This window comes from Salvia splendens, chromosome 1 (genome assembly GCF_004379255.2).
Source record: "Salvia splendens isolate huo1 chromosome 1, SspV2, whole genome shotgun sequence".
In the NCBI taxonomy this organism is placed as follows: Eukaryota; Viridiplantae; Streptophyta; class Magnoliopsida; order Lamiales; family Lamiaceae; genus Salvia; species Salvia splendens.
Genome location: NC_056032.1, coordinates 10,023,616 through 10,095,704, shown reverse-complemented (window position 1 = coordinate 10,095,704; position 72,089 = coordinate 10,023,616). Strand labels below are relative to the sequence as shown.

General features: G+C 36.9%; 4 protein-coding genes across 11 annotated transcripts; 2 read left to right on the top strand and 2 right to left on the bottom strand.

Moving 5' to 3' along the window:
- Positions 1 to 378: 378 nt before the first annotated feature.
- Positions 379 to 2,098, top strand: LOC121795579 (high-affinity nitrate transporter 2.1-like). Its single transcript, XM_042194119.1, has one exon. It carries the CDS (start codon positions 414 to 416, stop codon positions 1,995 to 1,997), a length of 1,584 nt encoding a protein of 527 aa, XP_042050053.1. The 5' UTR covers positions 379 to 413; the 3' UTR covers positions 1,998 to 2,098.
- Positions 2,099 to 7,652: 5,554 nt separating this feature from the next.
- On the bottom strand, positions 7,653 to 10,156 carry LOC121741683. The gene is made up of 4 exons (XM_042134565.1): positions 10,049 to 10,156; positions 8,750 to 8,943; positions 8,002 to 8,150; positions 7,653 to 7,921 (listed from the first exon to the last, which is right to left on the bottom strand). The coding sequence occupies exons 1-4, from the start codon at positions 10,098 to 10,100 to the stop codon at positions 7,828 to 7,830; spliced, it is 489 nt and encodes a 162-aa protein (XP_041990499.1). The 5' UTR covers positions 10,101 to 10,156; the 3' UTR covers positions 7,653 to 7,827.
- A 1,837-nt stretch (positions 10,157 to 11,993) lies between these two features.
- LOC121741649 (dolichol kinase EVAN-like) lies at positions 11,994 to 17,908 on the top strand. 8 transcript variants are annotated; one of them, XR_006037914.1, is made up of 10 exons: positions 11,994 to 12,283; positions 12,684 to 12,796; positions 13,596 to 13,802; positions 13,963 to 14,058; positions 14,279 to 14,349; positions 14,440 to 14,493; positions 15,670 to 15,859; positions 15,986 to 16,020; positions 16,409 to 16,497; positions 16,583 to 16,600. XR_006037914.1 is itself a non-coding variant. In XM_042134504.1 (10 exons), exons 3-10 carry the CDS (start codon positions 14,676 to 14,678, stop codon positions 17,653 to 17,655), a joined length of 906 nt encoding a protein of 301 aa, XP_041990438.1. In that variant the 5' UTR covers positions 13,755 to 13,802; positions 13,963 to 14,349; positions 14,440 to 14,675; the 3' UTR covers positions 17,656 to 17,908. The 8 variants fall into 8 exon arrangements, 7 of the variants coding, with proteins under 7 accessions (XP_041990444.1, XP_041990438.1, XP_041990462.1 ...); XM_042134504.1 differs by lacking the exons at positions 11,994 to 12,283; positions 12,684 to 12,796 and adding exons at positions 17,210 to 17,261; positions 17,342 to 17,442; positions 17,524 to 17,908 and having other exon boundaries at positions 13,755 to 13,802; positions 13,963 to 14,349; positions 14,440 to 14,836; positions 15,955 to 16,020; positions 16,583 to 16,697; XM_042134510.1 differs by lacking the exons at positions 11,994 to 12,283; positions 12,684 to 12,796; positions 13,963 to 14,058 and adding exons at positions 17,210 to 17,261; positions 17,342 to 17,442; positions 17,524 to 17,908 and having other exon boundaries at positions 13,729 to 13,802; positions 14,279 to 14,836; positions 15,955 to 16,020; positions 16,583 to 16,697.
- Positions 17,909 to 45,347: 27,439 nt separating this feature from the next.
- On the bottom strand, positions 45,348 to 47,200 carry LOC121741642 (heavy metal-associated isoprenylated plant protein 3-like). Its single transcript, XM_042134495.1, has 5 exons — positions 47,053 to 47,200; positions 46,842 to 46,953; positions 46,483 to 46,733; positions 45,975 to 46,062; positions 45,348 to 45,907 (listed from the first exon to the last, which is right to left on the bottom strand). The coding sequence occupies exons 1-5, from the start codon at positions 47,059 to 47,061 to the stop codon at positions 45,549 to 45,551; spliced, it is 819 nt and encodes a 272-aa protein (XP_041990429.1). The 5' UTR covers positions 47,062 to 47,200; the 3' UTR covers positions 45,348 to 45,548.
- Positions 47,201 to 72,089: the final 24,889 nt, after the last annotated feature.

The window sequence follows — 72,089 nt, the reverse complement described above, 5'->3', positions numbered from 1 at the left end:
TGGAAGAAAAATAACACATATATGCAGTAATTTGGAAGAAGCAGAATTAAATAACAGGAGAGACAGCTTCTAAGTTTGCCATAAATTACATTAATTATCTTTGTATATATATTCTGATGATTGTAGGGTTGTAAATGTATGTGAGGAATTGGGAGGTTGTGGGCCCCCTTGAATTTTGTTTGATCTTTTGGGATATACGATAAGGCTAAACACTAATCCTACTTAGATGCATGCGGCAAATTGGATTCCATCTCACCAAAATATTGTAATTGATTCAAAATGAGCTATTCGCTAACCCCGCTGGCTCATTAATGCTGCTATCACATTTGTCAACGCCTCCACGCTATATAAACTCTCATTGCATCTCACTCTTCTTCACCATCAATTTACATAAACATTTTCATTAGAAGGACATGGCAGGCATTGAAGGGTCTCCTGGGAGCTCGATGCATGGAGTTACAGGAAGGGAGCCTGTGCATGCCTTCTCGGTGGCGTCTCCGATCGTACCGACGGACACAACGGCGAAGTTTGATCTGCCGGTGGACTCGGAGCACAAGGCAAAGAAATTCAAGCTGTTTTCATTTGCGAATCCGCACATGAGGACCTTCCATCTCTCGTGGATTTCCTTCTTCACATGTTTTGTGTCTACGTTTGCTGCGGCGCCGCTGGTGCCGATCATCCGAGACAATCTGAACCTGACAAAGAGCGACATCGGGAATGCGGGAGTGGCGTCAGTGTCGGGAAGTATATTCTCGAGGCTGGTGATGGGAGCAGTGTGCGATCTGCTGGGGCCGCGTTACGGATGCGCCTTCCTAGTGATGCTGTCAGCCCCGACCGTGTTCTGCATGTCGTTAGTGTCCTCGGCGGGAGGATACGTAGCGGTGCGGTTCATGATTGGGTTCTCGCTGGCGACGTTCGTGTCGTGCCAGTACTGGATGAGCACGATGTTCAACAGCAAGATCATAGGGACGGTGAACGGCACAGCCGCGGGGTGGGGAAACATGGGAGGCGGCGCCACTCAGCTGATCATGCCGGTGCTGTACGACATCATCAAGAAGACGGGGTCCACACCTTTCACCGCGTGGAGGATCGCCTTTTTCATTCCAGGATGGCTTCATATCATTATGGGGATTCTTGTTATGACATTAGGCCAAGACTTGCCTGACGGAAACCGCAGTGCCCTCCAGAAGAAGGGGAATGTTGCCAAGGACCAATTTGGCAAGGTCTTGTGGTATGCTGTTACCAACTACCGAACATGGATCTTCGCCCTCCTCTACGGCTACTCCATGGGAGTCGAACTGTCCACCGACAACGTCATCGCTGAGTATTTCTACGACAGATTTGATCTGAAGCTCCACCTGGCCGGTATAATCGCTGCCACTTTCGGGATGGCCAACCTCCTGGCTCGTCCCTTTGGCGGATTTGCTTCTGATTACTCAGCTAGATATTTTGGAATGAGGGGCAGATTGTGGACGCTTTGGATCCTCCAGACGCTTGGCGGTGTCTTCTGTCTTCTGTTGGGAAGGGCGGATTCTCTTCCTCTGGCTGTCGCCTTTATGATCATCTTCTCCATTGGAGCACAGGCTGCCTGTGGAGCCACCTTCGGAGTCATCCCTTTTGTGTCTCGGAGATCGCTGGGAATCATCTCCGGGCTGGCCGGGGCCGGAGGAAACTTCGGATCAGGATTGACACAGCTGCTGTTTTTCTCGACTTCGAAATACACGACAGAGGAGGGATTGGAGTATATGGGGATAATGATAATATGCTGCACTCTGCCGGTCATGTTAGTGCATTTCCCGCAGTGGGGAAGCATGTTCCTTCCTCCCAACAACAAGGCTTCCGAAGAGCACTACTACACCTCCGAGTATACAGAGGAAGAGGTCCAGAAGGGAATGCACCACAACAGCCTCAAGTTCGCCGAGAACAGCCGCTCTGAGCGCGGCAACCGTATCGCCTCCGCCCCAACCCCACCCAGCGCTACTCCCAACTATGTGTGATGTGACTTGAGTTGAACAAGGGATATATGCATGTACCAACTAGTGTTGTTTCTTAAATGATTTTTCCTCGCTGTTTATGCAAATATTAATTAGTTGCACTATTTTCACTTTTCAGTAAATAAGTACTCATATACACGGCGGTCTATGTGATTAATTTTGTAGTACTACTACTTTATTCCTACTTGTGTGTTTACCTCCTAAATCTAATTAAGCCGTTTTTTCATTTAAAATAAATACTCGTGGGGACCATTGATATAGGCGAATGGTCTCGTAACCCTAATTTCTAGGGTTTGGTATACGTGTGCCACCAGTCCACATCCCATTGGTTTGGTTTTTCCAAAGAGGTCGGGACTACACTACACTACAATCCAATTGTTATTTTACAACTCGTTATTGCAGTTTTCAGATCACCAAAATAATGGCCACCTTCAACTTATCTTAATCATTACATGTATAGTTGACCAAAGATTACTTACAGTATATTTAAGTCCAAAAAGAAATTGTACAGTATATATATGCGACTAATGTTCACATTTCAATATCGCAAGAGCAAAATTTAAATTAAAGAACGTGTTAATTCAATTTTGCATCACAGTTCATGTAGCAAAACAATAGTGTTAGATGCCTTGCAAATTCACTGATTAGTATTTTCTTATTTCTCATGCACTCAATTAATACTTTCTCCCCCTTGCAATTTGTCGTCGATGACGTAACTGTATTTGAATATGTAAAGAGGGTATAAGGCGGCGATGGTGGCAACTTGTGGTTGCTGCTATTGGGCGAAACAAGAACTTAGGGTGGTGATGACGATGCAAATTTTAGATTGTTTCACACCAGTGGTCATCTCTAATAATCAAAATGTGTTTGTTACTATAGTTAAACAAAAACATGCAGATAAACAAACACAAATATGCATAAGTTTAGAATCCGCTTGAATAAAATGAATAATGTTGAATATAAATATGGTATTTTTCATTCCACTAGAGTTAATTATTGAGACATTTCTCTTGGGTATGGAGATTAATAAATGAGTGTTCAGTAAGTTGTGGATGCGGAATGAAATAGCAGATGTAATAAAACAGATACGTGAATAGAGAATAAAGTGTGAGTAATAATAAAATATTTTGATCTTTGTTATCCAGAAAAATGACTTAAGTAGAATGACACAACAAATAAAGAAATAGTACGATTAGTCTATAATGGGACATTGGGGATGTTTTTCTCAATATATTTGGTTTTTTAATATAGATGCAACTCTACCACAGAAATTGCGCACTTTAGCGACATTTAAATTCTAAATACCATATCTTCGCATATAATAACCTTGAATTGAAGGCATGGTAGGGCTCAAATCTATGGCCTCTTTCAATCACGAATTAACCCATTATTAGGTATGGTGTTCCCATGGAAGTGATGGCACGTTTTCAACCTTGCTCACTTACTTTAGGAATTTAATTTAATTTCAATCTTGCCTTTTCTTTCAATGCGCATTTTAATAGTTTACCAAAACTCGTTGAATAAGGTAAATATATTAATATAATATGGTACATGATTTCATTACTCCAAAGGGCAAGGCAACACCTCCGCCAACCAATGTGAATCACTATTAACTAAATTTTAAACATCAGACGATAAAAATCAACTTTCCCTAACTCATACTACTACTTACCATCCGTAGATTCAAATTTAATTGTGACGCCCTAAACGTAATTTGATCCTTGAAACACCTAAGGAGACTGCATCAATCAATGGCTCGTGTTTATACAACAAATTCTCATTCCAATTAAAATACATATTGATATAATTACTGTCAAATACAACCTCCCCTAGATTATTCTGCATTCATGAATATCCAATGCATTTTATATTATAACTGAATGAATGTTCAACACTCGATCTTCCTACTTTTCTGCTTTTACACTAAATTTCTCGTAACTATATTAGTATAAGATTCCAACATATGTATTGTAAGTTATATGAATCTCAAAATTAAAAATGTCAATAAAGAGAGAGAAAGATATAGATAAATAGGCACTAAAATATCCATTATATGGTTTTGCAGCCATTCTAGAGAAAATGGTCCAATTATTGACTCTGTAAGATTCTCTATAGGAAAAAAGAGTTATTGTGACCAAAACACGCTGCTTATGAGATAATAGTTCCCTTTGAAAAAATAGGCACTAAAAATATCCAATTGCGGTCTAAAATCTAAATTTGCTTGTTTGATATGCTACACTTTTTGTGTAACATATTTGGAGAAATCTTATTTAGCGAACCGTCTTTTGGCAGAGTCCGACTTATCTTGCAGAATCCGACTTATCTTGCTCGACCGGATTTGCGGATTAAGGCCGAAAGTCTCCCAGCTGGTGGTGGGATTCGAACCCGTGACCTCAAGGTCACCACAGCTCTGCGCTGTGAACTGCGCTACGACCCGTTAGTACTAGTACGGTTTTATTACTCCTATATTTTAAATGGCCACAAATTAAAGTGACAGAATTAAATGTAAGGCCCCGTTTGATTGTGAAATTCAGGATAGAGAAGGGAATATTCAATAGTGGCGGTATGGTTTTATTGTTTTTTATTCTGTTTTTTACACTTTTTGAAATTTAGATTCCCCCATTCGCTAAATTTTAGACCTGGATTCCCTTTCCCCACCATTTCCGTACCGCTACTATTATTATGGTGGTGAAGAACTGAAGAAGTTGAAAATTTGAGAATTAATCATTTTATTTTCTTTCCCTTTGTCGATTCATTTTATTAGTAAACGGTCCCTATAAGAATAAAAACGACAGCCAGGGTGATTCCTTAATATATTGCAATCAGTATTTAAAAAAGAATCCGTGGAAGAATCATGGTGAATATTCAATGTGATACAGCTCAATTAGACGTAACCCGCTCCTATAATTAATTCCAAGTTGATCAACTTACTAAATTAAAAATTCCAAAGGTCATAGTCAACTCTTTTTGGTAGTGACATGTAAAATTGAAACTACTAAGTTAAGGTAGGTAGCGTGTAAAATATCCAAAGTTCTTGGAAGTGGGACATAATCTTTCTGAGCTAACAATTAACATTATTGAGTTGTAAAAAGGATAGATATATCTAAGGTTAATCTACCAAATCAAGCATACATCCAAGTGCCAACTCATCTGGTAATTAATTTTGCCATGTATATGTGATGAGATTCTAATAGTATTTGCTATTGCTTAATTATATTGTTCAGCTTCTTTAAGCTTATTATTTCTATTATTCCCTTGTAGTATTTCTTATGTGATAGTATGAATCATATGAATATGAATGATGATGGATATTAACTACAGTAATAAATATTACCGTGCACACCTAGCTAAGTACAAACACTCACCGGCGGATCTAGGTGGGGTCGAGTGGGGTCGGCCGACCCCACCGCCCGCTCCGAATAATCGCCGGGAAATGCCCTTAATCGGCCGCCGACCCCACAGTTTCTGCACCTCTGGCCCTCTGCCCCGCCCTCAATATTTAGCTCTGCGGCGCCTACTTGGCAGAGAAGAAGGGTTTAGTTCCTTGTACTAGTTTTCTATTAATTGGGCCGCTATCACTTATTATACGCAGTAGATTAATTTTAAAGCCCAATTCATTTTTACCTTATAATTTTAATAAAAGTTCCAACATTAAATCAAATCTTCATAATAATTGAAGTTGAACGAAAATATAAAACTTTTTATAAGTTTCAGCCTTAACATTAATAATATTTTATTTTCTCTATAAAGCGGCGACTATTATTTTCTTTTTTCAACTTTGTAGTACTAATCAATAATGGGTATATTCGATGGTTTTTTGCTCTTATTCATAAATTTATTTGTACCCTGATTTAAATAATCATAATAATTAATTTTGATTATTGATTTCATTATTTACTTTTTTAATAATACTAGATTAAAAAGTACTAACTAAGTGGTATTTATATATTTAATAGTATTTCTTATTAAATATTGGAGACACTTATTTTGTAAGGGCTATGGATGATTTTTCAAAAATATAAAAGATGTTAGAAGTAGAAAAAACAAAAAAATTAAATTTTGGGTGAGAGCTTAAGCCCCACCCTTCTCCTATGAGTGTCCGCCCCTGCAAAAAAGTATGCGCTTTATCTTGTTATCTATTTTCTATTATTATTATACACACTCTTATTGTGCAATTTCATTTTACATTGATTCAATTTCTTGTCATTACATTGAATTTTAGTGTGATCTACCGATATCGACGTCACTTTTAATGATAATCATTGTGCACCGACGAGAAAATATCCCACATCTGTTAAAATGACTTGAATACCCTACAACTATTAATGGCGATTTGGGCCCCCCAACGTAGAAATCCTGGCTTCGTCACTGGTTCCGACCCCACGATTATCATTTCCTGGATCCGCCATTGCAAACACTGGATGACGATCCAGATACAGTACTTATGTTTATTGAGGTCATTGCGTTTGTGTGTAAAATAACATTAATTTAATTATTTTTATTTCGAATTGAGTTGCATAATTTGCATTATAGCTTGATCAAAAAATAATCCGATCCAATTATATAATCTACAAATTCATATATAGCTTAAAGCTTTTGATATGTTTTTGGACGTGTGTAAAAAAGATATACATTTATAATTTACTATGGCTATATGGCCATATGGGCACGAGATTAAGTTAGCAAGAAAAAAAAATTCCCTGTATATTAATTACTAGTACTATGATTTAGGACCTTTTCATGTATTGCTGGATATTTAGGTTTTATTAATTAAATTAAATTTATAAAAAATAGAAAGATCCTTTAATACGTTCAATCTTTCAAAAATAATACTAGTACTTGGAAGAATCATATCGAATATTCAAATACTACTAGTACTATATTTTACTAGACGGATGAATATTCAGTGTTAGATACAGCTAATCTGACGAAATTCTTTGTGATATTTGCTATAATTAATTAATTTCAAGTTGATAAATATACTAAACTAAAGGGCAAATACACCGCCACTGAAAGTGAACTCAGATATTAAGGCGAATAAAAAACTTCCAATATCATAGTCAACTCTTTTTGATTGTGGCATGTTAAGTTGAAACTAAATGGACAAGATATTTAAGGACAGCTGAGTATTAAGAATTTACATTATTGAGTTGGAAAATTAGTTGTGTGATTAATTAATAAAAAAAAGAGCATATAGGTGCCCAACTCATTAAGTAAAACTGAATAAAAATTTAAAACAAGTACTACGATGTTATTCGGTGTTCTTCAATTACTAACATATTGTTTCAAACAAAATATTAGTACTTATAGGGGTGTTCGGTCGGCAAGATTAAATCTCATGATTAAAAATGTATCATGTTTGGTTCATAAGATTGAACCTTTCAACTTAATCCTAGATGGATAGTCTCATGATAATTAGTCATAGCCTCCCCCTCCAACTAAAATAATCCCACAACTTAATCCTAGATGGATAGTCTCATGATATTAGTCATGGCAACCGAACGCCACCATCACATATTTAAATAATATTTTGAACAAAATTTAAAGAGAATGAGAGGCTTTTTTTCAGATTACTAATCTCTCACCAAATTAAAACTGATCAAATGAGCATATTGGATGAGCGGTGTACCAATTCCATCCATAAGAATCTTCCAAGACTAAAACAAATGTAGATTTATTCTAAGGAACCTTCAAAGTCGAAGTGTGTACTGCAAAAATCAGCTACATTTAAACATACGCACGCCTATACATGATCAATCACCAGCCAGGATTCCTCATTCCTTGCTACAATCAAGCTAAGTCAAATGAAGCCAATCCAACTGTATGAGGCTGGTTATTGTAGTTCACTTAGTTTGCCACGGCCGTCGCATGTAGCACAGGATCGAGCAGATGAGCACTTCGTGCAGTAGCTCCACTTCTTCGGAAGCCTGTCCACAGAGAATGAGATAATACATATTACTGCCATATGGTGAAGACAAGTAAAATCGATAGGAACGAACAGACTAACCCTGCTGTGTATCTAGTTGCCGCGTTTTGTGACGTCAATCTTGCTCTTTCTGCACTTTCCTCAGACAATCTCTTTAGCACAAATCCTTCTCCTTTGCATTCAGAGCACACACCTGAACCTCCACAGTCATCGCATGTTCTTGTTGGAGCCTTTCTACCACAACAATCACAGTCAAAGGAACATCACATACGTAAAGAAAATAGTATGCAAATCTCTGAATTTAATTTTTTAGCCACCAATTCTTGCTTTTGATTAATGTAACATGTATTTTGATGCTTTTCAGCCTTCAACATAGTTTGTTCCTTCACTTTCTCCATTATAACTCTGTATATTTGGTTTAGTATCAGGATAAGGAATTATCTTGATGAGCAAATGACTAAAAGCAACTAGAAATGCAATGCTCTAAATAGGTTCTTATATCTTAAGTAAACGTCCCTTGAAGCATGTATGCCTATAATGATTATACTATGTTAGAGGCCAATTTTCAGGGGTTTCCAGCAGTATTAAGGCAATAAGCATCACTATATGGCTTAAATAATCATATCTTCTACAGAAAGAAAATGACATTTCATTCAATCAAAAAGACAATGTGAGAAGTAGATTCTCTAAATAATGTAAGGCTCATACAAAATCCAGTCCCTTCACATATTGCATTAGTTTTGTTACAACATTTTACATGAGAAATGCTTGGCTCATAATTTTCTCTTATAAAGAGATGCAGTTATATCAAGTTAGAACACATATATACCTCAGTCACTTCAGAGCTTTTAGTTTTCCTAATAAGAAATGTAGCAGCTGCACCAACAAATGTTGCAGCCACGGCTACAGAGGCCGCTGTTTCTGGCAGTGAAGACAGTACTTTTACTGTTTCTCTTCTTCGTGTTTTTGCCTTGTAAACATTCACCGACCCAAAACTGACCCTGGACTTTGAACTTATCGAATCTGCACAAAAAAGTGAATAACAGATCTAAAAGTACTGAATACAAGATATGTTAAGTTCGAGTTCCCAGTATTGGGAATGGCAACTTACTCTGCAGCAGATCCCATTTTGTTTCAAGAATTTGCAAACATTCAAATAAGAAGCAGAATATGTTCTATCTATGGCAGCCAAGTAAAACTAAGCCACAAGGACCAAATGCACTCTTGAAACTACATAGATTGTGTCACAAGTTCAAACTCAGCTTGGGTAGGATTATTATCTCGAACATAAAAAATGTGTTAAAGTGCATGTGAAGGAGAAATACAGATCCTTCTCACCATTTAACATATCAATTAACTTCAATTTTGTGATTTGGAGATTTGATTAGTTTGATTGAAGGGTCTTTATCTCATGAACAGAGACAAAATACATCCAGTATACACAAGAGATACAGATTAATTAATTCATCATATGTTTTGTGAGTTTATTTCATCTGTTTTGTCCAAAAAGGAAAGCCTATGGAAATTAGGAATCAGGCAATGTAGACTGTAGAGACAACTGAATCACAATGTTTTCACATGGAAAACAGCACTTAAAATTACTTTTATATCTGAACTCTAGTTATTGATAATCAACTATATTTGAAACTTAAATCCAGAAAAACAAATGACAGCATTCAAATGAAATAAGCAAAATGCTGCAAATATTTAAGCTTTATCATTTCAACTATCAAATCTTTTGTTTAGTAAGTCCCTGATCACTCTAGTCTACAAAAGAAATAGGAAGCATCTGCATCTCTATGCAAGTAACATGATGAGGTGCTCAAATTGGATAATAACCAATATCACATCTCTTCAAGCCAATGTCACCGAACAAACACTCAAAATATAATTGATGATTGCAATCGAAGTAAAAACAAGCAAGAAACAAGGCCGTATGCTTCACTTAATCATATAGGAGTAATATGCATATATCATAAGTATGCCTTCCCATCAAAAGTCAAAGTCTTTCTGATCAAATCTTTACACAGGCAATGAATGAAAGCATCATCTTGTTTGGTAAGTTACAGGACGGTGATTAGTTAAAGAATGAGAGAGAGTAAAAGGCGAATTCCTGGTTCTTGCTTACTGAAATTGAAGGGAGCAAGTGATAGATTTAGATTCAGCGACGTTAGCTCCATTTGCAATTTAGATTTTGATACTCGCAGCAGATTTAATGGTTCGTATGCATTGTATAACCTCGCCAGTCGCCACCGATATTTGTTTCTCACTTTTCAAATATGCCCCTGCACTATCTCCAATTTACAAATTTGTCCATCAAATCATAATCTGATTTATGATAGTACTACTAGTAATTGTTTTTATATGGTAAATTTGTATTAATATAGTAATACAAAAATATATTCAAAATTCATATTAATCGTATAAAATATTATATTTCTAAAATATACTTTAAATATTTTTAAAATATATTTAATTTTTATTTTATACAAATTTTAAATTAATATAAATATATTTTACTTTAAACATATATATTAAAATTATCATAATTTAATGATATACCTCCTATAAAAATGACTATTTATTGGGTTCACATATGTTAATTTATCAGTAGCAACTCGATTTACCTGATGAACTAGCTTGAAAGCCGAAGATGAAAAATATGCATTGTTTTCCTTTTTTAGTCCGTCCTCACAAAAATATATATTTTCTAAATTTGAAAACTATTTTTTCTTATAAAATAGAACCTATTTTTTTATTAACAATACTTTAATTCTTTTTTTTCCATTTCTTTTTTATTTTATCAATTATGCATTGGTTGACGGGAAAGTAAAGTTGGCAAAGAAAATGATTCCCAAAAAAATAAATCCAAGAAATATGATTACTAATAACTTTATTTTCCTGTATTTGGAAAATATCAAAAATTTTATATTTAATTTAAATACTAACTAAAAATATACTTATTATTATATTTGTTAATAAGTTATTAGTTATAAATAATAATTATTATATTATTATATTTATTATTACGATGGATAGTTTAAATATGAATTATCCTTCATAATATATAATAATATTATTGTATGTATAGTTACATGGAGTATTATATTATAATCATAAATGATTATAATAATTTATATAATAATTATTATTATAACTAAAATATTTAAAGATATAATTTTTAATTTTATAAGTTAAAATTTCAATATGATTTTATTGATTAATTATTCATTTATAAAATAATAATAATTATTTATTATTGTATGATTTATATTATGTAATTATATTAGAATTATTAAATAAATTATTAATTATTATTATGATATTAACAATTATATATAAATATTAGTTATAATTATGATAATTAAATTATAATATTTATTATACTGAAATTAAATATGATTTCTAATTTAAATTATTTTTAAAATATTAATTAATATTATAATAATAAAACTATACTATATTGCATTAAATACGTAAGAATCCTAAAATTGGAAAAAAGAATACCTAAGAAAATTTAGGATTTGTAATCTTGGAAAGTTGTACTAACTTTCATTGTTCCAGGATTCTGGTTACTTTCTCAGTTTAATTAAAAACGAAACAAATACAGAAATTTAAAATTTAAGTAATTAGGTTACTTTTTCGGACAAAATTCTGACAACTAAACATGGCCTAAAAGTTTAAATCTGTGCCCAACCAAAAGTCTATATTCTTGTGACGGAGTAGTATATGATTTCGTACTTTATCAAAATTAAAACTCGTGACTAACTAAAAAGTTCATATTCTTGTGATCAGTACTCCGTTCCATAGTAGTAGAGACATTTTTTTTGGCATGGTGATTAAGAAAAATGTGTGTAGTGTATTAAATATAAAGATAATAAAGTAGAAGAGAGAAAAAGTAGATAGAATAAAGTAAAAGAGAATAAAAAGTAAATGAGAAGAAATATGTTGACAAGGAAATGACTCTACTATTATGAAACGTATCAAAATGACAAAATGACTTTACTAATGATGGAACGGAGGGAGTATATGATTTCGCAGCTTATCAAATTATTTAGTACTGTACTAAAATATATGCCCTCACTAAAGTGTATTTTAAAGAAAACTGAATATTCTCAGTGGCGGAATCCGCATCGAATCGGAAGAAATTGCCGGCGATAGAAGCTATGGCGCTCTCGTTGTTGCGGGAGCTCAACGGCGAGAGGGCGGTGGTGTTTCTCTATATTGTTCGAATTCTTTTATCCATTCCTCTTAGTCTCGTGCCGGAAGGCTTCTCGCTCTCTTTCCTTTCCCTCCCCGCTCTCTGCGTTGAGATATCCGCGGACGACGCCTCCACTCCGCTTTCTATTTTCTTTAGAACCAGGTTAAAACTAGTAATTTCGATTATTTGGGAAGATTTTGGTTTGTGTTGGGGTATAACACGTTATTTGCTGTTGGTTTTGGATTTCATGATATCGTTAGGATCATGCACCGGGCTAAACTTAAGATCAAGCTTAGTCAAAACTGCCTTTTTTTAAAATCTGATAAGCTGTTCTGTGCTTATTTTGGTGTCTCTAAATGTGTTATGAACTTTACACTAGGTTGAAGTTGTTAATCAATATGGCCTGAGAATTAGATACTTTTGTTTCGTCGCTGTTGATCTAAACTGAGCGGACTTGGAGTTCTGCTATCAACTTACGAAAAATAGATTCATGTTTAATTTCGCCCAAAAGCTTGTCTTACCAATTTGTTACTGGAGTTGATTTGGAAATGGCTGGTGACAGGCCTGGAGTTTCTTCTGGAGTTCTATTGGGTGCAGTCACACTCCCTGGTCTCCTAATCTCCAAGTTGGTACAAACTTTGAGAGCAAATTCATTACAGGAAGTTAGAGTTGAAGGTATGTGTTAGGAGTAAAGGCGACGATGCTACATGAATGAAAGATGTTCGAATAATTGTCCGGACAAAATATAAATCCTTCACTGAATACAATGCTGAATGCATTAACAATTAAACGAAGAACAACAATATGGACTTTGCCTTTTCTCCATTCGGCACTTGCCGGACATTCACAAGTAAAATACTACCACTATAAAAGATAAATCACTACCCACTCACTGCATAAACCCACTACTACGTACAACTTTGTCTAACTCTACGTCAACTGCATATTTGATGATGTGCATAACACATCACTCATCATCAGTAATCGAAAAAACCTTACGTTAATCGTCAATGATACATTGGCTATCGCTATGAGTATGATGTGTAATGTTCACTTTAAGCACCTCCCCCCCACTCTTATTATCTTTTTCATATTTGCTGGGATTCCCTCTTAAAATTACATATTCCAGTTTTGGGTTTCTGGTTGCACTTAAATGCAATTGCAGGGTTGCTGAATCCAAGGAATAGATTGCACAAATCAATAAAGCATAATAATTGTTTCTTTATTTCATAGCTCCTGCCTCCTAATGAAATTAATTATTTTTGTAAACGGTGATGCAACAATTTCACTATTGTCTATCCATATTTTCGTTTGTTTATGTATCATCCACACAAAATATCTCGTGAAATTCTTGTCGCCTCTATTTTTCCCACTTTTAGATTATACAAATATTCTATAGTTGGTTCACTTTATCTTTGAGATGCCATAGATTCATGATCATCTAATTCATTCTGTATGTTTCTGCGTTATGCAGAGTTTGAGTATCTGAAGTCACAGTGCTGGGCTGCATCATCCAGTTGTTTTGCTGTGCTAATCTTCCTTTCCCTCGTTGGTCAGTGTCCGGGAAAGAGCAAGTCTTCTATCTGCTCTCCTTCTAGAAAGAACCAAATATATAGTTCCATTTGTGTAATATTCTTTGTTGGATCTGGCTTGGCATCCTTATCTGGTAAATTATATGTTGGTAAGTGAACAAGTCTTCTGTTATCATATTCATTCCAGTATTTGGAATATGCATGTTTGTTCAGATGGTGAGAAATAGGTAGTTTTGTTAAAGGACTTACTCAATGAAGAAATTTGTCATACACTCCTTAATTTATTTTGTATGCACTTCTCTTTTGTAGGCTTGTCTCCAGTCTTGATATCGTTATGGGTGCTTGGCCATGGGTGGGCAGGAATTGCATTAATTCAAAAGATCCTTGAAACATTTCATGTGATTGGTTAGGTTACATAAAGCACTAATAATAAAAATTCAAAGTTAGAAAGTCTGGCTTTCATACCTATTGCTCATAATTTTATTGCTTTCATGGAAGTAAATATCTTGAGATCATGCTCTTATGATTTATTCCATTCTTTTCTGTGTGCATGTGCCGCAAGTGTGTTTGTGTGAGAAAGAGCTTGTTTTGTCTAGTAAGCAAGTGTATGTGTATCTCTTGGCAGGAGAATCTCTTCTAGTGACTGCTGGAATTGTTATCTATTTTGGAGACATGATGGCATATACTGCTTCCAAAGTTGGTTTCACCATCTTCAGTTCTCCTAATGCATGGTCACATTGTGACCAGTTATTTCTTTTTTGACTGATCAAAGTCTGTATCAAGCAGATTCTTATTTGGTGTCATTCAAGGCACTATTCACTCAAAACGGAATTAACAGAGGTGAGATAAGCACCATTATACAGGTATCATTCTCTGACAACAGTCAAAATTGTCAGTTGTGCCCAGTAAAGCTGGTGAAACAATTCAATCTTGTAAGTTGTTAACTAGAGATTCGTTTGTTCATTGATGCATGGAATATTTTTGGCCTCCTTTTTGCTGTGTTCTATAAATATATTCTTCGAATGGGGGAATACTGTGTCAGCTCAAGAAACAACACAGACTTGGAAACCCATGAGAAGAGAAGATCTCTTGTGTTTTACACTTTTCTCACTTTTTTGTTGGTAGCAGTAGTTCCGGCATGGATGCAATTTGTGCATACTTTCCATATCCACCCATTTTTATGGTACTAGCCTGCAGATTATGGTTTCAATATGTTTCTGCTATCTTCCGTAGTCTTGTTTATATCAAAGAAATTATAAAGTATTTGTCTTATCATAAGGACAGAATGGGCAACTGAGACTTGTGTAGGAACCCCAATGCTTAGAGAATTAGTAATTAGCACTTTATCGAAATACTCGAGATCAGTGATTACATAAGGGCTTCATAAAAAGCATTGTTGAGGTAAGATTGTTGTAGATGACGCTCAAGAATTCAAAGGGGTAAAGTAACTTCCAGTTTGCTCCTCCTTGAATGTTTTTAGGGTCGATTATTCATAGTCCTTGACTATGAAAGATGGTTTGCGTAGATAATTTAACTTTTTAATCTGAGATACTGAATATGGGGTCTATTATTTAAATGGAAAATGCATGTCTATACTGTAGAAACCTGCAATGGACTCCATAATTATCAGGAAGCAGTTAGAATATTCTGAAAGGATGAAGTTGAATCTCATACATGAGATCAGATAAGTTGGCAATGGTTCAAGTTTAAAAGTGTAAAGTATTTCTCGAGAAAACACAATCTTTTCCGGTAATGCTCTTCTGAACTTTCTGATAATAGACTTGGCTGTATCATATTTTGTTCAAAGGATAGATTCAATAGTTTTATGTGATATTAAAATTAGAGAAACACTTAATAAAACATGAGTTATAACCTGTACATGTTAGCATATATGCTATCTCTATTTGTTCACTTGGAATTATTTTCGCTCAGTGGATAATTGCAAGTGTTGGCTTATTTTACTAAATTATCTTGGTCATAACCTCTGAATTATCCTCAACCTCTTCTGTTAACCAGGATCATTCATTTTGTTTTATCTGAACCGCTGAATCGACTTGCTCTATGTGTCTATTGGCTGGCCACCATATCTGTATCTGTTAGACGGCTTTACAGCATATCAAAGAACAGTAAAACCGAGAGAATACTTCTTCATAAATATTATCATCTGATGGCTGTTGCAATTTTTGTTCCTGCCCTTATATTCCAGGTGCTTTGGGTTAAAAAAACTTGGTTTATCAGTCATTTTCTGCATCTCTATTTCCCTGTAATTGATTGATGCTAATGCTTTATACTATTTTTCAGCCAAAGTTTCTTGATCTTTCTTTTGGTGCAGCTTTGGCAGTTTTTCTCTTGTTGGAAATTATTCGAGTAAGTCCTGCTGAAAGCAACTATTCTTTTCCCAGTTTCTTGGGTTTTATTATTCTTGTCATATGAAATGCAGAATCCTATGATTGGAGTTCAGTAGCTACTAGCTACTGAAAGATTTAAGTTTTGGTTCTAGTTACCGGGAACTCATGCATCATATTACCATTTTATTATTGGAGTTTCTCTCTTGAGATATATAATGAGTGATTACGCAGCATCTTTCTAAAATCTGAGCAATTTTTTATCTGTGATACTTTTAAGCAAAGGGGGAATACAAGTTGGTTTGCTTCTTTTGTATGTGTTGGTCCTCTGGCTTCAATTTAGTTAATTCTGTTTATGCGTATATCATTTATTGTTGTACCTTGTTTTTTACTAAGATTTTACTATGCAGATATGGAAAATCTGGTCCTTAGGTCATCTAGTCCATCAATTTATGAATGCTTTTACAGATCATCGTGATTCCGATCTTCTTATTGTCAGGTGTGTAATTATTGGCTAGCATAATTGATATACCATGTGGGTCCCATATTGATTGACTCAATTCCTGCCTTGTCTCTCTATTCAGCCACTTCTCACTGTTGTTGGGATGTGCAATTCCTATATGGTTGTCCTCTGGTTTTACTGATAGACCACTTGCACCGTTTGCTGGAATTCTAAGTCTTGGTATTGGAGATACAATGGTAAGCTCATATGGTTTCTATTGGCTGCTGACATTGTTTCTATGATCTTTGATTTGAGTTTATAACTTGATATACAATTTGATTCTTTAAATGATACTACAAGTAATCCAGTGAAAAATTGAACTTGTTTGCTCATGCATAGCCAGTAATCTATGTGGCTATATACTCTAGTTTGACTAATGCTTAGTAACCATCCATCTTAGAAATATACCAGTTCAATTACCAGAATTTTCTAGTATTCTGGCGGTTGATGCAACTGATCACGTCTGTAACTGCTGATAAATCATTGTGTCACTTTCTGTTGAGAATAAGTGTTGTGGGTTTGCTGCTCGTGTAGAATGTTGTAACTTGTTATATATGAATATTCTCTTCTCTTTAATGAATTGTAGTGACCAACAAAGAAAAGGAAAAATGGAAGACGAAGATTCATTCAATTACTGAGTTAAATAGTGTGGATGACTTCCTACCACTGTTTTGCTTGTGCTGAATGTTTTGTTTTGTGGTTATATTAGGCATCTATGGTAGGACACAAGTATGGAGTTCTTCGGTGGAGCAAAACTGGAAGTACTTTCTCCATCTCCCTTTCTTCTGTGTTATCTAAACTTATGTTTTCTGCACCAACTCATGTGAGTTTATTATTCCAGAGAAAACAATAGAAGGCACTGCTGCTGGCATAACATCTGTTCTTGCTGCTTGCTTTGTTCTACTCCCACTTTTAGCAGCAACTGGTTACATTTTCACTATGGTCTCTCTCTCTCTCTCTCTGTTGCATATGTGTATATAACTTGCTCACTAATTTTTCACGCACTCATGGCTGTTCGCACAGTGGTGCATGTTTTTGCAGCACTGGTTTTCCTTGATTGTAGCAGTAACCACGAGCGGACTGTTGGTGGCCTACACGGCACAGCTTGATAATGCCTTCATACCTTTGGTTTTCTATAGCATGCTCTGTTTATAAAATGCAACAAGAAAGCAACGTTCGACTCGCAAGAGCCTCACCTATGAATCATAGTACAAAACTTTAACACATAATTCTTACTTCTTACAATCTTAGGTGTAGATGGAATGGATGTTGTACTATAGTTTATTTAGTATACGAGTCAAAATTAGCACATGCTACGTCGAAGCAACATGACTGCCGAGAATGTAACCCAGTTTATTTTAATCTGCCTATGAACGTGCCATGATTATTAGTATTCACCAATTGTTAACCACATTGTGTAACTCATAGTTGTTGATATTTTAACTCACTTGTGCTCAAGAAAGTTTGCACAACACTTATACCGCATTCTGAAATACGCACTTTACTACATACTAGGAGCACCAAAAAAAAACTAGCCTCACATGCTAATCTCGAATACATTAAATTAAATATAATAAAAATCGTAGAATTCATGGTGCTTTTTCAACTAAGTTGGTGGTTTGTTTCCAAAATGATGGGAGTTTGGATAATTGAACTCTTCTTCTTTCCCTCCATTTTAATTTTTAACCCATATTCTCAACAACTGCCCACCGCTTGACTTGTGACACACCATTCAATCGAGTGGGAGTCTGTGTAAGAATTCTGTCAAACAATTCAACTGTTTGGTATGTGATGGCACATATCACTCGATCAAGTGAAACCTAGTAGGATATTCGACTACATAACTAGGCCCGGGAATTCGGTCATCGGTTAGTCGGTTAACCGATAATCGAACCAAAAAAATCGGTTCTCGGTTACAATTCAACTGTTTGGTATGTGATGGCACATATCACTCGATCAAGTGAAACCTAGTAGGATATTCGACTACATAACTAGGCCCGGGAATTCGGTCATCGGTTAGTCGGTTAACCGATAACCGAACCAAAAAAATCGGTTCTCGGTTAACCGATAACCGATAAATTCAGTTATCGGTTCAGTTTCGGTTCCCGTTTGAAGCCACGATCGGTTAGTCGGTTAACGGATAACCGATCGGTTATACCCGAAAGAACTGAGGGAACCGAAACTAAAATTCCCCAATTCCTATTATTTATTTTCCCTCAAAAATTCTTTTATTATCCCTATTCAAAACATTATTTCCCACTTCCCAACCCTACACACGCAGCTGAATCTGGAGACTCCCACACCGCCGCATTCTGCCACTCTCCTTCCCAGCGCCCGGCGACTCCTCCCCACCGGCCGGAGACTCCTTCCCAGCAGCAGCGGCGGCTACTCCTTCCCTTCCCAGCGGCGAGTTCTCCTTCTTCTTCCCAGCACCAGCGACCACTTCACCTTCCTCCTAGCAGCAAGCCCGGCCAGCAGCGGCGGCTCTCATCCTCCCAGCAGCGGCATTGTAGCGTATTATAATAGGTTGTTTTTATTTTTTAAATTTATAATACGAAATATAAACATAATTATTTCTACAAACATAAGAAAAACAAAGAGCATTGTAGCGCAAGTGGTAGGCTGGCCATTTTTCTCACACATTGACTAGGGATTGAATCCCGGCAACAACTTGTTTTTTTTTTTCCAATTCGGTTCCTATCGGTTAGAACCGAACCGAACCGTGTAAAATCGGTTCCGAACCGAACCGATTCCTTCTCGGTTCCGGTTCCGGTTCTTCGTTTTTGGAAAATTGGGGAGCCGGTTAACCGACTTTTCGGTTCGGTTCTAACCGAACCGAACTGATTCCCAGCCTCGGTTGAGGTTGATGTGGAGCGAGTAGAAGTCTTTGGAATGATTTCACCATGTGCCTCAATTGAGTCTATGGTCGAAACTCACCACTCTGTCGAGTTGTTTTAACTTTGTACGAGCTCCGTTTCTACCTCAAATTGTAACCTTATTAGAATAAAATAACACACATTACGAGTATAATAAGATGTTAAAACCCAAGAAACCTTGGGGGAATATATTATCTAATTCACCAACTGCATCTGTTAAAATAAAATGATGTTTTCTGCAATGAAATTTGTAAGTGAGAGATGATTGATTGAACAGTGATTTGGTGACATTTAATGAAAGCCCCCTCTTCCCCATTGTTTCTAATAAATGAATTTTGAACGATTTCAACATATTGATGATAGAAATTCATAGAGTTACATCCTAAAACTAATCGGTGATAGGAGAAGAAGCTTATAAGACTTATAGAATTGTTTTAGTTCTCTCTTTACATTGAGTTGGATAGACATAGTTATATTTTATTTTTAGTTTCAATTACTAGCACCTTCCCTTAAACTATTCAAGTTGAACCTTGGAGGAGTTTGACTTTTGTGGTGATCAATTGAACTAACCCTCTATCGAATTCACCTAAATTTGAAACCCAGATACACTGATAGGGTTAGTTTTTTTTCACTTTAGATATAGTGATGGTGTTAGTTAAATTTAACCCACAGTCGATGACCCGCTTTGATATCATGTTAGTCATGATTCATTGACGAAATTTTAGAGAAACACATTGCACAAGAAATGGTTTTTGTATTGCTCTCAAAAGATACTATGCACCATTCTGATTACTCCTTCCAATAGGAGAGAATACAATGTTTACAAGGAAATGGCTTTTGTGACACCTTTTGCAGTTTTCCAGCTCATTTGCATATAGGGATAGTTTCAGCCATAGAAATTATTTAAGAGTTTTTTAGGTCTGTTTAGGGTGATACCTGGCCACATGGCAATAGAGAATTCTGTCTCGTTGTGCGTATTTCTTTTAATGTTGTGATAATGTCTGGTCGATCCATCATGCAGATTTCATTTTACTTGCCAAAACTAAAACAAGTACTAGGAGTACTACTCTCTGATAATTCCAAATTAACTATATTTTTCGAGAACCCAAGCTTCCCAATTCCCAGCTAAATATTGATTTGAGAAATCATACGTTGGGTTTTGAGCCATTTGACACACGACAATTTGGCATATATAGTTATCATGACTTCAACTATATATGTGCAACTTGTCACAGTAAAACTGCATTTGAACACAAAGTTTATGATTGTGATCTGAGGTTTTGGGGATAATCACTTTTCATATAAAATGTTTTATCAATATTTCAGTTTAGTATAAAAAGTTTTAGGTTTGCATTAATCTTACAAAAAGTTTCATAATTATTTTAAGTTAATACATTCTATCTCTATTTCGAGTAAAAATTTGATGGTCCTTACATACCAAGTGGCATGATGATTTGGTATACCTCACCAATAATTCCTTAGCAAATAGATATAAAATATGGTCCACGTGCCACATCAATTTAACATCAATTCACTAATCTAACGGATTCATTAATCAATTTATGAAAAGTGGTATAATACTATTAAATATGGAATTATCATACCATAGAATTAGAGTGAAATATACTCCGATAACTCTTTTATAAAATAAAAATATTCTTATGTCTATTCAATTTTCATTCGGTGTTTTCATACAATATACAGAAGAAACTATTTTCAATTCTCCATCCCTTCCCTTTTGAATTCCATGGGTAAGTTTTCCTCCAAAGATTTTTAAAAATATATGTGTATGTGTTTGTTTGACTACATGATAGTGGAATATGTTATTATTTGTATTTTTTAATATATTGTTTAAAATACTCCTTGTTTTTTATTTTGTAATTGAAGTTCTTATTTTATTAATTAGTTCATTTTAACTGCATAAAGATAAGATAGTGAATCCTCATATTAAATTTTATTAATAATTTTTAACACAATAATAATTGAAAGCTATATAAAATATAAGTTATAGTCATAAATTTTATTTTTATAAATTTTTTGTACATATATGAATATAAAATAAAGAAAAAAAATACTACTATCAAATAACACAATAATAATTGAAAGCTATATAAAATATAAGTTATAGTCATAAATTTTATTTTTATAAATTTTTTGTACATATATGAATATAAAATAAAGAAAAAAAATACTACTATCAAACAATTATAATAGTATAATTTTTTTTCTTGACGTGAAAGAATGTAATACTATGATTAATTTTTTATGAGTGAAATATTACATTTATATTATGAAGTTAATATACATATATATTGTATTATATGTATTCTAAGGTATGATAATTCCATATTTAATATTATTATATTACTTTTCATAAATTGATTAATGAAACCGTTAGATTAGTGAATTGATGTTAAATAGATGTGGCATGTGGACCATTTTTTATATCCATTTTTGTCAAGGAATTATTGGTGAGGTATACCAAATCATCATGCCACTTGGTATGAAAGGACCATCAAAATTTTACTCACCAATTTCTTAGTCTTCATTTGCCCATTTTTGTATTAACTTAAAGCATTAATGAAACTTTTCTATGATTTATGTAAATTTGAAACTTTTTGTACTAAAGTGAAACACTTGTGAAATATTTTGTTTGTGAAATATATTGTATGTATAATGTAATTAGCTTGGTTTTGAAAGTTGGCTTATGCCTACATGTGTTTCAAAACCAATTATGATTCGAGAATAACTTTAGTGAATAAAAATGAACAAAACAATTGTTTTAGGTCATGCAATAGAACCAGAAAGCGACTATTAATCTCATGCTCACTTTCTTCAATTACCTCATTCATCCCACGATAAAGAGTCACACTTTGTTATTTTGGTCCGTCCCATTAAAAAGTCACATTTCATTTTTACCATAAATGGTAGTAGGTCCAACATTCCACTAACTCACTTCACTCGCATTTTATTATAAAACCAATATAAAAAAATGGGTCTCATATTCCACTAACTTTTTCAACCTACTATTATTTACATTTTTTTAAAACTCGTGCCCACAATAAGAGTGACTCCTATTATGGGACGGAGGGAGCATATTTTCTATTTTTTCTGTACTTTAATAGTTGCACATTATAATCTATGATATCTGTAAATGAAACTATTTTCGTGTGGATAAAGTATATATAATGATCCGTATGATTCAAAATAAAGTAATTAATTCGCTAGATCTGAATTGTGTCTGAGAGTCTAACTTGTAAAACTGTCGGTCATACAACTTAATTAAAGTCATAAGTATATATATTATGAGGTTATAGCGAAAACAAATAGAATAAATGATGATATTCCATTTAAGAGGAGTATATAAGAGATTTAGATATTTCAGTGCGATCCTTAGTGACATATATATATGATAAAGATCAAAGTAAGAGTACAGTTCGCAGTACTAGCGTAGTGGATACCAATAAGTGGATTTATAATAACCACATATTCATCATAGTATATAGTTTATAATAATAGCGAATTAATAATACTAGCTAGTAATAGAAGGTTTGATGAGAAGTGATTGATGGAAGAAAATGAGAGTTGAGGCACTTACAGAATGACAATCTCAGCACATGCTTCATATTTGTGGACACTGATGCAGTTTGCCCATTTATAATCAAAACCTTATTTAGTTATTTTGAGAAAAGCTCCAAAATGTGTTAGATTATGGTTATTTAAGTAGGATTTAATTAGATAATAGGAAGACTAGTCGGTTCTTATATCACCGTGCGCAGATTTCATGTGTTACAAGTGTCCATATCTCTCAAATAGTAGTAGTAGTAGTAGTATTGATCAACATATATAATATAGCTGTTCTTGTTCATGAACAGTTAGATAACTGTTTTGTAAGCAGTAACCTGTCACAATTATGCATTTAATTTAAACGTTACTAATATATTCAACTAATAATTAACCATATATATCAGCTGCCTCAATAATAACAACTCTGACCATACCATGGAACTTTGTCGTTCGCCTCAATAATGCACTACTATAAATATGCTGTGCTGCTTCAATTCAACTTCTTTCTTTAAATTATGACAACTGACAATTCATTGCAACAGTGATCTAACTGACACACGAGTCTCAGGGGATCCGCAATGCGTCTCGTTGTTGTCTCTATCTCGTCTCAGAGAGACGAGACGGCGTTGCAGGTATACGTCTCGGTCTCGTCTCGGCAGGTGTCTCGTCCCGGAGGGACGGTTGGCGGGACAGCTCGCCACGTGGCGCGCGCTGACGCAATAAATCAATTTTTATAAAATTCGATTTTAATTAAAAAAAATTTATAACGGCAATGTTACCGTTTTTTACCGTTCACCGGTTTTTTTTATTTTTTATTTTGTTATTTTTTTATTATTATTTTTTAATCTATAAATACTCCTCTTTCATCCTCATTATACACACAAACACACATCTATTCTTCTCAAATCATCTCTCTTTTCTCTCCAATTTTCATCTCAAAATATCCGGCGACAGAAACGAGGCCGGCTCCGGCGGATATGACTTGAACACGTTTGGCGACTGGGGGGCATGTACAATGTCTTGGGTGCTGCCGGTTCCGGTTCGTCGACACCGGGCACCCAAGGCTCGTCGACGCCGGCGGCATACCAACCACCCTATTTTGATGTGGATGCATACTCTCGTCCCTCCGCCCCGAGGTATGGGCAATTGCAGGGATTATCTTAAACCAGGGAGGATTTTCCGGATGAACTCAATCCGGAAGGAGGACGAGGCAGTGGAAGCTCCAGGGGTCGAGCATTCGACGCCGTGGAGGAGGAGGATATAGGTCGTCATCCATACAGCCGCAAGGACACGATGACTCTGCTCAACGCTTGGGTCAGCGTCTCGTACGATCCCATCGTCGGGAATCAACAAACCCGCAAGTGTTTTTGAGAAAAGGTCACCGACGCCTACAACGAGAACAAGTCGTGTCGGTCCCGCCGCCGCACCATGAAGATGCTCCGCAGTCATTTTGACCGAGTCGACAGAGATGTCAAAAAATTTTGCGGCATCTACAAGAATGAAGCGGCTCAATACCAAAGCGGAGCCAGTGGAACCGACATTATGAGAGCGGCTATGCGAGTCTTTTTTGACGACAAAGGCAAAGAATTCAAACATGTCGATGTTTCGGAAGCCGCCAAAGACGTTGAAAGGTGGGCCGGCGGTGTCCAGTTCAGCACGGGCTCGAGCTCGAAACGCATGAAGCACACGGCGGGTGGTCAATACTCGTCTAGTGAGGGCAGGTCACGCAACGCCTCACAAGAGGTTGAGGGCACGGCCACCGATACAGGGGGCTCCTCTCGTCGGCATCGTCGGCCGCAAGGGACCAATGCGGTGAAGGCGGCTAGAGGGAGGAGGGGCCGAGGCGAATCAAGCCAGACGGGCTCGGTCTCGGGCTCGAACACCCTATTGTCCATGTACTTGACCGTCACGATGGCTGACACTTCCCGCATAACGCCTCACAATATCAAGCTCGTCTTGCCGGAATTGAGTATATGCAAGACAAATTGGTATTCAGCCTCCGGGTAGCTTGAGTGCACCGCCACCGCCTTCGGGGGATGATTCGCCGGCGGAGTAGTTCTACTCAATTTCTATAAAATTGTATTTTAAATTATGTAATTTTTATTTTTTTTGGATTTTAATTATGTGTTTTTTTTTAATTTAAGTTGTAATTTTATTTTATTTAATGAAGTGTGTTTTTATTAATTGAATTTGTTGGAAATAAAATAAAAAATGAAATTGAATGAATAGTTAAGGGATGAGATTGTTAAGAGATGGAGGGTTGCAGGTGTTGTCTCTTAGTTAAGAGATGAGATGAAAAGTACAGTGAGGCCCATGAATAGCGAAGAGATGAGACAATTAAGAGACAGATAAGAGATAGCGTTGCGGATGGCCTCAACAATCCATATCCATATTGATATCAAGTTTCTGACTACTGATTTTTATCAATACTTCTCGATATTGCTATAGCTAAAACTAACTTTAGTAATTAATTTTAAACTAATTCGTTCAGTTCTGTAGATTTGTGAATCTATATATCACTAAAAGCGTGTCCCCGGTTTTCATTTTATCAATAACCTAATCGGTTACAAAATAATCATTTCGCTCTCATGCTTAACTTATGGAAATGCACTTCAATTTTTTTGACACCTTCTTATGCAATAATTTAATTCTAAATAAATGCGATTTTCTAATGTGATTCATCTGAGTTGACCTGGACATGATTTAAGAGAATAAAGATAATAAGTATCTTCAAAATGTAAATCTAAACTCTACCAATTATTTTCTACGTTACCACTATTATTCTCTGTTCCTTGAACATATTTGTTTCTCATGGATATAAGAAACACAGGCAAAAACCTTCACAGTATCTGATATTAATTTATTTGGAATTCCATGATCATGTTAATATAAAAGGACGCACGAAAGTCTCATGTAGAATGATTTAACATAAAAAAAAAAAAAAGAGTTGCAAATGAAGAACTGAAATGACAACTTATGATTATAGCGACGTTACATGGCTGCACTCGAACTTGGTCACATGCATCGGTCTCCCATATTAAAACACACCCAACTCCAAGTCCCAACCATCATCTTCTTTCTTCTTATCTTCCCAGTATACATAATTTTTTTATTTGTGGTACGTTCAATTCAGTCACGCCACATATTCTAAATATGTGGTCGGTACTTGATTCATTGCTAGGTTTATAATAGGAGTAAGACAAATAAGTTCGATTTGGAGCACTATTACTTATTGAACTCAGGAAATTTATTAAATAACTCCTAAAGATCGAATTAAAATTTGGATTCATCCTCTAATTTGTGTCCCAACTCCCAACTTTATATATATATTTTTGAAAATTAGCTTCAACTTAATTCTGTTTTGTTTTGTAAAATTTCTAATTTTATTTGTTTACTAAAACTGTTCTCAATTTTTCATTTTTCATTTATAAACCTCCAAACTTTCAACTTCTAGTGAAAATTTCCCAGCTTTTAGCACATTCCAACAATGTTCCCAAATTTTCACTTTTCATGAAAAAACAATGACCAACTTTCAGTTCTCTTTAAAATACTCCAAATTTTAACAATTTTTATAAAATATTTCGCTATATAAAATTTGTTGACGGAAAGTTGATTCATCTCGCTAGATCAAGACTCTAGCAAGATGAATCAACTTTCCGTCCCTGAATTTTATATACCAAGATATTTTATGAAAAATGCTGAAAGTTGAGTATATTTAAAATTAAACACTGGCTGAGAGGATTTTGACTTAAAAAACAAATCAGGGACGACATTTTCCCAAAAAAAAACTGGAAATTTAAGGTTTTACCCGTATCCGCGAGACAAGGGACGCGCCAGCCCGTCACGCGCACGGGCGACGTGGCGCGCCCCCGATGCATGCGTGACGCCCACTCGCTGGCCCGCGAGTGGGCGTCGTCACAGATGACACAATAATTCTTTTTTTTTAATTCGATTTTTTAAAATAAAATTGAATTTTAATAAAAAAAATTATTTTTCAAACGGTAATGTTACCGTAAATTTTTTATTTCCTTTTTTTTTAAATTTTTTTTATTTATTTACTCTATAAATAATCCTATTTCATACTCATTTCACACACAAACACACATCTATTCCTCTCAAATCCTCTCTATCACTCCAATTTCCATCTTAAATCAACTCAAACAAATGGATCCTTTTGAGCAAATGCGTCAATTAATGGAACAATCACTTGAAGAAGATCGACGACGAGAGGCGGAGGAAGCCGCGCCACCCCCACAACGCTCCCGGAAGTACATCAATCGGAACCGGGAGGAAGCCGCCGCACGGTTAGTACGCGATTACTTCTGCGATAACCCGATTTGGGGAGATACCTACTTCCTTCGCCGTTTCCGCATGAGTAAACCGCTATTTCTCCACATAGCGAATACTTTGGCGGCCCGGGAAGAGTTCTTCCGAGAAGGGTTCGACGCGGTCGGCCGTCCCAGTCACACGACGCTGCAGAAATGTACTGCAGCCATCCGTCAGCTTGCGACTGGACAAACGGCCGACATATTCGACGAATACCTCCACATCGGAGACACCACTGGGCGCATGTGCTTGCTCAACTTCTGTAGAGGCGTCCGGGCAGCCTTCAGTGACGAATTTCTCTGGAGGCCAAGCACGGACGATTGTCAGTTCCTCCTCAACCTGCACGGATTCCCCGAGATGCTTGGCAGTGTCGATTGCATGCACTGGCAATGGAAGAATTGCCCGGTGGCTTGGAGGGGGTCCTACACGAGCGGCCACAAAGGCACCCACTCAACCGTTGTACTCGAGGCCGTTGCCGACTACCGGCTTTGGATCTGGCACGCGTACTTCGGGGTCCCTGGCTCGAACAACGACGTAAACGTGCTCCACCAGTCCGATCTCTTTACCGAAGTTTTGGATGGTAAAGCGCCGGCCATCAACTTCGTCGCCAACAACCGGCTGTATAAAATGGGTACTATCTCGCCGACGGCATCTACCCGAAGTGGCCGACCTTCGTGAAGACGTGCAGGAGGCCTGCGAACCCAAAGCAGGCCCTTTTTGCGCAGAAGCAGGAGGCTGCGCGCAAGGATGTGGAGAGGGCGTTCGGGGTTCTCCAAGCACGCTTCATCATCATCAAAGCCCCGCCTTGTTCGTGGTTCATGGAGAGCATGGTCAACATCATGTATAAATGCATAATCTTGCACAATATGATTGTCCGAGACGAAGGACCCGATGCGGTAAATTGGTTCGACCCCGAATCCCCCGGAAGCTCAACCGCAAGTAGTCCGCCGCGAAGTGGAGCGCATCCGTCTATACAAGAACGGTTGGCTATTCGGGCAAGGACACGCGACTCTAGCGCCCACACCCAACTCCAAGAGGATCTAATTGAGCACATTTGGGAAAACTTTGGCGGAGAAGATTAAATTATGTCATTTTTATTTTTTTAGAATTTTAATTATGTCTTTTTTTCTTTTTTTTTTTAAGTTTAAGTTGTAATGTTGTTTTAATTTTAATGAATTGTGTTTGTTTAAATTTAATTGGGTTGTAAAAAAAATAAAAAATGAAATTGAATGAATAGTAATTAAGGGACGGAATAAGGGACGGTTAAGGGACGGAGCGTTGCAGGTTGTTGTACGGATGCCGGCCTAGATCCTCTTCTTCCTCGTCCTCGCCCGCCTGGGGTTGTACACCGCCTCGGCCACCTCCACCGCCTCGGCCTACTCCCGGCGTGGGATTAACGGGAAAATCCTCCCGGATCTGGGATAATCCCTGCGAATACCGTGGGGCGGAGGGACGGACATATGCATCAAGGTCAAAATTGGGTGGTTGGTACCCCCCGGCGTCGCCGAACCCTGGGTCCCTGGCGTTGACGAACCGGAACCGCCCAATGTGTTGATCATGGTCTCCCAATCGCCGAACGCGTTGAGATCCCACCCGCAGGAGCCGGAACCGTCGTAGTTGCCGTCGCCGTCGCCGGACATCTTGAGTTGTTATATGAAAATTTGAGAGAAAATTTAGATGATAGGAAGAATAGATGTGTAGTTGTGTGTGAAATGAGGATGAGTTTAGGAGTATTTATAGAGTAAAAAAATTAATTAAAAATCAAAAAAAAAAAACAAAAAAACTGTATTATTACCGTTAGAAAAAAAAATTTCTTTTATTTTTAATTTATTTTTTTTAAAATTCGAATTTTTTCTTTAAAAAAATATTTATTGCATTAGCACGTGACGACGCCCACTCGCCGGTCCGACGCCGGGTCGCGCCACGTCGCCTAGGCGCGTGGCGAGACAGCCCGTCTCTTGGCTCGACGGGACGCGACGCGGGACGAGACGCGGGACAGCGCGGGACAGGACGGCGAGCTGCAACGCGTCGGGCCGGGGTCCCGTCTCTCCGGGACGGGACGCGAGACGCCGGCGAGACCCGTAGTGGATGGTCTTATGTACATCGCTTTTATGCAAAACATGGGCAGTCTATATATATGTGCGCACCCAACCTAAATACTCCATCATAAAAAATAAAAGCCATCCTGTGTTTCCCAAAAAAAGAAACCCTCATATCATATAAAAAAAAGGCAATGGCAAACACTAAGAAAAAAATCGTTGACGTACTAAACCTTAAGAGGCTACAAAAGAGTCTACTTTCCGGCAAGAAGCATTTTTCCGGCGAGGAAATGAAGGTGCCGGTGGATGTGAAGGAAGGACATTTTGCGGTGATGGCGGTGGACGACGATCAATTGGGGCGATTTATCGTTCCCTTGAGTTTCCTCACACGCCCCTCATTCTTGCGGCTATTGGAGCAAGCTGCCGAAGAATACGGCTTCGATCACCGCGGCGCCCTCACCGTTCCATGCCCTCCCACCGAGCTCCAGCGGATACTGGCAGAGGAAACCCCTTCTAACTGGATCTTGCAATAAAACACTACTGTACCCTCATTTTTCTACTTCAACCATGTTTATATATAGAGACGAGTCATGACCCCATTCATTCCTCAATTTCTAGCATATATAAAAAATTAAACAGATACTATAACATGTCGAAAATGGTAAATATTAGTGGAAGCTTCAACGTAACTCCATTGTTTTCTAGGATACTATCATCAAATTTCCCAGCGCTTCCCCAATAGGTCAGTAATATCTAAAAAAACGAATATTATAATTTCTATATAAAAATATTTGTTGGGCGCTTACTCTGTCTTGTTCAGGGATTGGGAAATATTTCGAAATACTAGTACAACTTACATCGAATCTAAAATACCAAAATTTTGACGGACAGTAAATTTCAGTACGTATGATACTGTACCGGAAGATTTTTGTACGGTAAAGGTGAAAGAATATGGGCTAGATTAGATTAATATGGATTACATAATTATAGTTGGGCTACAATTATAATTAGTCCATAAGCCCAACAATCATGAAACCCTAATGACTATTTGTCTATATAATGGTTATTTATTCTCCATTGTGGGTGATGAGAAATATCGTAACATTAGAGAGAAAATACGTAAAGCTTTGTAGAGAATTCCTAGCTTTCTCTATATAGCGATTGTACCGAGGAATTGTTCCTGCATCGGATCAGAATACACGTGGACCTCGATAGTAGTGGATTCAACTTGCAGGACACAATCGTAGAAGAAAACACAACAACAAGTAAGATTTAGTTCCGTTGTGTATTACGTGCTCAACTTGCAATATGATTATGAATCTAGATCTGTTATTCTTGTATGCAATTTCCGCTGCGCTCATTAGATGAATACAAGAATTCCTAACAGTGGTATCAGAGCTCGGGGCTTGATTCATAATTATTTTGTGTGATAATTATTCGTGGATTAGTTTAAAAAAAAAATTAAAATTAAACCTATGTAATTGGTTCGCATGGAAGTCGGACTTCAACTATGCGTTGGAATTGAAATTTGATTTCTTGTGTTTAACTTTTAAAGTCAATCTCACGTTAAAAGTTTTGGAACCAACAGTGATTTTGAAACATGGAAATCAGATTTCCACAATTTGGGAAATTAAGAAAACTGAATTGCGAAAATTCTCTTGACGAAAATCCTTTTGGTAGTTTTCTTTAATCAACGTTTAATTTACAATGAAATATTAATTGGATTAATATTTTATAATTTTATATTAATTTAGAATTAATATAAATAATTAAATCCACATTTAATTAAAGAATAAAATTTGATTTTATTTGTTAAGCATTATTTGATATCCTATGTGATAAGCATGCTATTTGATTTATGCTTATTTATTTAACTATAGTAGTTAGAGACCGTGTTATATTATGTCTGGGTAGGCGGCGCCCAGTATTTGTAGTCCGTGCTATACTATGTCTGGGTAGGCGGCGCCCAGTAATTGTTTGAAATTTAATATTGGATATTATATTCACAAAATTAGTATCACAAAATTATTCCCCACAAAATATAAGTCTTGTTTTTGAAATAAACGCGTCGTCCATCACAATTGTTTGATGCTCCTAGCCTTTTCGACCACGAGTTTTATGCACTCGCGTTTACTCTAAATCTACAAGGTTTAGGCTCATTCATAGATGCATGGTTGGCATCGTGTGATGGGGTTGACTTGCTTAAATTATTTTGAGTAGCCCTCGCAGCCAGAATAATTTATGGACGTATATTAATTAGATTAATAAGCCAAGAATTGTAAAATTGTTGTTACAATTGGCTTGGAGGCCTACCTGGTGATATTATTGTAGTCATCAGCCCTCGCAGAGGCTGCAATAATATAGACTTGGATCTTGGACCACTAAAATTTATATTAGATATAAATTCGTATTTTATGTTTGGGGGGCATAATATATGTTAAAATTAGTGGGAGCTAATCAATACAATAAACCCTTGTTTGATTAGTGATGCGAATGTGATCTTTGCATGCTTTTCTGATTTGCTTTCTTTTAATTTCTGTTCAGATAAAATGTCAAACTTGGCTTACAAATGTTTGATGGAAACAAACAAGTTGACTGGGTCAAATTTCACGGATTGACTCCGTTGTTTGCGCTTGGTGCTAAGACATGACAAGGTTGAGTATGTCCTGGACAAACCAATCGGTGTCATCCCCGATAAGGAATCTCTTGAGTTTGCTACGTTTGACGTTGAAGCTCATCAGAAACACATTGATAATGCTTCTGATGCTCAGTGTGTCATGTTGTCATCTATGAGTTTGGAACTGCAAAGACAACATGAACACATGCTTCCATATGAAATGCTAAAGCACTTGAAGAGTTTGTATGCTTCACAAGCTCAAACTATGGAGTATGAGATACTTCGCGATCTCTTCAACTGCAAGCTTCATGATGGAAGCAAGGTTTCTAAGCATGTGCTGAAAATGATTGGTTTGATTGAGAGGTTAGCATCGATTGGAACGGTGCTCCCCGCAAATGTCTCAACAAATCTAATTTTGCAGTCTCTTCCTAGTAGTTTTGAGAATTTCATTGTGAATTTCAACATGAACAACACGAAGGTTGGGCTGCCAGAGCTGCACAATAAGCTTAAGACTTATGAGTCTTCCACTGCTAAGGTAAAATCTGTGCTCATGGTGAGCTCTTCTGCGAAGTCTTCGAAATGGAAGAATAAGCAGCAACAGAAGAAGAAAGCATCTAAGGATGCTGTTCTAAAGCCTAAGAGTGGAGGGGCCAATAAGAAGTCGAAATTATCAAGGATGAGTGTCTTTTCTGTCATGAGAAGGGACACTGGAAGAGAGACTGCCCAAAATTCAAGGCACAAGGTGCAGAAAGTGGGAGCTCAGGTATGTTTGTCATTGAGATAAATATGTCTATGAATAATTCATAATCTTGGGTATTAGATACAACTTGTGCCTCACACATTTGTAATAATGTGCAGGGTCTAAGTGACAGCAAGAAAGTGAGACCTGAGGAAGTTGATTTGCGTGTTGGAAATGGAGCAAGAGTTGCTGCCGAATGCGTGGGAACTTATAGATTAGATCTTCCCTCAGGACATAGACTAGATTTACATAATTGTTATTTTGTTTCAATTGTTTCAAAGAATATTATTTCCATTCCGATGTTAGACATTGAAGGTTTTTCCTTCCATTTTGCAAACAGCATATGCTCGTTTTCTTTTAATGGATTGTTTTATGGAAATGCCACTCTTGAAAATGGATTATATATACTTGAATACAAACGAAATATTCTCAATGTGCAAAACAAAAGACCTAAGCTAAGTAATACAAATAATGCAACTTATCTTTGGCATTGCAGACTTGGTCATATTAATGAGAAAAGAATAGCAAGATTGAGAAAGTTAGACTATCTCACTTCATTTGATTTAGAATCCTATGGAGCTTGTGAATTCTATCTCAAAGGAAAAATGACAAGTAAACCATTTTCTGGGAAATGGGTGCGTGCCAAAGATTTGCTAGAGTTGATTCACACTGATGTATGTGGACCGTTTCCAACTCAAGCAAGAGGTGATTATTCGTACTTCATAACTTTTACTGATGATTTATCAAGGTATGGATATGTGTATCTTATGAAAAATAAATCGGAGGCCTTCGATAAATTTAAAAGAGTTTAAGTGTGAAGTTGAGAAACAACTTGGAAAAGTATCAAGACTCTTCGATCAGATCGAGGAGGGGAATACTTGAGCCGAGAATTTCTTGATTACTTGAAGTCACATGGAATCCAGTCGGACTGAACACCTCCTGGTACACCTCAAATGAGTGGAGTATCTGAAAGGAGAAATCGAACATTATTAGATATGGTTTGATCCATGATGAGCTTCGCTAGTCTCCCTTTATTCCTATGGGGTCATGCCTTACTAACGGCTATATACATTCTAAATAGGGTTCCTTCTAAGTCAGTCGAGAAAACACCATATGAGTTATGGTGTGGCAAGAAAGCAAGTCTTAACTATATTCGGACCTGGGGTTGTCCAGCTTTTGTTAAGAAATGATGACTGATAAATTGGAAACTAAAGTGAGAAATGTTATTTTGTGGGATATCCTAAAGAAACTAAAGGGTACGATTTATACTGTCCTGAAAATCACAATGTGATAACATCAAGGAATGTGACGTTCCTTGAAGACCGTTATGTCTGCAAGGAATAAGGTCAAAATACAGTAGATCTTGAAGAAATTCAAGAACCACAAGTTAACAATGAGGATGAGGTATTATCCACTGGATTGGACAATAACTCAGTGGGAGTTTTGATGATCTATTGGGAGGGGAAATTACTCTTAGAGAGGACCTTAGAGAGACTCTCGAAGGACCACCTCAAGACAATGAGATGCATCAAACACAAGATGATACAATAGTTGCATCACCTCTATCTCAAGAAGATCATAGTGATATTCCTGAACCTTCTCACATACAGAATGAACAGCCTGAACCATCTATGGACTTAAGCAAGCTTCGAGGAGTAGGAATATTTGTTTTGACAGAACAATCAAATAGTTTGGTTTTGTCAGAAGCAAAGAGGACCCATGTGTTTATAGTAAACGCGAGAATGGTAACGTTGTCTTCCTTATCATATATGTTGATGACATCTTGACAATGGGAAGCGATCGTTCCATGATACAATCCGTAAAAGAGTGGTTGTCTAGTTCCTTTATGATGAAGGATCTAGGTGATGCTTCCTATATCCTTGGAATTAAGATCTATCGAGATAGACCAAATAGGATGTTAGGATTATCACAATCCACTTACGTAGACAAGTTGCTAAGGCGCTTCTCAATGGAGAACTCTAAGAAAGGTTTTCTTCCTATGGGACATGGCATTGTATTGTCAAAGAGGGATTGTCCTTCTAATGACAAAGAAAGAGACAACATGAAAAGGATCATGTATGCTTCGGCTATAAGATCTATTATGTATGCCATGATCTCTACTAGGCCAGATGTGGCCTGTGCGCTTAGCATGACAGGCAGATTACAGCAAAATCCCGGTGAGGAACATTGGAAAACTGTTAAGACTATTCTTAAGTACCTTAGAAGGACTAAAGAATATTTCTTAGTCTATGGTGGACAACCAGAGTTATCAGTTACTGGGTACACTGATGCTAGTTTCCAAACAGACCACGACGACTATAAGTCTCAGTCTGGATATGTTTTTATCCTCAATGGTGGAGCAGTGAGTTGGAATAGTTCCAAACAAGGTACAACTGCCGATTCCACCACCGAAGCCGAGTATATTGCTGCATCTGAAGCTGCCAAAGAAGTTGTTGCTTTGTTAGAGTTCGTTAAAGAACTGGGTGTCATTCCGAGTGCCAATAGTGCAATACCTTTGTATTGTGACAACACTGGTGCTGTTGCGCAAGCAAAAGAACCCAGAGCTACGAACAGGAACAAGCATGTTCCCAGAAGATATCATCTGATCAGAGAAATTATTGAAAGAGGCGACATAAAATTAGAAAGAGTACACACTGATGATAATTTGGCTGATCCTTTCACCAAACCGTTATGTATAGCAAAACACAACAAGCACTTTGAGAGCTTAGGTGTTAAGCATCTTGGTAGATGGCTTTGAATCAGTGGGAGTTACAGTTTTATATGTCTTAGAAACATTTTGTGTTGGGACAATATTACTTGATCACATTATATGAAAATTTTATTTCCTATGGGTTTTGTGCACTTATTGGAATAATTGTTTTAAATGTTTGATTTTATTCTAAATATTTGTTCCCTTGAATTGTGACTGTCGTTAATGGTGTGAGACATTAATGATATAGTATAATTCTAAAATAGCCCTAACCAATGATCATCAAGAATGGGATATTGGTGATATGTTATAGGTTAGCATGGGGTTTGCATCACATTCTTCGAGAATGTAGTTGTTCTCACAACTATGAGATATTAGATACTCGTGACGGACACATGGTATACTTTGGAGAGTATTGGTATACCCTACTATTAAACTGTTTTGTTGAGTGTCTACAGTTTATTAGTACATGAAGTATGTAATAGTCCTTGGATCTGAGGTCATTACACATTTTGTTTGTTGAGTGGTGTGCTTTGACCTTGTACAACGCTTTGCCTCCCCTCGGAGGATTAAGACACGGACTTGTGTTGGGTACATCATAAGATAAATGGAAATGGTAGTTGAGCCAAGAATGAGATTCATTCCTCGATTAGAATTTCGAGAGAACACTCAAATTCTCTATATTACTTGACCATTAAGTCATTGGCCAATGCAAAGATATATTCAATTAAAGTAATTGAATATGATCGAATGGGTCATTTAATAAAGATGAGATAAAGTGATTGAGCTATTTGGATGACACATGACAAATCTTAGGCTCAATCGGGTGGTTCGTGAATGAAAGGATGTTACTATAAACTTTGTGTAAAGGCTTGTTTACCGAATTCACGTAAACGTTCTTCATATATCGAGCTACGCTGCCAACGCAGTCTAGGAGTTTTGTGCAGACTTCGATTAGATCGTCGTCGATAATGAGGGCCTAAAGGGTCACACTATAAGTATATTTTGATCCGCTCAAGGGTACAAAGTTGGAACTGCGTATTATATCTAATGCTAGTCCAAGTGGGAGATTGAAAGAATATGGGCTAGATTAGATTAATATGGATTACATAATTATAGTTGGGCTATAATTATAATTAGTCCATAAGCCCAACAATCATGAAACCCTAATGACTATTTGTCTATATAATGGTTATTTATTCTCCATTGTGGGTGATGAGAAATATCGTAACATTAGAGAGAAAATACGTAAAGCTTTGTAGAGAATTCCTAGCTTTCTCTATATAGCGATTGTACCGAGGAATTGTTCCTGCATCGGATCAGAATACACGTGGACCTCGATAGTAGTGGATTCAACTTGCAGGACACAATCGTAGAAGAAAACACAACAACAAGTAAGATTTAGTTCCGTTGTGTATTACGTGCTCAACTTGCAATATGATTATGAATCTAGATCTGTTATTCTTGTATGCAATTTCCGCTGCGCTCATTAGATGAATACAAGAATTCCTAACAAAAGGTATGCAATTTTGCTTACCGCGATATTTTGTGATATACCAAAAGTTCGGTATATGCATTAAAAGTATGGTATATGCTGATTTTTAGGTATATATATAGTCCATCTGTCCCATTAAAAATGAAATGTTTTCCTTTTTAGGTTGTCCCATTAAAAATGAAACGTTTTTTAAAATTGAAACAACATCATCTTTACTTTTTAATCTCTCTTACTGTATTCTCTCTTCTCTCTTCATTGACTCATAAAACAACACTACATAAAATCTCTTGCAAATGTTTCATTTCTAATGGGATTGAGGGAGTCGTAGTAATACCACGGTAGCGATATATACAAATAATACTATGCATACCAGATTTTCATACCAAATCAAATGTATAGACTGAATATTGATACAATATACTGAAAATACGATATACCAGATTTCGGTATGGCATACCAAAAAATTGGTTTTGTAATGGTATTGAATAACAGCATACCGAAATACTGATAAGATAAAAGTATGATATTCACTTGTATCAACAATTTGGTAAGGTATATGGTACTTTGAAGTTCTTATATATGTGTGATATTTTGTTGACGTTGCAACTCTGTTACGGACGTTCTCCGTAACGAGGCCGGATGGCTAACTTCTCGGAGAGATAAGGTGATCGAACCTTCGACGTGCTCGAAGGAAAGGCCACGATTTGCGGTTCCACGGACGTTCTCCGTTGGGCAGCAAATATGGAACGATAATATTCTTGTTGCTCAAGACAAGTTTAGGGAGAATATGTAATTCATTGAATGATTAAAACGATAACAATAACTCCTATTTATAATGCTACTAACTTAATGAACAAGAAACAAATATCTAAACAAATATGGAAAAGATATGGTAAATCAAATATGCAACTAAATAATTGGGATATGGATATGATCGTATCAACTCCCCCACGGTTGAAATACACCTTGTCCTCAAGGTGGGAACCACGAACCACTTATGAGAGTTGAAAGCCAAAGCTTTGGCGAGGCGTCTCCTCCTGGATCAAACACATATCGAACAACTGAATATCTCCATTTATCACCTTTGTCAAAAATCAACAAAGGAGACCCGATTTTTTTGGAAAAATTCCTTGCCAAATCGAAAAGCTTGTTCACGCCTCCAAGAATGTTCGAATCCAACATGTCATTGCGCGGAGGGATCAACCTTGCATCGGTATCGGGCGATGTTGATCGATGATTCATACTTGTAACATCACTAATACTCAAATCCACATAGACACCAACAATTATGCACAAACCGGCGTAAGCATTATCTCCTTTCTTGCCCCAACAATTCTCAACAATAGATTTGGATTGCACTTGAACAACAGGGAATGAGGAGATGACCTTCAGCACTTCCTCTATGGAATCGTCCTCCTCTACATATGCCTCTTCCTCATTCTTTTTACTTGAATCACGAAGACCATCATCGTCATCAATTTTATCCACCTCTATAGCTCGTACTTCATCATCTACTAATTTCTTTTCATTGAGCCGCAAGTCAACTTGATTCAACACTTTTGCATCACTCTCCAAGTATTTCTCTTCACAAGAAACAAGCTTCGTAGCGGAGTGGAGGCTTGGGGAACGCAGGCAGGAGGGCGGGCGTTGGAGCAGGGGCTGCTTCACAGTAGTGGGCAATTCGAGGTAGGCCGCAGCTTGACGGAGGTGAGTCGTAGGATGGCCGCAGGATGACGATCGTTGCTGATCCATGTGCAGCGGCGGGGGCGGTGCAGCGCGGTGGCGACTTGGCCGTGGTTGTTGGTCGAGCACGTGCTGCAGCGGTGGCTTCTGGTCGAGAACGAGCTGTGGATGTGCGGGGGTACGAGGGCTTGGGAATGTGGGGTGCAGGTGCCGGTTCCAGGTTTGGGGCTGCTCTCGCTGCTGTCCAGTATACGAGCTAGGTGGGAATCGCGACGGCACGTCTGAATCAGCGTGAAGAAAGCCCCGGGGGCCGAAAGAGGGGCGCGTCGTGTATTTTGACGCGGGAGTGTCAGATGCTCCACGATGCGTCGGGCCATAGAACAGTTCTGGTTCTGGTACAGGCTGTGGCGGTGGTTCTGACAGCGGAGGAGCGCGAATCTCTTCCACACGGCCACCGGATGTGCGGGAGGGCGGATCCCAGCAAGTCCGGCGACGCCTCGATCCGGAATAGAAGTCCACATAGTGTTGTTGTTCGGACTCGTCCATCCCCAGGTACCGGTCCTGCGGCCTGTCCCAGCACGTGCGGTGCCGAGGCTCGGGGCGATCGCGGTACGACGCCCGATGAACGTTCTGCTGCGGAAAACGGCCGTCGCGCCAATGTAATGCGCGGGAAGCGCCTCGTCGACGATGGATATCCCCACCACGGTCTCGTTGTCCGTGGATGAAAGGCCGGTGGACATCGTCTTCTGCCGCCCAAGCGTCGCGCGGGGAGTGATACCCTTCGTCATCAAGTTCGTCCGAGAAATAGGGGGGATCAGGTTCGGGCGCTTCCAACTTCTCCAGCCTGAGTTCCATTCTGTCAAATCGCGCCAAGATCTTCTCCAACCCGGTGGAGAAAATTGCGGTTGTTCCTGCCACATCGTGCGGCGCCTCGGAGGCCGCCTGGAAATCGCGCCGCGGATATCGCGACTGATCGTCGCCGCGTGAAGCGCTTGTGGACGCGCCCCGCGAAGAGTCTCTGATTGTGACTTGCGCATTGCCTCCGGTGAGGAACCCCGTCGGCGGTATACGTTCATCCGATCCAGCGCTGGACGTCCTCATGTTAGGAGGCCCTCGAGGAGATTGCCATTGAGCTACTTCTATTAAGGATATTGGTGGTGAATAGGTTATTGATGAAGAAGGTGGAGGATTAGGCGTGGCTGTGATGGTGGTGCTGCGACTGTTTTTTTTTTTTTTTTTTTTTTTGATATGGAGGATGAGTACGGGATGAAAGCACCAGTTGTTACGGACGTTCTCCGTAACGAGGCCGGATGGCTAACTTCTCGGAGAGATAAGGTGATCGAACCTTCGACGTGCTCGAAGGAAAGGCCACGATTTGCGGTTCCACGGACGTTCTCCGTTGGGCAGCAAATATGGAACGATAATATTCTTGTTGCTCAAGACAAGTTTAGGGAGAATATGTAATTCATTGAATGATTAAAACGATAACAATAACTCCTATTTATAATGCTACTAACTTAATGAACAAGAAACAAATATCTAAACAAATATGGAAAAGATATGGTAAATCAAATATGCAACTAAATAATTGGGATATGGATATGATCGTATCAAACTCACACATTACATATATATGTGTGTTTTAGATTTTTCCATGTTTTTCTTAGATGCAGCTATAGGGAGAAGGGTACAATTGTACCCCAATTTTTTTGTTAATACTATTATTAATTGTACCCCAAATTTTTCATTAATACTATTATCATCTTAATATGATTATCTTAATATGATTATTAGTAATGTATACTTATTAATTATTTTGAATCAACGAGGCGAAGATCATACCTCAAGCCCAAAATAGATATTCTATTAGGAATAAATTCACAATTGAAGCCCAAAAATTTAGATAAAGAATTGATTCATACGTGAAGCCCAGTTAGCTTTTCCATCAAGAGACCAGTCGGTACCAACTTCCCAATACTGACTGGCTCAGCCTTACCTGACCATTTCGAACCTACACAGAAGGTCAGCGGATTTGTGTTGGACAATTTTTATGGAACTCATTTCTTATAATTTCAATTTGAATGAATTTGAATAATTGAATTCATTTTTTATTTTTGTTTTGTTCATTGGTCACTGCATTTGTCCGTCCTACTTTTAGCATTTGTTTTGCTTTTAGTATTATACTGCTTCTATCATTTAAAAATAATAATTTTAAAAGATGATATGGTTTTAATATAGTAAGAGAGAAAAAGAAAAAATCTACTACCTCCGTCCACAAAAACTCGACTAATCTTACCATTTTGGACCGTGCATCAAAATTAGACTAATTCTAAAAATAAAAAGTTTTAAACACTACTAATAATGTGATACGTGTTTATTATATATTGTTAGTGGATAGCGGAGTTCATAAAATATACTCCAATTTATTAATTCTCATATATAAGTCGTAATTGAAATGATACGTGTGGATGATAAATTGTTCAAAAGTTTTCTAAAATAGAAATTTGCATAATTTTAAGGGGTGTGCCGTAAAGGAAATAATTGTTATATAAAAGAACAGATGTAGTAGTATAATTATTTATAGTAGGATTTGCAATATCAACTTAAAAGTTCCTGATACACTTCTGTCAGCACCACTGCACCAGTTATATATATCACGTGTGAAATGAACATATATATTGGGATGTCAACTGAGTTTAGCTCATCGAATTGTGATCATTCTTATTTAGATTAAGAGCTGATTGGGCGTGGCCTAATCTGAGTTAGAGTTATTGGATTTGGATTAGCGATTTTCAACTTAACTCTAAACATTCATGTTTCATGTAAGTGCAATGGGCTAATCGAGCTAAAATCTAAAGATATCCTATATTTATACCTTTACCAAAATATTTAAAAATAAAAATATCTACATGTCACATGCAAAAAAAGGGGGCTGTCTTGATTGGAAATGTAGCGTGTAGCTAAGTAAAGAATAAAAGAAAATGGAACTAAAGCATGTGCGTTTTAGTATAATGTATTTTTGTAGGAGCAGAAAAAAAAACTCCATATTTTTGGAAAGGTGGGTTGTTACGGGAGAAAAGGACATGTGGGAGAAAGAGAGTGCATTACAGCAACCATAGTCCATTGCTTTACAGCAGCACTTCACTAACAACCTAACATATTGTTTTCAAATGAAAAAAAAAACACCCTAAAATATTATATAGAGTAAGAGAAAGGATTCACACATTTGCCAAAAGATAAGACAAATATAATTGCTGCTTCACCTAAATTGCTGCTTCTATCATGCTCTGCCTCTTGTTAGCAACTAGTGCAAACTTTTTTATTTCATTTCTTTTTATTTATTTTTGTTTATGTAAACTTCATACACATGCTAATATATTTTTATTTCATTTATTTTTTAAAAAAACTTCATAGACTTAAGCATCATTCATTACATACAATGTGTCGTCAATATTCAAATTCCTCTACAAGGCTACAATTTCGTTTATAAGATAATGCTTTATTCTTGAGTTTTACAAAGGCCCTACTTGGTATGATGGAATAGAATGGGGATGGAATGACATTCCTACCTCCATTCCATTTCTTTGCTTGGTAAATATTTTTTCTTAGGAATCACCATTCCATTCCACATGGGAATAGTCATTCCATTCATTTAGCTAAGTAATGGTCATTCCATTCCATATTCCTTTCTTCTTATTTTAAATTTTAATAAAATTATATAAATATTATTTTATATTATAATTAAATTTAATATCATCACAATTTTATAATAAAATTAAAGTTTTAAAATTTTTAATAATTGAAAAATCCAGACACACACTACACACACTTCACTCACTACACACATTCACATATTTCACACACTTCTCACATTACACAATCACACACTACACACACTATACACACAAAATACACACATTGCACACAAAATAAACACACTACCATACACTATACACAAAATATACACATTGTACACACATTACGCACACTTACAAATTTTACATGAAATACACTCACTACACACACTTAACACAAACTAAATTTTCAAATTTAGTTCAGTTTTTCGGTTTGATTCATTTTGAACTTTTGAAAAATTTCAGTTTTTCGATTTGGTTCGGTTTGGATAAAAAAAATCTAAAAGTTGAAAAAAAATCAAAAATAAGATGCTTGAAATGTGTGAAATGTGATTAGCGTTTGTAGTGTGTAAAATATGTTTGGTGTGTGAAATGTGTGTAGTGTGTGAAGTGTGTGAAATGTGTGTAGTATGTGTAGTGTGTGAAATGTGTGAAATGTGTGAACTGTGTGTAGTGTTTGTAATGTGTGTAGTGTGTGAAGTGTGTGAAGTGTGTGTAGTGTTTATAATGTCTGTAGTGTGTGAAGTATGTGTAGTGTGTGTAGTGTGTGAAATGTGTGTAGTGTTTATAATGTGTGTAGTGTGTGAAGTGTGTGTAGTGAAATTTTATGACTATTTGGCTTTTGGAATTTCAATTTTCTACTTTTGAATATGGAACTCAAAATGTGGAATTGAATATTTGGAATTGCAATTCAATTCCAAATCCAAATATTTTTGTGATACCGAACAGCGGATTTGGAATTGGAGGTTCAAATTCCAATTCCAAGCCCTCAATTCCATGGTACCGAACGCAACCTTAAATTATTTTTTTTGGTAGAATCAACATATTAATTATTCATATTTCACTCCATTTCATTTCTATATTAATTTATAGTTATCAAACATAAGAATGGAATCAATCAAGGAATAACAATTCCATTCCTTTTGCATTCCTTGTGCCAAGCACAAGAATAGAATGGAATCCCCATTCCATTCCCACCTTCATTTCATTCTCATCTCCATTCCATTCCCTCATCATTCCATTCACACCTTCATTTCATTCTCATCTCCATTCCATTCCCTCATCATTCCATTCCATCATTGTTAGGCTTATATCCAATTGGCAGGTAGGTATCTTAATTGCAGTCGGGTCGTGGCTTATGTACCGGGTCATTGAGGAAGTATATCATACCAACCAAAGAGTAGGAACAACCTAGATAGGAGGCCTTATCTATGCATATCATACCAATCAAATGAACCCTAACAATCTAACATATTGTTTTCAAATGAAAAAAAAAAGAAACACCCTAAAATATCATATATAGAGTAAGACAAATATAATTGCTGCTTCACCTATATTGCTGCCTCTATCATGCTCTGCCTCTCTGTTGTTAGCAACTAGTATTTCATTTCATTTTATTTATTTTTGTTTATGTAAACTTCATACACATACTAATATATTTTTATTTCATTTATTTTTTTAAAAAACTTCATAGACTTAAGCATCATTCATCGCATACAATGTGTTAAACTCGTCAATATTCAAATTCCCCTATAATTTTGTTTATAAGATGATGCTTTATTCTTGAGTTTTACTAAAAGTCTTCTTTTTTCCCTCAAAGAAGAAGTAATAGTGTTTTACTTTAACATATATGCTCCACGCCTCCACGTGTCCACAAAGAGTATACAATATTTATTGTATTGAATATTCATGACTCCTCCGTATAACTTTTCTTTAAAACATGACCATACATTATATTTATATTTAAATTTTTAAATATCTCTTATTTAATAAAAAAAAACCACACTTTTTTTCTAGAGAAACTCATACTTATAATCTTTATAAATTAAAAAAAACATTCATCAACTCTTTTTTTAAAATGTTATGCTGATGAAATATTGCGTAATTAATGACTAAAAATGGTGAGATCATATATCAATGTCATTATATTCACCTTTTATTTTTGAAAGATTAATCCAATTAATGTTCGGACCACATAAATTTTGTTTTTCTAACAAAGAGAAGGTACCAAACCATCCAAAATGGCGAACTAAAATTTCAGCGGGCAAACAAAAGCAAAAGTAAAGGCAAAACAATATATCCATGGTCAAACAATAAGAGAGAAAGTAAGCATGCCTACATCACCTACAGTCGGTTCTCCATCCATTCATATCAATCCTCATCAAACCCACGTAGCAAAAATAGTTGTTGCAATGACTGAGACTAGATTATATGAAAGGAATTGATTCACTGCATGTATTAAGTTTTGTCTATAAAACTCCACTCACCATTGTTTGCAGGGGCGGAGCTACATGGTAGCTTGGACGTCCATTGAGTTAGTAGATTAAATCCACCAAAATGTGAAATTTGACAAATTTTGTGAGATAGAAAAAATGAAAAAATGTGACAAACTTTACGGGACGTACGTACCACAAAAATATATCCTTTTTTTAGTTCTATATTTGTAGACAGCTTTATGTTTATTCTGGAGCTATACAAAATCCAATATCAAATTCATAACCATAAGTTTTAATGTTTTGTAGCAATAGAAATTTCCTTGCTATATAGAAGGTGCATTCAGAAATACTCACATTAGCATACATATATGATATATATATATTTACTTTCGTGATGATAGAGACGCCACTGATATTCTAATTTTGTTTAAAAATACGAGAGACTAATGTAATTAAATTTCATTTTGTCTAGAAATACGAGAGACTAGTGTAATCAAACTTCTAGATTCTTGTATTAGACAACATATACCGACATTGATGTAGTTTTAATTATTCGAATACATTACGACTGCTATGCTTCAAATTATCACTATTATAAAAATTGGTTCCAGAAATTTCTTTTGACCACTTTCCACCAACCTTCATAAACTATTGATCATAATTCAGAAAAGGTACACTATTCTCCAATCAATTTATGCAATCATGAGAAGGGCTCAGCTCCACAATGCAACTAAACAATTGATTTATATAAATAAATAACTACCAAAATTGGTCAAAACAAACATAAAGGGTTACAAAGTTTAACATAATCAAATTAGATATACTGTATTTGGACCTTTAAAACACTACCCCGCATTAAATAAATGGACCGAAAACAGTTGAGCAAACTGACCTGGAAATGTAATCTTATTTACAAATTTTGCGACTCACATAACACTGCAAGCGTTGGGGTTCTCGTCGCTGAAAATTTGAGGGGCATGGAACTGGGGCCCATACGGATTGTAATTAAATTGGTCACCAAAGGCTTGACCCGGCCCGGATGTAAACGGGTATGGATACACTAGCGGCGGAGCCTGCATCTTGTTTCCTTGCACATTCTCGTCGCCGCTCTTCCCTTTCCCATCGCCACCGCCTTTCTCTTTATTGTCGCCCTCTTTCTTCGGCGGCACGACAGTTACGTCTCTCTTCAACTGCTTCTGCAACACATCAGCCAGCGCCTTCATGTCCATGGAGCCGGTCACCGTCACCAGATCTTTCTGCGTGTCAATCTTCATATCCTTGAAGCCTGCAGGCCAGGAAATTAGTCGAATTTATAAATGGTGAAGTTACAGAAATAGTGCAAATAATCTTACCTTTAGTTTTGGTGATGGTTTTGTAGATTTTGTGAATGCATCCATCGCAGTGAAGATTCAGTTTTAAAACCGCCGTAGTCACAGGTGGCTATCAAAAATGGAAATGGAATTGATATTACAAAAATTAGTATTGCTAAAAATTAGGCTAATAGTACATTATACAATAACCAATGAGAGTTGACGTGAATTGTCGCCTTCCAAAACAGTAAAAGCAGTCGCTACAAACGTATGCTGTCTTCCACATGAATTTCCGCTTTAACCGGAATAAATTAATCTTTATATGAACTAAATTTAATTTTTTATTCTAATCAGTAAACCGACGACGGCGACGCGACACTGGGCAAGAAACTAACGTGCGCCAAAAACGACAGAAGCACATTACATTGAAATTCACAAAAATGGGGACCGGACAATCCATTAATGAAGAATAGGGAGCGTTGAGTAGCAATGCATCGACTCCAAGTGGGTTAACAAAAAATTAGTAAGTAACATAATAAAGCTTTTTCACCTCTTTCACATCGGATTTATGGTCGGACTTTTTACCATCGCCTCCGTCTTTGTTATCCTTTTTCTTCTCCTTTTTGCCATCGCCGCCGCTGTCTTTGGCGTTCACCTTCTCGCCGCCGTCTTTTTTCGGTTGCGGCGAAATCAGCTCCACTTTTTTGTGCGTTTTCTGCTCAGTCTTCTCCCGAAGCTTCGCCGGATCTACATTTCCCACAACCGTGATCTTCTGGCCGTCAATCGTCACTGAATCGACGCCTATTACACAAATTCAAACAAGTCGTAAAACAAATGTAAAATTAATAAATCAGAAAACATACAAATTAATTAAGGAGGTACTCTATTTGATTTGTTAGTTCAAATTACCGTCAAAAGAGCGAATGCACTTGATAACTTTAGAAGCGCAGCCGTCGCAATGGAAGTCGGCTTTGAGGACGACGGTGACTCCTCCATTCTCATTCTCCTTCTCCTTCTTCTTCTACAATTTACAAAAGATGAAAAACAAATCAATTACAAAAGGCTAAAAATTATATTCGCATATAGTAACAAGTAAACATGTGGAGTGAAGCCTGGGTACCTCTCCCATTGTGAGATTGTGAAGAGTGTTCGTTGGTTGGTGGTATAGCAAAGAGGATTTATATAGAAGAGATAGAAAGGGGGAAAAATGAGTGATTGTGTGAGTACTATGGGTGGTCTATAGATACATACATTTAGGGAATTGCATGAAATTTTGGAGATTTTTTTATATATTTATATTAATGTGCGGGAAATTTTTTTTTTATATAATGAAAATGTGGCATTTTTTTAAAATAAACTAAAAAAAAAATATGACATCTATTATGTGACGGAGTACTATTCCATCCCACCAAGATACTAATATTGTGTTAATTTAATGCATTTTATGAAATAAAATACTGGAATTTAGTATCACTCACTTAGTCATTGAATTGTTGAGTCATATTTTTTTTAGATTGTTCCAAAAAAATATTAAAATTTAGTATTAGAGTTGTTGAGTCATATTCTTTTTTAGATTGTTCAAAAAAAATTTAGACATTTTCCCTCTGTATTTTGCCAAAACACTTCATCTATTTTTATACTCCATTACTCTTCTTTTTATTTCATATACTATATTCTCTTAGTTGTATTCTTTTTTTATTATTCCAAAAAAGTTTAATCATTTTGGTTTTTTTTTTCACTTCATCCTTTTTTTTACATTACTCTTCTTAATTTTGTTACTATATGAATATTAGTAGTTTAGCTGGAAATTAGGTGTATATACACTAACCTTGTATAATTGCCAAAATTTTGAAATTAGGTTTTATACTCGTACGATTGTTATTGTTTTTCTCCATGGATTATGATTGGTGGATCACACTAATGCGTGTTGGGTAAGAAATGGCGTGTGAATTGGGCGGATGGCTTCTTGGAAACTTCCACCTATCAGCACCAGTGACACATGGAATTTGGTCTTATCTATTCATTTTCTATTTCATAGATAAAATGTTCTTGTCTTTTGCTTCTGGACATCCACAATAGGAATAGTCCAGCAATAGCCCAGCCATAGCCCAGCCACTACCACATTATCAGCACTAAAAATCCTCCTGTCACATCATCAAAACAAGCAAATAGCCCAGCAATAGCCCAGCCATAGCCCAGCCACATACTATCCACATCATTATTAACAAATATATACAAAATGAAATAATTAAAAATCACACAATATACGGAATTAAATTTACGACACAAAAACGAGAAAATTCACTAATATTAATAAAATATAAAAAGTATATTAATTAAAAAAAATTACATAATTAAAAAAAACTAACGGCGGTCAATCCTCCGTGCCCATAACTCTTCAATTAAATCCTTTTGGAGTCGAATATGAGCCGCCGTTTGGCGCATGTCGGCGTGTGCTTGTAAGAGGCCGGCTTCATCGTGAGGTACCCCACTCCGTATGTTGGGGGCGGCCACGCCGTGGCTTGGACCGGCTTCATTATCGTCGTTAACCCAATTGGTCAGTTCGCCACCTTCATCTTCGACAATCATGTTGTGCATGATAATACATGCGTACATGATATCAGCAATGCATTGGACTTCCCACAAACGAGTTGGACCCTTAATTGCCGCCCATCGAGACTGGAGCACACCAAATGCGCGCTCCACGTCCTTGCGCGCCGACTCCTGCCGTGCCGCAAAGTAGGCCTTCTTCGCATCTCCTGGGCATCGGATCGTCTTCACAAAGACGGGCCACCTAGGGTATATCCCATCCGCCAAGTAGTAGCCCATATCATGTTGGTTGCCGTTGGCGACAAAACTGATGGCCGGACCGACGCCCTGACACTGCTCGTTGAAAAGTGGCGACAAGTTGAGGACGTTGAGGTCGTTGTTCGAACCAGCTATCCCAAAATACGCGTGCCAAATCCAAAGTCGGTAATTAGCTACGGCCTCCAGGATCATCGTGGGATTCTTTCCCTTGTAGCCGGACGTGTAGAACCCCTTCCAGGCTGCGGGACAGTTCTTCCAGTCCCAATGCATACAATCTATGCTGCCTAACATACCCGGGAACCCATGCTGACTCCCGTGCATACGCAACAGATCTTGGCAGTCTTCGGGGGTAGGCTTTCGCAGATACTGATCACCGAATACTTCTATCACTCCCAGACAGAAATTCTTCAGACATTGCAAGGCAGTCGTCTCACCGATGTGGAGATACTCGTCCCACATGTCTGCCGCGCCTCCGTAGGCCAACTGCCGGATTGCCGCAGTGCACTTTTGAATATGTGTGTGGTCGGGTCTGCCAGAGGCATCGTGTCTGAAGCGAAAATACAGATATCGAGACTCCAAAGCGTTGACAATACGCATAAACAGGTTCCTGGTCATCCTAAAACGACGCCTGAAAAGGTTGGCGTTGAACCGAGGCTCCTGTGCGAAGTAGTCTTCGTATAGGCGCTGATGTGCAGCTACGTGATCCCGATCAATCACACTGCGGCGGTGGACCACTGGGGGAGGTCGAGGTATCGCCTGCTGCAAGGCCCTTTCCATCCATTGGTTTATCGCGTTGGTCGTATAGGCGTCCAACGCCTCGGCCATTCGACGTTCGTACTCCTCAACATCCCCTCCGCTACCACCACTACTACCACCAGCATTACTCATTTTGCATTGTTGATCTTGAACAGAAATTAAGATAGAGAGAGTACTAGTTAAAACAAGTGGTGCGAATGAAAATGACGAACAAAGCGCGTATATATAGTGTTTCGAAAAAAAAATTTATTTTTTCGCGCTAGGCGGTGCGCTGGGAGATCCGGGCGCTGCAATAGCGCCGAACGGACCGTTCAGCGCACCGCCCAGCGCCACGCGGTTTCTCTCTCCAATCGCCCGCTGGGCGGCTGCAATAGATCGCCCAGCGAACCGCCCAGCGCCGGCGCTCGGCTGGGCGATCGCTGGGCGCCTATTGTGGATGGCCTCACTACTTTTGGTAGATAGGAGTACTTCCTTTATCTAATTGACATCAATTTCATGTTTTCATGCGTTTTTAATTGACTGACCTCCTTATTTTTTTATCTTCATTTTTTTAAAAATAAATTTGTTTTTCTTTCAAGTTTATTTCCTAAAAATACAAACTTTTTAACTTTCTATTAAAGAAATTTCTTTCTCTCGATTGAGATGAGGTCAATTTTCAACTAACACACTTTTATTTCTATTTTCTCTTTTACTTTACTAATTTTGCATTAAAACTCATGTCGTTTCAAAGATTTATATTTTTAGGGGACAAAGGAGTACTACTTTTGATAATGAATCATACATTTCACTAACTCATTTCATTTACATTTTATTACAAACTTAGTGTATAAAAGTAGGACTATATTCTTTTATTTAGTCCACCCACTTTTTACTACTCCCTCCGTCCGTCATTAGGAGTCTCATTTATGAGCGGCACGAGTTTTAAGAAAAGTGGATGGAAAAAAGTTAGTGGAATAGGAGTCTCACTTGTATATATTAGTTTTAAATGAAATGTGATTGGAATGAGTTAGTGGAATGTGGTACCCTATACCATTTACGGTAAAAGTGAACCGAGGCTCCTATTCGCGGACGGACTAAAAAAAACAGGACTCTTATTCGCGGACAGAAGGAGTATATTTCTTAAAATCCGTGTCAAGTTAAATGTTGTCAATTAATGTGAAGCAAAATAATAGGACCAACTCAAAATGTGACCTGGTAATAAAAGATCAAATCGAGTACGACCTAGTCCACAATTTTGTAAGGCTTCTATCTTTAAATTAATTGAAAATAAATGAAAGAGTGAACTATAAAATTAGTATTCACGTTTGTCTAATCGAACGCCACATGTATGCGTTTAAAAAATTATATAGAAGAACCAAAAGATTTGAAAAATTGGTCGCGATAAGCTAAAACTATCACAATTAAGTTTGTACGAAAATAGTGGCGGATCCTGTGGCCAATTGCCTCTCCCACCCTCGTGGTAACCTGGACATAAATATTCCATGGTTGCCCCCTCCGTTTGCTACCGACGTCGCTTCGAAAAAATTTAGAAGATCGCCTGATGCTATCTTGGATCGACTTGTTGCAAGCCCAAACTATATTAAATTAAAGCCCAACACTAAGAGCTCAAATTGCCTAACTTGATATCCAATCCAAATTCAAGTTTTACAAGTTATTGAACTTGGACCCATTTAGTCCTAAATATAATCAAGCCCAATGGCAGTCCATATATGATTTAAAAATAGAGTGCATTTAACAAAATTAAAATTTTGAAATAGATTACAAAATAAGGAGCAAATAGAAATCGATGAAACTGAAATTAAAGCTGATTTTAATTTACGAATTCCAATTGCACAATTGCAAATTATGGTGTGATTTGTGAATATTCATGACCACATTAATTCGAAGAGAATACGAGGTAAAGGCCCTTGTCAACCAAAAGGTTACCAAGTATAAATTTCCATAAACATGTCAAGGAAAAGATAATCGGTGTTTTAGAGATGTTTGGTATAAAGATTGCGATTGGATTAATTATAGTGCTAAGTGAAGTATTATACTAAGAAGCTTGATTTTGTGTTTGTAAAACAATGCTATTAATTTGGGTCCGGCTAATATTGGGTTGGTTTGATTATCAGAATATATTATTGCTCTATTTGTTTGATAGACTTTCAGCCCATATAAGTTGAATGTTGTCGTCGGACACAAACACATTTATACTTGTATTTGTTGGATTCCAACATAATAACGGTTAGAGCTGGGCCAAAAAGTTAGATCTTGATATTTTTTTAGTTGAATCGATCTTTACTTTTGATACCGCGAATGTTCGGAAACATTTGTGGCATTGTAGTTTGGTAGGTGGCCAATGCCATGACCTACGACTATGCGGGCAACCACAAAAGAGAAAAGGATGCCAGCGACATTTAACAAATATTTGGATTCTAACCTTTAATAATTGGAGCTCTTAACTCACAGATTTCATGTGTCGTTGTTCATGTTATAATCTGCTCGGAATATTCGTTTCAAAAGATGAGAACTCATGTTAGGACAATACCCAAATATTTCTAGTTTATGAGTCTTGGCTTTCTTTCTAAATAAAACTAATATCATAAAAAAATACTTCCTTCGTCCCAGATAATTTGTCCCATTTTTCCATTTCGGTCCGTCCTATATAGTTTGTCTCATTTCACTTTTTATCATTTTTGGTAGTGAACCTCATATTCCATTAACTCATTCCTACTCACATTTTATTATAAAACTAATATATAAAAGTAGGACTCACATTCCACTAACTTTTTCAACTCAATTTTCATTACATTTCTTAAAATCTGTGCCGGTCAAAGTAAGACGAATTATTTGGGACGGAGGGAGGACTTTATTTAAATTTATTATCGCATCAGTTGTACCCTATCACTAGAAAAAAGCTAAATTTTCCGATCGTTACTGCAACTCCAGACCCTTAATATGATGCCAAAATTCGACCTTGAACAACCACACAATCCTAATTCCTTCCTAAATTTTTTGAGAACTTTGACAAACAACCCTAATCATAAACTTCAAATCCTTTGGTCGAATTTTAAATATGGATTTCAAATTGACTCGATAGTTGAATGACACCCAAATCCAGATGGCAATTATATTTGACGTCCAAAGGCATGATGGCTGATAGTTTGGAGAAAATTTATTATTAGGGTTTTCTGAATTTCTAGTAATAAAACCTTGTAAATTGCAAATGGCATTTTTCCCGGTAAGCTAGATTGATAGGAGTAAAATACAAGGATAAAATGGTAGATAAACAGCATTGAATTAGGAGTAGAGAAGATTGAATTTGAGAGGAGTATGGTGAACGGGTAAACACTAAAAAGAATTGAAGGGGTAAAGCAGAGCACTGCAAGTTGTTGGAAATATGAGGCCAAGTGTGGGGGTTGAGAAAGTGAAGAAAAGTTAAAGCCACTTTGCGAGTACCAGGCCACGAGGTAAATTCCACGTGGCAGGTTCGGATTAGTTAAGGGGGCAAATCCCACGTGAGAATGGGCTTCCACATCACGTGGGCTATTGGTGGACCACGTGTACGAGAAACTCCACCAGCGTCAGGTCCAGGCACCATCGATCCACTCTCTCTGCTGCTCGGGAGATAAATTCATAAATTAATGGGTCTAGTCCTCTCACATCATGTCTCTTATCCTATCTAATTGTTTGCTTCGTCATCGTCGGTTTGTTTTGTTTCGCCCTAAGGGTATCCACAGTGGGGTGGACGATAGGTCGCCCGATGCCTCGGGCACAGCATCGTCCGCCACTTTGGGTGTGCGGACGATGCCCGATACATTGTCCGCGCCCTATAGATCGTCCGCCCACTATGGGCGACGCGGACGATGGCGTGGATGTACAACGCATTTCTGTTTTTTTTTTTAATTTGAATTTTTTTATATAAATACCCCATACCCCACATTCATTTTTAACATTTCCACCCTCAAATTACACTATAAAATGGATTCCAACCGGAGGACGTTGTTGGACACGCACAATGCCCTCATGCAGTGTCAGGACCCGGCCAAAGCCGAATACCTCCAGAGGATGATCGATGAGCTGCGCCACAAGTTGTGACTTTTATAGAGTAGTCAACTTTTTTTTCATTTCTAACTCGTGTAACTTTTTTTAATCAATGTAGAATATGCCGTTTTTAATTAATCGTTGTGTTTTTTTTAATTATTTTGCATTGACATATTTGAAAATATTTAAACTAATTAACAAAACAATAGTGAAACCTATAGGGCGGCCTTTAGGGCGGGGCGTCCCACTGCAGGTGAAAGGGTAGGAGGATAAAATGATGATGTGGCGGTGCATAGAGCGCCCTATAGGGCATCTTATAGGGCGCTCCATTGCTAATACCCTGAGTGCTTGTTTCTTCATCACTGTTGTTTTTCACCTGAATCATTATATTCTACTCCCTATTAGTAGTTCAATTTCTATACATACCACCATCTCTTCAAACACATGCATGTCTTGCGCTGTTTTTTCTAGTGTTACCAATCCATTGTAGAGTCGTAATAGTAATTTAAGTAAGACTATTTTTCTTTTATAGAATTATTTCAAATTTAATATATTAAATATCTAAACAGAATATTTTACTATTAACACATTACACATGTAGAGGCGCCATTCATAAAATATCCTGTATTGTTTGATACTCCATATATCCGGGTCGGATATTTTGCCTCCACAAAATCTGGGCATGCGGGGAGATAGTGATGAGGGAAATTAAGGGGCCGAAATTAAAGCTGATTCAAATATTCAGCAATGGAGGCAGATGTAAACAAGCAAATTAAATACCATCTCCAATTCATCGACTTTTGTAAACATGAAACTAGAAAATCGTAGTGAGCAGTAAACAGCCTTTAGGGTTAAACATTTTTTTTCTACCGCATCACGTCTGATGGTGTTGGTGTTGGTGGTAGGAAAGATAGAGTGGAAAGGACGTAGATAACAGTCTTTGTTGCGGTACCAACTTTGGACGTTTGTGTGACGTACACACGCCTTCAAATTTATATATATACATGCACACTCACTACATGAAATTCCAAACTATAAGTGCACAACATCTTATCTTTTGGGCCCTCTCACAGCTAACCTATGTTTCAAAGGAAGCTCCTCTCTCTCTCTCTCTTTTTGCCATTCATGCCAAGATGTTAGCCTCTTCCTGCATTTGCACCTGCACCTTCTACCTTCTTCGCTACTCCATTTAATAACAACACACACACACACGGAAGCTTAGAAATTGAAGGAGGTGCAGATGCATATGCCGGTGAAGGTCATTTTGGGAATATTATATTCACAAACACACACATAGACTTGACTCATGGTTTTTACATATGAAGGTACTTCTCTCTCTCTCTCTCGTCTGAATATCTGCTCGACTTCTATTTTTTATGTATTTGACTATTAAGATGACCTAATTTTGAATATTTACTTCGGTTAAAGCCCCATACATCCATCTGATAAACTGCGCCCTAGATCTACAATTTTGTTGGAATTAGGAAATTTCTTTAACTGGCAGCCCGGCATCTACCTCTTTGCTAATAAGTAATAACACTATCTAATTTCTTCACTTATTTTTAATTTTGATTACACCTAAAGATGAGTACGGAGTATATTTTAATTGATTATACTAATGCAAAATCATTTTTTTTCCATACAATTGTACGCAATGTTGTTAATTTTGTGAGTTAATAAAGAAAGAAGAAAAAATATAGATGATTTATTTGCGAAAGTGTATTTTTTCATCAAGCTAATTTGAAATTGTGGAACACCCCATTTTCTTCTAATCTTTTTCTCGGTTGGATTTTGAAAAACTTTCTTAGATTCTGACAGAAGTAATTTGAAATGGTTGAGTTCACAAATTGAGACTTCAGTGTATGTTTGGCATATACTCCATAGTCCATATGATAAAGAGTTTAGGTCTTCACGACCAAATATAGATGGGAATTAGCAACCAATACTAAGAATTTAAGATAGAGACAGTGGGTGAAGGAAGATGATAATTGATAGGATATAATGATCACCATGTTTAGAGAGACTAGTTGTTGTACATGAAAAATGCTACAGCTTTAGTTTCCTCCTCTTGATTAGTTCGTGGTTTATCATGCTTTTAGGTGGTGTTAGGTTTCAAGATAAAATAATACCAAGATATAATCTAGGATTGAGTTATGAGATTGTTTTCCCATGATAATCCATCTATAATTCAATTGTGGAATTGAATCTCATGAACCAAACACACTACATATTTAATTCCGGAAAACAATCTTGCAAACCGAACATACCCTTAAGTATTATTTTTTTGAGCTTTGTCAGTTTTGTGCTTGATTTGTTGGGGATTTTTGCTTTCGGTATCATATGGTTTGGTGTTGCAAACTAACCAACCTGGTATTGCGAACTAATTTACCAGTACTATGGATTTGAAGATTTGGTATCATATCTTTATTTATGACACGTGGCCTAAGTTGATTGAGCTGCCTCACCACTATCCAAATTTGCTTAGTATTGGTTTTATGTGTGATCTGCCTATTTTGGACATTTTTCTCGCTCATTATATATTCAACTCTTCTCTAGCTAGCCAAAATTGATAGTCTTATCTAAACGTTAATTCCTGCATTTAATACTATGAGATTGAGAGCATCCAGAGTAGCTCTACCTAAGTTTTATGGACCTTATAGACAAATAATTTTATTTTCTCTCTCATGATTTTCTATTAGGAAATACTACGTGGGCACATTATGGCCAGCCATAAATTGGTTTAATTGCAAAAAAAATTTGGTTAACTTTAAATTTCCGGTTCAGTTAGTAATTGATTTTATTTTTATATCCTTCTCATATTTGGAGGTAAAATTGGCGCTCTTTCCTTTTCTTTCTTTTCATATCCCGCTAGTATTAGTTTCTCTCTCCCATATCTGGAGCCATGGTTACTTTCTCTCTCATATCCACGAAAATATGAAAAATTGATGAAGCAGCGAGCGATTGAAAATATCTGTAACCCTCACCCATTTTTAGTTTCTCTCTCCCACATAAATATGCAAAAAAAGGTCTCCAATTTGCAAATCGGCGACTGAGACTGAAAAAGGGAATATGCAGCAATTCTCAGTCACCCATTTACATTTTTTGGACAAAATTTGAATAGGTTTTGTAGCAAAAAATGATTTGCATTTTTTAGATAAAATTTGAATTGGTGAAGGCTCCAATTTACAAATCGGCAACTGAGTCTACACAATGTTGATGTTTTGACTGAAATTCACAATCGATGCAGCGGCGATAGGAAAGACTACAGTGTGATATTTTTGGTTTTCTATAAAATTTAAATGAATTTCTTAAATGTTTTTATATGAATGTATTTTTATTTTCGGTAAATTTTTGTTACTAGTTTTGGTTAGATTCATTGGTAATGTACAAATTTAATTTTATAATACTCCTAAGAAAGAAAAATCTTACTAATATGGCATTTCTCGTACCATCACTAACATGTTCAACAGATGATATAGGTAGAAAAGAACAAGTTAGAAGAGAGGGAGATAAAGTCTATAACTGTGACGCAAAATATTCTCTTCAATTTCCAATTTGCTAGTAAGTACTGCTGCAGTAATTAAATCTGCTATTAAGTGGAGTAGTAATTAATGCTTCTTTAATTTAAAATTTGAAAGATGCTGAATTCTTTATCACGATGGAGGGAAACAAAGACTGAAAATGACGGAAGGATATTCAAGTAATTTTAATTTTCTAATACCTTTAAAATGACTAAATTAACCATGTGTGGCTGGCCATAATATGGCCATTTAGCATCACTCTTTTCTATTCACTTATAACTAAATATTTTCGTCCCACAATAAAATTACATTCGATGTGGACACGGATTTTAAGAAACGCAAAGAATAATGAGTTAGAAAAATTAGTGGAAAAGTTAGTGGTAAAAATGAAATGTGACTCTTATTGTGGGACGAAGAAAGTTAATTACTCTATTCATCCCACTTTAGGAGTCCTATTTGAGTTCAATATGGGTTTTAATAAATATAAAGGAAAGTTGGTGAAAAAAGATAGTGAAACGTGAGTCCTACTTTTATATATTAGTTTTATAATAAAATATGAGCGGAAAAAGTTAATAGAATGTGAGGTCCATTACCATTTATGGAATATTTCAACCGGAACTCCTAAAGCGGAACACCAAAAATGGTAAATCAGGACTCTCAAAGTGGGACAAAGGGAGTACCATTTTTTAAAACGAGTGTTAAAAAATATGTGTCAACACTAATGTAACAAAGAGGGTACTTATTAAAGTACATAATTAATGACTGGATAAAGAAAAATAGTATTGTCTCCGTCCCATAGGAATATGCCATATTTCCTTTTTCATCCGTCTCATAGAAAATAGTCCATATCCATTTATTGCAACTTTTTTTCCTTGTTTTTTACTTTATCATTTAGAGTGAACTATAAAAATGGTCCCTGGACTATGAGTTTATCTCGCCCATAGTCCTAGGACTTTAAAAATATCGTCAGTGGTCCCTGGATTAAGGGTTTATTTAAAATTGGTCTTTTTGGCTAATTTTTATCCGAAAATACCCTTTTGAGTATTTGTGCAATTTTGTCTTTTCACATTTAATTTTAACTGTTTCAATATGATATTATTTCAATGATGTATTAAATTTGATATTATTTCAAAATTATCTTCTTCTTCCCTTTGTTATCCTTCACTTTGTTTTTTTTTTCAATATTAGATGTAATTTTATAAAATTAAATTTAAAATTTGGATTTTTAAATATCATTAAATTATTTTTAATTAAAATTATTAATTTAATAAAGATAGTTTAGGCATTAACTTAAATTAATAAGGATAATTTTAACAATCATAATTTTATCCTTATTTGTAACTTGTTATACCAAACACACTTAAATATGATAATTCATAATTATTTTAAGCTATTAAACATCCAATCAAGATAAATAAACTAATTGAAACTAGGAAAACTATTACGAATGGTATAATCTTTAGTTGACTAATTTTGAGTGAGACAACAACATAGGCTTTCATTGTTTTCAACAATGGCGATGATATGCCAATTTGTTTGTTGACAAGAAGATAACGAACACCAAAAACATGACGATTTTTTCAAAAGAAAAAAAAACATTGTTTACTATCAACGAAAGAAGCTTTTTTTTTCTTTGATTAATGCTAAATGGTTATAATGCGGTATAAAAAAACGAACCGGTTCAGTATTAATTGTGTCACCTAAAAGTCATCAAATGTTTTGAACGATTATACCCTTTAGTTTTACTGCAAATTTTAGTATCTATGAAACACCAATACTTCATTTTTGGTTTTTGTTGTGCATTTACTTCAAGCGAGCGTGTCTTAAAAGAAATAATAATGGTGGTGATAGCCGTCAATTAAGAGAAATGGCGACGGTAAGTTGCATGGTGGCAGGGAACACTGAATGAAGTGTCGGGAGGTGGGTAAGGGTGGAAAAAACGCTAGCATTTTCATTCCTTCCTACACTGTTTGCTTTTGTTTTCCATTCTCCGTCCATTAACCTTCTCTTAAATTACTATTCATGGACCTCACTGTACTTTTTTACTTCATCTCTTAACTAAGGGACGGAACCTGCAACCCTCCATCTCTTATCCGTCCCTTAACCGTATCTTAAATTACTATTCATTCAATTTCATTTTTTATTTTTATTTCCAACAAATTCAATTAATAAAAAACACACTTCATTAAATAAAATAAAAATACAACTTAAAATCTTTAAAAAAATACATAATTAAATTCGTGGTAAAATAAATAAAAAAAGACATAATTTAAAATATTAGAAATTAAAATGCAAATTATTGACCATAAAAATTCCACTGACGGAAGAAAATCTTAGTCAAACCAAATTTATAATAGATGCGTACGAGAAAAAGCAAACGTCATCGATCGCTGTTTGATGAAGTCCACGTCAGGTCATTCAACTCTGTATATTTTTTATGCTCTAAATTCGTTTTCATTTTTTATTTTTATTTCCAACAAATTCAATTAATAAAAACACATTTCATTAAATAAAATAAAATTACAACATTACATTCTTAAAACAATAAAATAAAACATAATTAAAAATCCTAAAAAATGAAAAATACATAATTTAATTTCTACCGGCGATGATGTGCGTCTACCGGTTGCCAAAGTTTGCCCAAATGTGCTCAATTATATCATATTGGAGTTGGGCGTGGGCGGTAGAATCACGTGTCCTTGCCCGAATAGACAACCGTTCTTGTATAGACGGATGCACTCCACTTCGAGGCGGACTACTTGCGGTTGAGCTTCCGGGGGCTTCAGGGTCGAACCAATTTCCCGCCTTGGGTCCTTCGTCTTAGACAATCACGTTTCCTTGCCCGAATAGACAACCGTTCTTGTAATATTACCGTTTTCAAATTTTAAATTTTTTTATTAAATTCTATTTTTTTTAAAAATGATTTATTGTGTCAGCGTGACGAAACCCACTCGCGGGCCGGCAAGTGGACGTCACGCATCGCCCCGGAGCGCACCACGTCGCGCAAGCGCGTGGCGAGACAGCTCGCGCGCTGTCTCGGCGTGACGGAGTCTCGGCGGGATGGTGACGGGACGGGACGCTGCAACGCGTCCCTCTCCCGTCTCGTCACGAAGGGACGAGACTCGAGCCACCCGCGTAACGCGTTGCTGGTGGCCTTATAGTAGTAAACTTTTTTAATACTAGTATCTTATTTAATTGATGTGTAAAACTAATGTAACTAATATATTAATAAAAAATGATTGAATATATTTTTTAATACAAACAAACGCTAATGTATTTTTAAATATACCATTAACGTTTTTAAAAAGTCATAATTCTTGGTGTTCCTACTAAAATTAGGAAATACAAATGAAAGCGTTTTAGCAAAATACAAAAATTAGATAATTTGTCCTCAATTTAAATACATCTTTTTTGTATTCTAAATTGTTGTTAATTTTTAAAATTTTCTAATGTAAGTAGTTGCATCTCTATTATTGTATCAGTAAAAGATTATTTTTTTAGTATATGATACTTGTATTAGCATCTAAATTCATTAATTTTTTAATTGATGAGTAAAAATATGTTATATATAATTTAGTGGTGTACTACGTAAGAGCATCCGCAACTCCATCGGCCCCCGCCCCCGAACCCGCACCCTATGTTCCACCTCCACCCCCGAACAACTCATTGTGGGCCCTTTTGGCCCAACTCAATATGGCCGATAGGTCAACTATGACCCCCACACAACTTCAAACGCACGAGGACATGATATTGATTCTCAAAAAATAATTGGGGTTGGTGCCGCCAGATGCATAGCCTTCCTTTGGTAATATTAGCCAATAATCATGTAATTTTTAATTTTTAGGAGTTTAATTATGTAATTTTTAATTTTTAGTATTTTAATTATGTAATTTTTAATTTTTAGGATTTTAATTATGTAATTTTTAATTTTTAGAATTTTAATTATGTCTTTTTTATTTTATTTGTAATTTGTAATATTTATTGTGGGTTTTTAATGAATTTTAGTATTATGCAAATGTTTTTGTGTAATTGAATTTTAAATTAATTGTGCTCGTCCTTGCGGAAGAGCACAACTGTGGATGTTGTGCTCTTGCCAGAGAGCAGGCAGAAAAAGTGGGGTCGGGCCCACAACCGTGCTCTTGCCAGCGGCACGGTTGTGGATGCTCTAATAATTTTAAAATGTGATCGTTTAATAATTCAAAAAATAATGATCTTGTGGAGCGTGAAATGATGGCGTAGGAAATAAATTGATATAAATATGAATGTTAACTTGTTTAGGAAAAATAATTAAGTTATTACTCATTAACGATAAATAAAATAGATGTTATATTGAACTAAAAATCTCTGTTAAATCTTATATTCATATTTCTAATTGGATATTTCAATTGATTAATTGGTGATCTCAATTCATTTGATTTCAACCGATCTTCTGATTCGATTAATTTAAGATTTAATTAAATACGTTTAGATTTTATAATTGCAGTACATATTATAATCATGAAATGTATTATTATTAATGATAATATGGGGTAATATATCATACTCATATATTTAACTCAATACTTATTAATATTGTTATGTTGTGATACTCTATAGTTATTTTTATTCCATATTATAGAATAACTCGATGCTATTATCAATTAATATATACTAATACTATATATATTAAAGAGGGAACATCTTTTTAGGTCCACGAACTTTGCCGAAGTATCATTTTAGGTCCGTGAACTATGAAACTATCATTTTAGGTCACGTCAACTACAAGTTAATATCATTTGAGGTATTTTGAACTTTTTTCGGACGAAATGCCCGTAACGCCTTCAAAGGGCAATTTGAACAATTCTTTCGCCACTCATCTTGCGTCAAACACCTAGAGTCCAACAATTTTTTTTCCTACTGTTTAATTCAATTACCATCCAAATTGAATTTAAATATAATTAAAATTTGCCGTAAAAAATAGTACATTTTTCAATTATTAGATGACCAATTATATAGGGATAGTGAATTGGGACTTAGATACTTTATTTTATTTTTTTAATCTAAACCGCATTTTAAGAACTTACTATATGTGATTTGTGATTTATATTTAGTTTATTTGTTTTGAAATTGGATAGCTATTAATTTGGATTGTCATTCGGAGTGTTATTTATATGAATTTCAGAATGAGATCAACTACCATCCAAATTAAATTTAAATATAAAAATTTGTCGTTAAAAATTGTTGGACTATAGGTTTCTGGCGCAAGATGAGTGGCGAAAGAATTGTCCAAATTGCCCTTTGAAGGCCTTAAGGGCATTTTCATCCAGAAAAAGTTCAAAATACCTCAAATGATATTAACTTGTAGTTGACGGACCTAAAATGATATTTTTAAAGTTCACGAACCTAAAATAATATTTTTAAAGTTCACGAACCTAAAATAATAATTTGGCAAAGCTTGTGGACCTAAAAAGATATTCTCTCTGTATTAAAACATATAATAGGATGTACTAGTAGTTATTGATTTGTATACTAGTACGATATACTAATGAGTATATTACGAAATGGTATACTACACACCTTATGTTATGTGAGCTTCTTATATATGCATTACTTTCGTTCGACGCACATTCAATATTATTTATCTATATTTCATATTTTTAGTTTAAGTTTAATACATTAAAAAATATTATTAAAAATTTTAACAACACAAAGTATGTCAATATAAAAACACATACTCTCTCCGTAAGCGAATATGAGTCTCACTTCATTCCGGTACAGATTTTAAGAAATATTAAGAAAAGTGAGTGAGAGAAAGTTAGTGGAATGTGGGTCCCACCGGTATATATATATGTTAGCGGAATGAGCTAGTGGGATGTTGGGCCTTTTTACCATTTATAGTAATAATGATCCGGAACTCCTATTCGCCGACGGAACAAAATGAAAAAGGGACTCCTATTCGCGAACGGGTGGAGTATATATTAACTAAATTTGTGTTGAAATATTAATATTATCGTATTGATATTTTTAATGTGTAGAATTGATAAGTTATCAGAGTTAACCGATTATGCTAGTTAAACCGACCTAGTAATTTGGAATCTAGATCCTAGGGTTTTAATCTATGCAAAAAACTAGATTTAAATACAAAAACGTAAAACAATATCATGCTTAGGACATTTTTAGGTAATTGTTGGTTTATATTTAAGTCATTCTTACAAAGGATGACCTAAAATGATCTTAACATGACATTAAACCAAAATTTTATAATATGACCTAAAATTGCTTAATTATGACATTTCATGTTTTTGGTTAATTGTTGACCATTAGATCATCTAATCCTAGGGTCAAGATTTGGATTGCATTTCTGTATTTAGATGCATTCTTGTTTTGATCATCTCCCCTATCCTATATTTAATTAAACAATTTGATAGTGTAATTAAATTTAAACTTTAGACCATGTTGAATTGAATAGTTGAATATTGTAGTGATCTTAGATTAAATTGGGATTTCATATTTCTCAATTAATCCCCAATTCAATCGATTTTTGGTCCAATTGAAAATCTGATTGATCTCAGATTAGATTCAATTGAATAATTAAGAATCTTAATTGATTTTTAATAATAGTTGAAATTTTAATTTATCTTCAATCCAATTAAATATAAGGGTAGTGATTTAGAGACATAATGTTTCCATGCCATTAGGGCAGGCAAATCGTGTGGATTTGGTCGCTATCGGGTCAACCCAATATCGTCCCAACCCAATAAGGTTAAACCTAACCCAATCCGAAATCATCGGGTCCCAATCTAACAGATTTGTGTCGGATTCGTGCGGATTTCGTGTCATTCAAAAAAATATTGGTTCTCTTTTAGTGATAGTAAGTTACTATACAATATAGCTTGATGTTACACGATAACGACCGAAACATGATATTATATAATTAAAATTTGATATTACACGGTAAAATAAGATATTACAAAATTAAAACGAAATAATTTGCAATTAAGATAATTGAGACATCAATTCTTGAATGGTTTTGATGACCCATGATTGTGACTCCTCTATCCGGCTTTTGTTGCCTTACTTAGGGCTGGGTTGATACGGTATATTGTACCAAAAATTTTATATCGTTATTGTATCGAAAATATCGATATGAAAGAATTTCATATTTTTACCGTATCGAAAGTTTCGGTATATCGAATTTCGATATACCAAAATTTCGGTATGGATAATATCTATACTTTACCGTATAGATATTATCCATACCGAAATTTCGGTATATCGTACTGAACTTCAGTATGATATACCGAAATTTTATACCATTTCGAATACCTTTATGTCGAAAAATATAATTTCAAAACTGAAAAATAAAACTAAAAATAATATAATTTCAACACAATGGAATAAACATTGTTCACATCTCCAAAAATGAAACCAAAAAAGAGAGTTGCCGGAGATAGAGGAAATTAGAATCGTCATTTTTACTGCCAGAACCATGCACTTATGTGCATTCATGTGATCTCTTTCGGAATTATATAAAAGACTATATATCTGGCAGGAAAAAGAACATGTGGGGTTCGCATGCACAAATGAAAAATTAAATTTAAAACAATTGACAAAGTGATAATGTCAATGATGGTAGGGGACTAAGGGGAGAGGAAAATCGGAGAGGTCAACATTTAATCCCTGTTTGACGAGCTGAAATGCCTCGGACTTGCGTTCGATGCAATAAAACATCAATCCTTACATTGATAAGGTTGCTGAAACAACATCAAACAATCATAAGTATAGCTCTTACGAAAAAAAGTATATACGAAATACCATATATAACATTAATATATACCTATATGTCCAGGGGATTCGTTTAAGATGGATTCAGCAACCTCCAAACCTTGTTCGTATTGTTTTTTTATCAAAACAATCATGCAAAAAGAAAACATAAAGCATTATTGTCAACAAGCAAGACAAGCTCTTGACATGCGACAATTTTGAGGGTGAACAACACTTGAGGACGTCATCAAATAGCTTGGCCACTTTTTCATAGGGCTGGCAAATCGTGTGGATTTGGTCGCTATTGGGTCAACCCAATATCGATCCAACCCAATAATGTCAAACCCAACCCAACCCGAAATCATTGTGTTCTTATCGGGTCCCAATCCAACAGATTCGTGTCGGATTCGTGCGCATTTCGTGGCATTCAAAAAAAATATCGGACCTCTTTTAATGATAGTAAGTTACTCCATCCGTCCGCCATTAGGAGTCTCATTTATGGGTGGCACGAGTTTTAAGAAATATTAAGAAAAGTTGGTGGAAAAAAGTTAGTGGAATAAGGGTCTCACTTGTATATATTAGTTTTAAATGAAATGTGAGTGGAATGAATTAGTCGAATGTGAGACCCTATTACCATTTATGGTAAAAGTGAACCAGGACTCTTGTTCGCGGACAGACTAAAATGAAAAAACGAGATTCCTATTCACGGATGGAGGGAGTACTATACAATATAGTTTGACGTTACACGATTATGATCAAAACATGATATTATATAATTAAAATTTGATATTACATGGTAAAATAAGATATTATAAAATTAAAATAATTAATTAAAATAATTTTAAATCCAAATAATAAAATTAAATATATTAAAATTAAATCTAAATAATAAAGTTAAAATAATTAAAATAATTATTTTTAATAAAATTTAAGTACTCCCTCCGCCCCACTTAAGATGGCCACATTCTTGAGTGACACATAATTTTAGGAAGTGTTGTTAGGTGGAATAAAGTAGAGAGGAAAAAAGTAGTTGAATATTTTAATACGAAGAGAGGAGAGATGGGGTTATTTCTAAAATTGGAAAGTGGTCATCTTGATTGGAACAAACAAAAAAGGAAAAGTGACCATCTTGAATGAGACGGAGGGAGTATGCAGTAATATTTTTTAATTATGAAAAATAATTAATAATAGTATTAATCATATTTTTACTAATAAAATTAAAGTATAATATTTTTAATTAATAAAAATAATTAAAATAATAATTTTTGGATAACCCAACCCGACCCAATCCAACCCAAAATTTTCGGGTTCTTATTGGGTCGACCCTATAAGGACTCAAATCCTAAACGTGCGTGTTCGTATCGGGTTAGTTTCGTCCGGATTCGTGTCGGATCAAAAATTATCCGCACTACATGCCATAATACCTTTTTTGTTTTTTTGCCATAACTATATTTATGTTTTGCCTGTTATGCCCTTAATTGCACCATATCCTATCATGTACCCTCTTCGTTCCTTGTTAATAGAGACATTTTTTTGGCACAGAGTAAGAATAGTATGTTAAATGGATGGTGAAAAAAATAAGAGAGAATAAAGTAAGAGAGATGAAGAGAGAATAAAGTAAAAAGAGAATTACTTTTTGTCAAAAGTAAAAATGACTCAATTAACTTGGAACTTCCCAATATCGAAAAATGACTCTGTTAACATGGAACGGATGAGTTACCTCAATTCTACCATATTTATGTACTCCATAATTTTAGATCCAATCCCGACAACACCTCCACTGCTTTTTAGATAGCTAATATTATTATTTTTATATCTTAAATCTATTCGTAGTAGATTTTGTATGAGTTTGATTTTCTTTCTAATTGTTACTCCTATATATTTTAGATACTAATAGGTAGTTTGCATTTTTTTTTATCGTAATTACTAAGTACTAATATTTTCAATGTTTTGGTATATATATGAAAATTTAATTTGTCATTTGTATTTTACTATTTATTAGATATTAATATATTTTCAGAGAGTAAATAATTAAAATCAAAATTATGAAATCCATAAAACTAAAGCTTTACATTCAATTAATATTAGTACTAGCTTACAGTCTCACTCTTTCTTGGCCTTGGCCCTACACACATAATGATATATTGGCTGTTGCCAAAAAAATCACGAATTCATATCCGAATTCGATATTCAACATGATGACATATTGGATGCGTCTAATATATGATTAAGTGTTGAAATAATTAGCCGTTTCTCAATTTCCAGATTCATAAAATTTTGAATAAAGGTTATTTGTGGTCTGATGGGGTACGAACTAAACCCTAATGGCAAGCCCAATAACAGTGACGGCCCATCAGCCCAGAGCCCAAGAAAGAGTATCTGTTCGGCACCAAAGAGTTCGGCACGACCCAAGAGTTCGGACTCAGCCTACAGCTCGGTAAAAGCCGACCAGTCAAGCTCTCCTCTCAGATCGGCAAGAGCTGATCGGTAAAGTCCAGCAGTTCGGTCTCAGCATTCGACCGAACTAGGAGTTAGTGGACTCATGAAAGGCCTCCACGACCTCCGCTATACCCACGATCTATTTAGTGGTACGAAGCAGTTATTGAGCAGTTATTGCTCACCCACGATCTTGTTAGTGGGGCTGCAAACCACGACCTTAGTTCAATGTATAAATAGAACTTAGATCAGATAGAAAAGGGTTAAGCTCTCTAGAGATAAAAGCATATAGCAAGTCTGTGTTGTAAGCTGTAATCCCAGATCAAGCAATACAATCTTGCCCTCCCTTCTTCCCGTGGACGTAGATTTACTTCAGTAAATCGAACCACGTAAATTCACCGTGTCGTAATTTATTTTTACGAGCATTTATCATCATCAATAATTCGCGGATTCATCACTGGCGCCGTCTGTGGGAAACAGAGAACAAAATTTGTGATAAAGCGAATTTTTGATCCATTTTTTCCACCCAAAAAATGCATACCAGATCGCAGAATACCCGTATTCCAGCCCGTGAGAACCAGGAGGAAGCCAATCCATCCCATAGGTCGGGAAAACAGCCTAGGGATAAATCCACCACCAGTTCTCATGGCGAAGGAACAAGCCGCTCCAAAAATCGTCCCACTGAGTCTTCCCAGCAGCCCGATTTGAATGAGGCTGTCAAGCAGTTTTTGGCTGAAAAGCAGGAGGAATTCTTAACCTTCCTGCGAAAAAGCCAAAAGCAGCCGGAGACGAAAACGACGGATTCTCCTTCTCCCTCCGCACAAGAAAGTCACTACCGCAGTAGTGTCGCATCTCCCAGGAGAAAGAATCCTCAACCCCGACATATTCCTGTTCCTCCTCGGTACCGGAATCACAGGAGAACTCAATCTCCTCCATACCGACGAGATATCGGATTCGCCGTGTACGGAGCACTGAAGACTCCGTTCTCGGACGACATCACCCGAACTCCCCTACCACAGAACTACCGAACTCCGTCGATGACTTACGACGGGCTCGTGGACCCTCACGATTTCTTGGGGCGCTATCAATATAACATGGCGAACCAGGGTCTCAACGAGGTCCACATGTGCAAGCTGTTTCCCGAGCTGCTCATCGGGAACGCGAGAAGGTGGTTCGATAGCCTCCCCCAGGGCAGCATCAGATCTTACCGAGATCTAATGGATGCCTTCCACAGGAGGTTCTTTCAGAAAGCGGAAGCCCGAATCACTTCGGCTCAGCTGCTTTCCATTCGTCAAGGTCGCGACGAAAAAATCAGCGACTTTATGACAAGATTCCACAAGGAATGCCTGCAAGTAGACGATCTCAACGATCTGCTTGTCATCTCGGCATTCCAAAATGGAATCTTGCCCGGAGCTCTCTACAGGAAGCTCGTTGAGTGCGGTCCGCAGACAGCTCAGGAAATGTGGGACATTGCGGACCAGTACTCCCGGGCCGATGAGGCAGACCGTCGCAAACGGTCGTTAGACAGCTCATCGTCCCGAGGAGACAGAAGGAAGCCCGATCATAGCGATCAGGGGCATCCTCGCCGGACTCCATTTGAAAGAATTCAAAGGGCTCCGGTGCAAGACAGATTGGGACCTCGTCTCAATCCCGAGAAGCCGCTCGCCCAGTTCGTACCGCTGAACAAGCCGAGAGCGGAAATTTTCGAACTGCACTCTGACCTGTTCGAAAAGCCAAAGCGGATGACGAAATCAGCCGCGCGCCGACCCCAGGATAACTACTGCTCCTACCATCAAGACCACGGTCACGATACTGAGGAGTGCAGAAACTTGGCTGCAGGTATCGATGTTCTTGTGAAGGCAGGGACATTGAAAAAATACCGAAGCAAGCAGCCAAAGAAGAATAAAAAGCAGAGTGGTGCGAACTGCGCTCCTCAGGATCCGAAAAGGCAGCCGGATCCCGAAGACGATGACGAGCCGCAATATGATGGAGTAATCCAGACTATTGACGCGCTCCCTGCCGGGAAGACCAAGTCGTCCCTAAAGTCAGAACGCAGAGGCTCCAATCGAGAGGAGCCAACGCATAAAAGGCTGAAGCAGGACGAAGTGATTACGTTCTCGGCTGCTGATCCCGTCCCGGCCATCTCTCCTCACCAAGACGCCATTGTCATCCAAGCCGGAGTGGCAAACAAGCTGATCCACAGGGTGTTTGTGGATACAGGAGCGTCGGTTAGCATTCTTTTTAAAGAGTGCTTCGACAAACTAGAAGTGGACCCAGCTCGGCTCAGTCCGGCTCCGCTTCCCCTGAAGAGCTTCACCCAGGAGGACACCCGCCCTGAAGGTATTATCAGCCTTCCGATCACGGTGGGGAAAGCGCCTACTAGCTCCAGTACGATGATTGAGTTTTTCGTGGTGAAAGCTCGGTCCCCGTACAACGTCATCCTGGGAAGAGACTGGCTCAACACAGTTCGGGCCGTTTGCTCCACATATCACCTCACCATCAAGATCCCTACTAAAGGAGGGATAGCGGTCATCCGAGGTGACCAAAAGAGAGCAAAGGAATGTCTGCAAATTGCGCTTAGAAGTGCCGAGCAGTCAGATCGGCACCACCAAGCATAGCAATCACAGCAGCCGGAGTCAGAGGCGATGACCGAAGTCATACCGGAGCCGAACTCGATGACAGTTCAGCTGTACGAAGACGATCCATCCAGAACGGTTAAGATCGGCTTCGCGGGAACGCCCCTACTTCGGGAAAAAACCATCCAGCTCCTCAAGGAGTATAAAGACGTCTTTGCATGGTCTCCGTTGGACATGACCGGAGTGCCCCCCGAGGTAATCACTCATCGGTTAAATATTGATCCTTCAGTCCGGCCGATAAAACAGAAGCAAAGACTCTTTGCGGCAGAACGAAGTCAAGTCATCCATGACGAAGTCCGTCAATTATTGAAGGCGGATGTGTTATTCGAAGTGAAGTATCCTTCGTGGGTGGCCAATCCTGTCATGATCAAGAAAAAGGAAGGAGGATGGCGGATGTGCATAGATTTCACCGATCTAAATAAGCACTGTCCCAAAGATTGCTATCCCCTTCCGAACATAGATAAAAAAGTAGAAGCTTTGATAGGCTTTGAAATTTTTTGTTTTCTTGATCTGTACAAAGGATACCATCAAGTTTTAATGGATGAGATTGACGCTTCAAAAACGGCCTTCATTACTGATTTCGGCATTTTCGCTTATAAAAAGATGCCATTCGGTTTAAAGAATGCCGGAGCCACTTATCAAAGGATGGTAGACAAGCTTTTTCGGCACCTGATTGGAAAGGAGGTCGAAGTGTATGTTGACGATATAGTCGTCAAAAGCAAAAGCACTTCGGAGTACGAGCACAACCTCAAGTCCACTCTCGACGTGCTCAAGAAAGCCAACCTCAAACTTAATCCCCAAAAGTGTACCTTTTTGGTAGATTCGGGAAAGTTTCTGGGTTGTTGGGTTTCAAAGGACGGACTCAAGGCAAACCCCTCAAAAGTTCAAGTCGTTCAGAACATGGCAATACCGAAGTCCATACATGACGTGCAAAGGCTAACCGGATGTCTAGCCGCACTGAATCGATTCCTTTCCCAAGCAGCCGAAAAGCAACTGCCGTTCTTCAAGGTGTTGAAAAAGGCACCAAAATTCGAGTGGGGAGCCGAGCAGAAAAAGGCCTTTGACGAGCTCAAAAGTTATCTAGCCGAGCTTCCTATTCTCTCTGCTCCAACCGAAGCCGAAGTAATATTCTTATACTTAGCGGCATCGGATCAAACCATCAGCGCGGTGCTTGTACGAGAAGAAGGCCTAAAGCAGCTTCCCATCTATTTTACAAGCCGAGCATTAAGAGGTCCAGAAACCAGGTATCAACCACTGGAAAAGATTGCTCTGGCATTAGTAAATGCAGCAAGGAGACTGCGGCCATACTTCTATGCTCACAAGGTATGCGTCTTAACTGATCTGCCACTTCGGCAAGTGTTGACCAAACCAGAAGCATCAGGCAGAATCGCCAAGTGGGCTATAGAGTTGGGAGAGCACACAATTGAATATCTACCTCGGAAAGCCATCAAGGGACAAGCCTTGGCAGATTTTCTTGCGGAAGCAAAGTTCGATCAAGCAATTCCTGTTATTGCCGAACAGAAGAATTCTGCCAATGCCGAACTCGCACAGCCCTTGGAATTCGAAGTAGAGCCGCCGGGCTGCTGGAGCGGATTCGTAGATGGAGCTTCAAACAAGATGGGAAGTGGAGCTGGCATTCTACTTGTCGCTCCCGACGGACACGAGGTAACCTACTCACTTCGGTTCCTATTCCCCACTACTAATAATGAAGCCGAGTACGAAGCCCTCCTGGCCGGACTCCAGTTAGCGCAAAGTCTACTCGTCAAATCTCTCAAAGTCCATTGTGATTCACAAGTCATAGTAAATCACATGTTGGGTACAAGTGAAGCCCGTGACGAGAGAATGAAGAAGTATTTGGACAAAGCGCAAAGCATCAGCCGAAGTTTCTCCTATTTTCGGATAATCCGCATTCCCAGAGCGGAAAATAGCCGAGCAGATACCTTAAGTAAGTTGGCCTCAGATCCGAGCTCAAAGGCGGAAGAATTAATGCATCGAAGCATTGATGAAGCCGAGGTACATTCAGTATCCAGCTCGCCGAACTGGATGACGCCGATCTTGCAATATCTGGATCAAGGACAATTGCCCGAGGATAAGAGAGAAGCTCGGAAGATCACGTGCCGAGCACTTCGGTACGAACTTCATGAAGGAGTCCTCTTTAGAAAGTCTTACCTCCAGCCGTTATTGCGGTGCGTAGGACCAGAAGAGACGGACTACATCCTCAGAGAAGTTCA

Excerpts from the sequence above, each read along its gene's own strand:
- LOC121795579 (XM_042194119.1), top strand. The coding sequence starts at position 414 with ATGGCAGGCATTGAAGGGTCTCCTGGGAGCTCGATGCATGGAGTTACA.
- LOC121741683 (XM_042134565.1), bottom strand. The coding sequence starts at position 10,100 with ATGGAGCTAACGTCGCTGAATCTAAATCTATCACTTGCTCCCTTCAAT. Across the intron at positions 8,151-8,749 it reads AAAGCTCTGAAGTGACTGAG|GCTCCAACAAGAACATGCGA; the intron begins GTATATATGTGT and ends TGTGGTAGAAAG. Across the intron at positions 7,922-8,001 it reads GCAACTAGATACACAGCAGG|GCTTCCGAAGAAGTGGAGCT; the intron begins GTTAGTCTGTTC and ends CTCTGTGGACAG.
- LOC121741649 (XM_042134510.1), top strand. The coding sequence starts at position 14,676 with ATGGGGGAATACTGTGTCAGCTCAAGAAACAACACAGACTTGGAAACC. Across the intron at positions 16,498-16,582 it reads TCCGATCTTCTTATTGTCAG|CCACTTCTCACTGTTGTTGG; the intron begins GTGTGTAATTAT and ends CTCTCTATTCAG. Across the intron at positions 17,443-17,523 it reads CTGGTTACATTTTCACTATG|TGGTGCATGTTTTTGCAGCA; the intron begins GTCTCTCTCTCT and ends CTGTTCGCACAG.
- LOC121741642 (XM_042134495.1), bottom strand. Across the intron at positions 46,734-46,841 it reads GTGCATTCGCTCTTTTGACG|GCGTCGATTCAGTGACGATT; the intron begins GTAATTTGAACT and ends TTTGTGTAATAG. Across the intron at positions 46,063-46,482 it reads ATAAATCCGATGTGAAAGAG|CCACCTGTGACTACGGCGGT; the intron begins GTGAAAAAGCTT and ends CATTTTTGATAG.